Genomic DNA, 56,288 nt, shown 5'->3' on the forward strand with positions numbered 1-56,288 from the left:
CATCACAGGTACCTCGCCAGGCTGGCCTTCCTCTTCCACCAGCAGGACCCAGGCCACAGCCACTCAGCCATGACCCTGCGGATGACAGTCGGCTAAGGGATGGCCCGGGTCCTCGAATCACTGCATGGAGAAAGGCTGTCCCCCAACCTGAAACACCCCCCCTGGACTATGATGTGAGCGCGAAACCTCTGTACTGTTGAGTCCAGCCCGTACATCATGGGGTCTGTGAGTAAATACATGGAAACCACACTGAACAGAAGCACTCAGGAAATGTTGAAAGTCTTAATGATGATGTTAAGGGTCCCCCCAGGGAGGAGCCCCAGGGGATGGGAGGGGATAAACACCCAGGCCCATGCCTCACACACTCAAGAGTCTACACACATGCACGCACGCACACACACACACCAAACACGCTGGACCAACACACACAGAATTTGGCTTTTATTCTGGCCTTCACACATCTACTGCTAAGACGACACAGATCGGCGTTACCCCCATCCCCCATGACCATTGTGACCCTCCCCCAGTTTCCTCTGCCCCCTCCTCCCACCCCACCCCTTTGGCCAAGCTCCCTGGGTGGGGTCTCCCCCTACACCTCCCCCCGGGCATGCAGCATGAAGTGCCCATGCAGCTCCCCGAGGTTGTCGAAGGAATCCTCACACTCTGTACAGTGGTAGGTGCCCTCCTCCTCCTCCTCCTCCTCCTCCTCCTCCTCTTCCTCCTCCTCCTCCCTCCCAGCTGGTCGGCCCTCCCCAGCCCGAGGTGGCTCCTCCTCTTCCTCCCCGAGGGCCCTGCCTTCAGGGGCTGGAGCTTCCTGGGGGGCTGTAGCAGGACAGCAGAGCCGGCAGGGCGGGGTCCCTGGTGGGGCCTCCCCAAGGGGCGAGCGGCCACAGAGCTGGCAGGGCTGGGCTGGGGGGCCTGGGGGCTGGGCTGCACGGGGGGCCCGGCGGGATGGGCCCCCCCGGCCTCCCCCCAGGCGCTGCTTCACCTTGTAGCCAGGGTCATATTCAGGATCATCAGTGGCCTCCTCCTCCTCCTCCTCTTCATCTTCTTCCTCTTCGGAGTCTGGCTCTGAGAGAGTGTACTCAGAGTCAGAGGAATGCTCGGGGCCTGTAGGGGGATGGACGGGGAGAGAGAGGCATCTGAGGCCGAGAGCTCTGCCCCCTCCCTGAGCCTCATTCAGACTCTCGCCACAGCATGGAGGGGGCAGCCCGGACACAGCCCCTGCTCCTCCCCCCAGAGGAATCCCAGTCGCATCGAACATGGCCTGGCACGCAGTAGGTGCTCAGTGTCTGAGCAAATGGATGTCTTGCGAGAACTGCACCTTAGGGGTTTAATAAGGACAAAGCAGCAGTAATAAAAACGGTAACAATAACAGTGTTCCTTGCTATTTTAAGAACCCTGTTCTTGGGGCGCCTGGGTGACGCAGGCGGTTAAGTGTCGGGCTCTTGATCTTGGCTCAGGTCTTGATCTCAGGGTCACGGGATCGAGCCCCGCACTGGAGTCTGCACTCAGTGGGAAGTCTGCTTGGGATTCTTTCTATCCTTCTCCTTCTGGCACCCCTGCCCCCCAGTGTGCGCGCACGCGTGCTCTCTCTCACATAAATAAATCTAAAAGAAAAAAAAAAGAAGAAGAACCCTGCTCTTATATATTAACCTACCTAAGGCTTATAACAACCTTTGGAGGCAAGTACCATTATTAACCCTAAGTGACAAATGGGAAACTGAGGAACAGAGCAGTTAGGTGACTCACTCACCTCCAGTCACACAGCTCTAACAGGGAAAGCTAAATATGGGTGATGACCTACAATGGATCATTTTAGGGAGACAAATAGGTCTTCAAGCAAATTAAAACACATGTATGTGGTGTGTATATACCTATACAGTTAAGTGAATTAACTCTGTCTTTTAGAGAGAGAGAGCACACGATCTCATGACCCTGAGATCACAACCTGAGCTGAAACCAAGAGATGGGTGCTCGACTGACTGTACCACCCAGGCACCCCTAAAAATTTTTTAATTTTATTTGAGAGAAAAACAGAAAGAGAAAGAGAGAGAGAGAGAGTGTGTGTGTGAGAGAGTGTGTGTGTGTGAGAGAGAGAGAGAGAGAGAGAGAGAGTGTGTGTGTGTGTGTGTGTGTGTGTGTGTGTGTGTGTGTGTGTAGGAGCAGGGGGGAGGGGCAGAGGGAGAAGCAGACTCCCCGCTGAGCAGGGAGCCTGATGCAACTTGATCCCAGGACCCCAGGATCATGACCTGAGCCGAAGGCAGACCCTTAACCGACTGAGCTGCCCAGGTGCCCCTGCTAAAATATTTGTAAGTACAGATATATTACTGTGATTTCATGGACATGCAGGACATGTCTAGGACAAGTGTGGGTTACAAAAAAGGAAAACAATTTGCAGTCGATGACAGGAAAGGGTGCCATCAGCAGTCATTACGGGGGTGCACACAGAGCACTGGTTGGGGGGGAGGCCCCCCTACAGCAGCAGTGGTGTGGGAAATACTGCAGGCACCTATCAAAAGCATCCCCTAAGACTGCTACAGCCTTGCTCTGCGTCCATCCTGGGTCCTCTTCCTCATTTCCCTCCAGCAGCCTGGAGGGCTCTTATGACAACTGAGCCAACCACACTGGGCTCCTCATGGCTCCTCGACCCCTCAGGCATTCACCTGCCGCAGGGCGTTTGCTACCCCCTTTTTACAGATGGACTAAGGCTTGCTCCCTCCCCTCGCCAAGTCTCTGAGCAAGGGTCACCTTCTCAGAGACACCCTCACCACTCTGTCTGATCGGCAATCCTTCCCCAGCACTCCCTATGCCCCTGACTCTGCTGTTTTTTCTCAACTTCTCGTATCCAACATCAACCTGTGTGTTTACTGCCTGTCCCCCAGAGCAGGGACTTTGTCTGCTTCATTGCTGCATCTCTAGCATCTAGAACGCCTTCTTTGTGCCTGGCATTCAATTTAGCAAACCTTTTCAGAGGTTTTCACACATGTTGTTCCCTCTGCTGGGAAGGTCTCACCCTGGTTTTCCCCATCATTCTTTAGGACGCAGTAGGAAGCCTCCCTCCTTGGTGAGGCTGTCCCAGATCTCCTCATCCTAGGCAGCCACTCACTGTCTTTTGCCCTCTGGCTGTCCTCACCCTGAGCCCTGAGGGCTGTGCCTGTACAAAGCCCTTTCCCACCAGACCAGGGGGCAGGCCTGCTCTGACTCACTGCTGGGTCCCCGGCATCCCCCAGCTCAGGAGAGTAGGTGCTAAATGTTGGCTGAACGTCCCTCCCTGCGGCTCTCTCTCTACTCATTCCTGCCTCGGTCTTGCCGTCTCTCTGCCATTTAACACCCGTTTCCTGAGGCCCTGGTGTGGGCTGCTCCCTCCTCCTGGAAGGCTGTCCCCCACTCTGTCTGCCTGGTGACCTCCTACTCATCCTTCAGGCCCCAGCACCCAGGCTCTGTTCTCTATGATGGCGGCTCCCTCCACCCTGGCTCCCGCTGGCCCGGCCCTCTCCCCTGGCTGCAGCCATGGGCCCCGGTATGTCTTCCCCGTCAGACTAGGACTCCTTTAGGGCAGGTCTGACTCATCTTGGGGTCCCCAACACTGCCCAGCTCACACATCACCTCCTCTGTGAAGTCCTCCCGGACTCCTCAGGCGGTTAGTGTCTCTCTCTTGTCTGGGAACCCTCTGCCCCTGTCCCCACCCCCCCACCCAAACTCCAACACATCCTGACTACCTGGGTAGTGACCTGGAGATGGGGGACTCCTGGAAGACAGCACCTGGGTCTGACCCATCTCCATGTCCCCAGCAATGCTGAGTCCCCAGGCAGCCTCAGCAGACATTTGCTGAATGGCTGCAAAACACAGAGGAAACCCCTCTGGCCTTGGGCCGGGGCCCCACCCCTCTTTCTCCTCCCACCTGACTTCACACCACCTGCCCTCCAGGGCCTTCAAGGCCCACTATGACTTCATGCGGTTGGCTTGGGAAAGGCAATCAGGTTGTTGTCCATGGCAACCAGGTCTTTCATGTCCACTGTGATTTTAAGGACCACAAGCCCTTCTGCACCTACCATGCCTTCTCCACCTACGAGATCCTCCAAGCCTGGCATGTCTCCAGCATCCACTGAACCCTCGATGTCCACAGTGCCTCCCAAGCCTCCCGCCTCCTTGAGGCCCACCAAATCGGCAATGCCCAACAGCTCCTCGGTGCCCACCAAGCCATCAACGGCCCCCAACTCGGCCACAAGCCCAAGCAGTTCCAAGTCTACCAAGTGGGCAAGTACAAAGACAGCCCCTTCTAAACAGCCCGGCAGCAAGTCCCGAGTCCACAGCAGGGCAAGGACGCCCAGCAAGGCCAGCACTGACACCAGGGCCAGCAAAATCAGCAAGGCCAGTGGGGTAAGACCCCACCAGCGGAGGGGCACACACAGCCGGGGCCGACCTCCTGGCAGAAGGGGAAGCCACAGCTCCAAGAGGTCACCCAGCAGGGCCAGCACCATGACCAGGATAAGAACTCACGGTGCCACACCATGTGTGCCCAACAGGGCAAGAACTCCTACTTCCCAGAAAAAACAGAGTGGGGGCAAGAGTTCCAGTCAGCCTAGAAACAACAACTGGGAAAGAAGTAAGAGCCAGCCTGGAAATCTGAGCAGAGAGAAGAGTTACAGCCCACCAGGAGCCTCAGGCATGGGGAAGAGTTCCGAGCTGGCTACAGCCCCAAGTAGGGCCAAGAGTTACAGCCCCACTAGAACTCCCTTCAAGAAGAAAGGTTACAGCCAGTCTCCATCATCATCGAGGAGGGTGAAGAGATATAGTCAGATGACCACCCCTGGCAGGGAATGGAGTTACAGCCCAACTGAAGTATCTAGCAGGGGCAAGAGTTACAACCCGGATAGTGCACCCAGCAGGACCCAGAGTCATAGCCGGTCTAGCACCCCTAGCGGGGCCCAAAGTCACAGCTGGTCTAGCACCCCCAGCAGGACCCAAAGTCACAGCTGGTCTAGGAGAGCAAGAAGTCGCAGTCAGAAGACAGCCCACAGTGGGATGAGAAGTCACAGTTCGAAGAGAAATCACAGTAGGGCAAGAAGTCGTACCCGGAAAGGAACTCCCAGTCAGATGAGAAGATATAGCCAATCCAGAACCCACAGCAAGGGAAAAAATTATAACCAATCTAGAACCCCCAGAAGGGAAAAAAGTCACAGCCAGTCTAGAAGCCCCAGCAAGGAGAGAGATCACAGACGATCTAGAACACCCAGCAAAGAGAGAGATCACGGACGATCTAGAACACCCAGCAAGGAGAGAGATCACGGACGATCTAGAACACCCAGCAAGGAGAGAGATCACAGACAATCTAGAACACCCAGCAGAGAGAGAGATCACAGACGATCTAGAACACCCAGCAAGGAGAGAGATCACAGACAATCTAGAACACCCAGCACAGAGAGGTATCACAGACGATCTAGAACACCCAGCAAGGAGAGAGATCATAGACAATCTAGAAGCCCCGGCAAGGAGAGAGGTGGCAGACGATCTAGAACCCCCAGCGAGGAGACACAGCACAGCCGACCTGGAACCTCCAGCAAAGAAAGAGATCACAGCCAATCTAGAACCTCCAGCAAGGAAAGAGATCACAACCAAACCAGAACCCCCAGAAAAGAGAGAAATCACAGCCGATCCAGAACCCCTAGAAAAGAGAGAGGTCATAGTCGATTCAGAACCTTCAGAAAAGAGAGAGATCACAACCAATCCAGAACCTTCAGAAAAGAAATAAATCACAGCCTATCCGGAACCCCCCGAGAGGAGAGAGATCACAACCTATCTAGCACCTTCGGCAAGAGAGGTCACAGCCAATCTCAAACCCCCAGTGAGGAGAGAGAGCACAGCCGATCTCGAACCCCCAGTGAGGAGAGAGACCACAACCAATCTAGAACCCCTGTTAAGGAGAGCAATCCTAGCCAATCTACAACCCCCAGAAGTCTCAGCCGGAAGGATTCCACCAGCAGGGCACACAGTCCCAGTCAGAATGGAACACCTAGCGAGACAAGGGGCCACTCCCCCTCTAGATTTCTCAGTAGAGCCCCAATTCCAAGCCAGGATGATATTCAAGGCAATGCCACCATCTCTAAGGCTGCCTCACCTGGAGAGAGGTCCTCATCGTCTTCTTCCAAGCTGGCATAGCCCCCAGTCTCAGCTGGCTCACGGGTCTCTGTCATGGCCAGGGGAGGGGACAGGAGACAGGAGAAGAGCAGCAGCTGGGCAGCGTCCCTCCCCGGCCAGCTCTTCAGAGCCACACCTGGGTCACAAGTTCTCCAATGCAGGATGTCGGCAGGTAGAGCGGGATGCTGCGCAGGGGAAGGAAAGGCCTGTGGTGACTCAATAAATTTTTACATAGCATCTGCCTCCCTAGGCCCAGCTGTGTGCTCAGTGCTGGGGGAAAGGAAAAGAAAGATAGCCCCAGCTCTTCTATAGATCTTAATTTCCCCATCTGGGCAACAAAGCGGTCAGTGGTGTGGGGAAGCATCCCAAATATTTAGCAGCAGGTATCAGCCTGGGCACCAATCAGAACTGAGTGGACCATGGTCCTATGCCAAGAATTAACCCTTTAGTTGCTAAGTTTGTGAGAAAGTCCGGGGCTGGGGGAGGGTCCAAAGTGGCAGCTGGGGGTAGGGAATTCCTTGATGTAGTGGTGATCAGTCTAGAAGGACTTCGGTATTTAAATGAGTGGTATGACAGCACTAGTTTGTGTCAGCCCTAGTTCTATACCTTGGCAAAGTGGTGTCTTGGTCTGAACCCTAAATCTGCCACATTCTAGCTGTGTAGCTTCAAGCAAAGGGGCTCCCGGGGCTTAACCCATGTAGTCCTTGTAACTACGTTGAGAGATTATCACCTTCTTTGTACACGAGGAAACTGAGGCACGGAGAGGATTAACAAGTAGTTCAAGGTCACACCAACTAGCTGGTGGGTGAAATAGGATTTGATGTTACCCTATCTCTCATAAAATGATCCCTCGGCTGAAAAAACTTTTTGAATTCAGTGGGCTGATTCAATATAAACTGCCGGTATGTGGCAGGTACTCCATTAACAGTGGCTGTTAATACTCCCACCCACGACCCTTTCTATAAACCCCAGCCATTTCAGACTTCTCACCTCTCCCCGTGCACACCAGGGCTTTTCACATCTGTGGGTCTTAGCAAATCCTACTATTGCTGTCTAGAATGTCCTTGTCTGCCTGGAGAACTCCTACTCACTCTCCAAAACCCATCTCAAACACAAGAACCTCTGTACTTCTTCGAGCCCAAATACCATCTCTACCTCTGGCAAGAAGCCTTCTCTGACTCCTTTCCTTCCTATCCCTCTTCACCAACACCTCCCTTCACACACACACACACACACACACACACACACACACACACACACACACACACACACACACACACACACACACACACACACACACACACACACACACACACACACACCCGGCAATTCTTTTGTCTCCCATTGCACTCCCTGGCAGTGAAGAGCCAAGAAGAGCCAAGCTAGTGAAAGGATTGGCAGCCTCAGCTACACCTCTTTATGCCAAGACTTGTGCTGGGTACTGGGGATATAATGGTGGAAAATGCACAATCCCTTCAAAGCCTAGAAGTCAAGTTTAATGCTGGGGACTAAAGAAAAAAAAAAAAAGCGAAGCCTGGAGGAGGCTGGTGCATGGGGTGGGGGGGCGGCCTGGTAGCAATGGCAGGGGAGCTTTCTAAAGACACCTGGATCTGGGCTTTAAGGACAGGAAATTCATAATTGGCAGAGAATTGTCCTAATGCCCTACTGCTTGTAGGGTCCATTTAATTTGGGATTTCTACTTCATGCCAGGATAAGTTTGCCAGATTTAGTAAATAAAAACAAACCATGCCTGGTTAAATTTTAATTTCAGATAAAAAGAAAATTATTTAATATACACAGGTTCCATGCAATATTTGGGATAAACATTTCTAAAAGGTTATTTACCTGAAACTCAAATTGAACTGGACGTTCTATATGTTACCTGGCAAGCACACACTAGAGACAATCAGGACTTCCCATGAGATTACCAGGAGACATTGCTCACCAGTCCAGCCTACCTTCCCCCAAACCCACATCACACAAGGACCTTCCAGAGCATTCCAGATGTCAAGTGGAGACATTCTTTGGTGCACAAGTCCCATTCCTACAACGACTATGGTGGCCATACCGGCTTCCATAATTTTAAAGGGACACAAATGAGGCTCCCTCATTACCACAAGGAAAACACTGTGCCTAGGCCCCACCAAATACTGAACCTACAGGAACCAATTCCCAGGATGCCCTGCGTGAACATAATAGGCACACGTTCCCACAATGCTAGGGCAAGGAGGCCAGAGCAAAACCTTACACCGGACAATAAGGACCAGTCCCCACAATGCCCTGCGACAATCCTTCCCAGGACGCCTCGGGCCTATAATGACCACCTTCCAAGGTGTTCTGCGTCGAAACACTCCGAGCTTCCAGGATGCTCAGCGGAAGGTGTGTGACAAAAGGGACTGCTTCCCCACAAGGAGCTAGGATAATGCTTCCCAGAATGCACTAGGCCCATAACGACTAGCGGACCGACTCCCACAATGCCTCAGGGCCGAGCGTCCCGTTTCCCCAGGATGCCCCAGGGCGGCACGGAGCCGCGTTGGGGGAGAAAAGGGAGCCTGGGTCTCGCCCTCCGGCCATCACGGGCCAAGACGGCTGCCTGCTCGCCCCGGTGACGGGAGCCGTCACTCCCATCATGCAGCGGTGCCGTAGCGCCCGCTTCCCAGCATGCCCCGCGCACCCCTATCCCGGACACTCACCGGCGCTAGCTGCCCCCGCTCTGGCTCGGCGGCGGCGGCTGCACGCCTCGGCTCTGCGCCTGCGCTGCAAGTCGGGTAGGAGGCAGTGCAAAGCGGCGTGAAGAACCTAGGGCGCTTGCGCGGCGAGATGGACCATTCCCGTCGTACTGTGAGAAGAGGGGCTCTCCGAGTTGGGCCGTCGACGAGGCCCGCGCAGGGGGTTCCGGGCTTTGCCCCTCGCTGTCCGGGTTTACTTGGTACAGTCCGCAGCTAAACGAACAAGAAACTGCAAGGCTTGCGCGTGCGTGAGCGAGCAGGAACGCGCCTTATAGAAAATGTGATGAGCTAGGGAATGGGAGCGTCAGCTAAACCTGGATCCTGGGCCTGAGGCTTGCTTATTTGCATAATCTTAGTGAGGGACAATAGAAGCCCTACGGCGCTGAAGGGGTGATTTGCATATTCCCCGGAGAGGCCGTACTCCCGAACGCCGTGATTAGCGTATGGGGAGGGCGGCGGCTGGCGGCGCTCCTGAACAAAGCGCACGGGCTGAAGGATTGCGGACTAGCGCGGAGCGGGTGGCCTTGTTTTTAGTTGGCATCAGTTTGCATCCGGAGAGGGGGCGCAGGGGCCAAGACACTTACCAACCCCACAAGCCCTCCCCCCCAGCATAAATATTTACTGCTCTCTTTTGTGCCAGCCTGTGCTGGTGGGCACTGTTTTCCGCAGTAGACAAGACACACCTGGCTCCTATCCTCATGGCACCTCAAAGGAAGGAGAGCCACAAAAGTCAGAACCACAACCCAGATTGGTCAGACTTGGGATGAGTGGAGTATAGGAAACTGTGGGAGCCACAGGAGGTGCCTGCCCCAGCCTGGAGAGGCATCCAAGAGGTGATGATATTTAAGCCAAGGATGAATAGAAGCCAACTAGAATAGGAGTTTTTCTGGCAGAGGGAACAGCAAGGGTAGAAGCCTATAGGCAAAAAGTAGTTATGGTTTGATTGAGAAAATGATAGCAGCTAAGTATCCCTGAAACACAGAATTAAGAGAGGGGAATGGCTCCTACAGGTGAAGTTAAGACCTCAGACTACGCTGACCTGACCGTATAGGAAGCTATTGCAGCATTCCAGGCTTCCTCCAATTGACTCAGATTCCCCGCTCAGAACTCTCCAATGAGCTCCCGTTACACTTAGAAAAAAATCCACACTCTGTCATGGCCCAGGGGCTTATACACATGGTCTACCCCTACTTGTCTCTGACTTGACTCACCTCTCTTTATCCACTCCACCGCCTAGCTCCACTTCCCCTCAAACACTGCAATCTCTTTACCACCTCAGGCCTTTGCCCTTGCTATTCCCTTTGCCTGAAAATGCTTTTCCCTCTGATCTTTGAATAGCTGATCTTATGCTCATCATTCATTTCTTGGCACAGGTGTCAATCAGGCAGGCTCTCCTTGATCTTTCAAATCTGAAAGCCAGATTTGCTTTAGAGAAGTGAGTGGTGTTATGGTTAAAGCAGGTTTGGTCATGAGTCCATGGTTGTGGAAGCTGGGGTGAAGGGTGCATGGGACTTCATTATCCTGTTCTGTCTACTTCTGTTTTGAAGTTTTCCATAATAAGTCAATAATACCCCACATCACCTTACTCTGCATTTTATCTTAAGGGTACTTAGGGCAATCTGAAATTTAAGTTTTTTTGCTTCCATACTGCAGTCTGTTCTCATGGAAGCTTTGTGAGGGTAAGAATGGAGTCACCCTTTTTCTTTGGGTCCTCAGTGCCTAGACTAGGATCAAGTTTCAGATTAGTACTAAGGTGTCTAGAACATCTAACATTTGCCTTTTTTTATTCACTATGGCATCTCCACATCTTTGAGTAGCACCTGGCACAAAGTAAGAGGTCAATGTATTTTTTAGTCTAAAATTAGAATCACTCATCTAAAATTTAGTTGAATGAGGAGGAGGAAGGAGTCAGGAATGCCAGGCTAAGGGGGTTTGACTTGACCTAGAGGTGATGGGGAGCTAGGGAAAGGTTTTGAGCAGAGCAGGGACAGGTGTTGCCAGGGAGAGAGGTCCTTTGGAGATTGATGTCAGGCGTAGGAGTAAGCCAGGGGAAGGATCCAGGCCATTGGCTGGGGATGGGGTAGCTCAGTGGCTACTGAAGAGACAAGACTCAGTGACTTTTGGCTTATGGAATGGCCAGGAGAAAAAACAAATTTCTTGGAAGAGGGGAGGTGCCTTTGAAGAGGTAAGGACCCTCTCCTGGCTTGTACTGTCCACCAGCAACCATCTTACTCCTCTCCCTCCTCCCTCCCTTAGTTCAGTTCCCCTCCCAATATAGTGCAGCTCTGGGCGGAGGGACAGACACACAGCCACCCCAGACACTTGTTCTCTCCTCAGTTTAATGGTGGTTAGTGGGATTGCCAAACCCCCTCCCCATCCCCTCCCCATACAAAATGTGTTTTTTTTTTTTTTTTTAACAAGAAAAAGGGGGCAAAAGCCAGGAATGAGGGGAGGGGGGTGCAATCTGATATTTTCATACAGATTTTTAATTTTTTTTAATATATTATATATAAAACCATAGAGACCAACGCACCCCCCAAACTCCTTTCCCTCTCCCTGGAGGGCCTGGAGGAGAGATGGGGAAGGCCCCCCCAGGAGTGGGTAGAAAGAGAGACAAATATGGATAGGACAGATATGGGGGGAGGAGGTGGAGGGAAGGGGAGCCCAGGAACCTGGGGATTGGAGAAAAGGGTTGGGGCTGTCTCCCTCACCACCCCCATCGAAGTTATGACACAAAGACACAGAATCCCTGTTTCCATGCCCTCCCCCCACCCTTACCCCCACCGTGCAAACATGGCTTTGCAAAGAGGTGCCCAGAGCTCTGTGGAACTCCTACAATGGCTGGCATGGGGTCTGGGACCCCCAAAGAAATCTGTGTTCCCCTTCCCTGCCCACCCCACCCTTCCCAGAATCTGACCCCCTCCCCACAAGACCTGGTTCTGCAGCCTAGGGGCCGTGGCCTTCCCCCAGTTATCTTCCCCCAACCCAATCCCTACCGCCCTCCCTGGACTTGGGGGGTCTGGACCTTTGGCCCCTGCCCCCTGGGGGGCCCAGACCTCTGGGCCCTTGCTTCTGGCCCTTGCAGAGACCCGGGATCCGACACCCCCATCCCTGCCCAAGCGTCTGAGGTGTTAGTGGTGGGGAGAGAGGCCCACCATCCCAGACTCTGGTAAATGTCTTTGCAGCTGGCAGTGGGGTGGACCCCAGCCCAGGACCAGGCCCAGGCCTGGATGGACGTGGGGTCAGATGAAGAATTCTTCTTTCCTCTTGTGTCCGTCGCTGCCATTGAGAAAGGCTTCTCTTGCTTCTCCCTGCTCATCCAGGCCACTGGCCTCATGGGTCAGATAGGAGCCTGAGGGGTGGCAGACCCCCAGGCACAGGCGACATATATGTGGACCCAGGAGTTGGGCAGAAATATACGGGAAGACGGAGACAGACAAGACATACCAGGCGAAGAAAGAGGGAGAAAGGGAACATACAGGGAGAGGGCATCAAGTCCAGGGGATAGCAAAACAGGGGCAGAAAAGAGGTAAAAGCAGAATTAGGAAGACTCCAAAAGTTCACAGAAAGACCACCCTTATCCGTTCTCTTGGCGGTGTCCCCTTGCTCTGCTCCCAACGAATCCAACAATTAGGAAGATAAATGTTTTATTCAAACCCATGGCCTTAATTGGCCCTCAGCGTTTCACCCCTTTTAAGAGTCGTGGCGGAAAGGCCCGCCCTTTTGGCATCTTGGCCTCAGGTCCCGCCAGATTTCGAATCCCGGATCTAGGCTCCGCCCCCTTACCATCTCGGCTGTACGCCCGCCCTCTTTCCAACCCGGGCTCTAGGCCCCGCCCTCTTCCGGATCCCACAACCAGCCACACCCCTCGCTGAAGTCAGACCCCGCCCCCACTCACCCTTCTGCCGTACTGAGCACCAGACCATGCCCACCAGCACACATATGATCAGAAACACCAGTAGCGCCAGGATGCCGCCCACAATGGCGTAGGGCACCGACGTCTGAGCCTCTACCACCGCACCCGGGTCTGCCAGAGAGACAGGGCGCAGGACCAGGTCATCGGAGGACGGTCCCAGCCCGGCCCCATAGCTGTGGATCGCTTAAACCAGTCCACACACTAACCCTGCTTTTACGTGCCACGCCCCTCAAGTTACTGACACTCCTGCTCCCTTGTCCTGGCTCCACTCTTTCCTGATGCTCCATTTCCACAAAGAATGCGCGCGTGTTGGTTTGCACGCTGCCCGACCCAGCCCCTGAGTCCCTTTGACAGTACTATCCCACTTCCTGCCCCCACCCCATTCCCCACAGAACAGAAACAGCACATCCCTTTTCTTTGGTCTCCTTGACCCACAGAACCTCAGGTCCAAGTCCCTTCCCCCCTTGTCTAAAACGCTCCAGGCATTTAAAATGCTGAGCTATAGGGCCCAACAACTTCCAAAATTCCTGCCCCACCGTTATAAGGGCTAACCACATAACACTTATTTTGTGCTAGGGGCCATTTCAACCCCTTTATATATTTAGCTCATATAATCTTCACAACCCTATGAGGTGGTTGCTATTGTTTATTTCCACTTAACCGATGAGGAAACTAAGGCGCAAAGTTACCCGCAATAGGATGCTGCAGAGCCCAGTGTGAACCCAGACGGTCAATCTGGCCGCAGAACTCCAGGAATTCTGTTGGCTGTTGACCCCAAGGAATCACCCTTTGCACAGGCCCCTCAAACACCCCTGGCAGGTCTTGAACCATCCAATCCAGCTCGCCCATTCCCAAGGCCCCGCCCCACCCAGGACTCCCGGAGACCTCCTCCGAGGCCCCGCCCCTGCCTTGAGCCCCGCCCCCAGGCCGGCCGCTGCCTGCCCTCACCGTAGACCACGAGTACATAGAGCGCCCTCGCGTGGCCGTGCTTGTTCGACGCCTCGCAAGTGTAGGTGCCATTATCCGCTGATACCAAGCCTGGCAGAGTAAGCGTCTCCCCGACCGCCTCGGCCCGCTCTGGCAAAGATTCATTCCCGCGGTTCCAGCGGATCTGGTTTGGCCTGGGCATGAGTAAAATATAGTGAGAGTTAGGGTCACAGGTGCCAACATCCAATTCTGAGTTCTCAGTAATCTAGATATGTAGCATCTCCAAATAAGAGGGTCTTTACTAGCCAGCCCTATCCTTCCAATATAACCTGCAGTCCCGGGCCCAGCTTCCACCCGACACCAGTCTCAAGAATCCTAGCCTCCCGACCCCTGCCCGTTCCACTGTCAGAATCCAAGAGTCCAGGGCCCCACAGCTTCCTTCCTCAAGATCCACAAGCCCAAACGCCCAGACTCCTCCCTCAGGGCGCAGAAGTCCGGGTCCCAGGCCCTTCTGTGCGTCCAGTTCCCCCTTTCCCGAGACACAGGTGTCCAGGTTCCCGGTCTTCTTCTTGTCGGGACGCAGGAGTCTCGGGTCCAGCAGCTCACCTGGGGTTCCCCGTTACAGCACACGTTAGCACCAGCGTGTCTCCCTCCCTCACCACAGCTTGGGAGGCATGGATCCGGGCCGTGGGAGAGTCTGTGGGCGGAAATGAGATGGGAGAGAGATGGTCAGAGTCATCACGCGGGGCTGGAAACCCTCCCGGGGGCAAGCGGCTGGCGTTGGGACCCTCCGGCCCCCAGGGTCCCGGCCCGCCGGGCACTTACACTGCACGTCCAGCACGTACTGCGTCTGCTTGCTGTGTCCGGAGGGCAGCGCCTGGTTCTGCGCCTCGCAGATGACGATACCGCCGTCGTCCTTGCGGTCCACCCGAAACCGCACTGTGCTCGCCACGCTCCAGACCTTGCCATTTTCCTGGCCGCTGCTCACTCCTGCCAGGCGGGGCCGGGAAGCTGTCAGGCCAGGGTTCCGGCTCCGCCCATCGAGGGCGTACCCACCCCGCCCCCCCGCCCAAAACAAATCATGTCGTTTGCCAAGCTCCGCCCCTTATCCACCAGCTACGGGTCCTCCAAGCCACGCCCCTCCACGAACCAAGCCCACCGCCCCAGGTGCCTCGTCCCAAAGCTCCTCCCTCTTTCGCTCCCACGCCCTCTCCTCTATCAATTCATTCCGTAGAGGGGTATTGAGAGGCCAGTGTCCGCCTGTGCGCTCTTCTCCAAGCCCCGCTTCCTCTCAGTCCCACCTCCCGCCGGCACCTCCCCTCCCACCCCGCCCCGTCCCGCCCGCCACCCCAGGTAGTACCTTTCAGCTCCTTGCGGTCGCGGTACCAGCGCAGGACCGCGGCAGGGCGGGACCGCGGAACTAGGCAACTGAGCTCCACCTCGCCTCCCTCCACCGCCTGCTCCCGAACCTCCACCACGGGATTCTCTGGGGCCACTGCCATAGGAAGTGGTAAGGGGAGGCGGTCAGCGGAGGCACCGAGGGAGACTCAAAGTAACTAGGTGGAACAAGGATCCCGGGTGGCAGAGGTCAAAAACAGCCAGGTTAAAAAAAATCAGGTCTCAGGATAAGGGGAAAGCAGAGGAGAAAGGAGGAGGGGATGAGTCTGAGGAGGGGGGTGGCGTTACCCAATACAGTGAGCGTGGCAATCTGGTGGTGGGTATCCTCCGTGTAGAGCTGGCAGAAGTAGCCCCCCTCGTCCTCCAGGCGGGCATCTGAGAGCCGGATCCGCACGCGGCGGGGGGAGAACTCCTCAAGCTGGAAACGCTCGTCCTTCAGGGCTAGACAGAATGAACAGGAAGGGATGAAACTGGGGAGTCCTGGCCTCAGGGGTCCCGCCCTTCCGCCAGGAGCTTAGAGACCGGCTCTCGGCGTCCCCTCTCCAGGCAGCCATACCTGTGCCTCTAAGGGGCCCACCTAGTTACTCCCTTGGGGACCCAGAACGATTCAGGCCCTCCCGCCCACGGGACCAGGAGTCCAGACCCCTAGCTCCATGCTCTGTCAGGACCCAAGAGTCCACACTCTCCGCTCTGTCCTCTTTCAGGACACAGGGGTCAGGCCCCAGCCCTCCTCTTTCAAGACGCAGCATTCCCTACCCCAGCACTCACCGCGGGTGCCGTTGAAGAAGAGGGTCTGCCGCGCTGGGTTCTGAATGACAACTATGGACCCATCATACTGGTGCAGACGGCAGGTTATCTCGGCCACCCCTCCCTCAGCCACGGTCACGTTCTCTGTCTGTACTTCCTGTCCAGCCCCTGGGCCAGTAGAGAAACTCGTTGAGGGCTGCAATTCCATCTTTTCTCTCTCCCTCTGTTCCTCTCCCACCCAAACCTCCAAACTCTTTCTTTTCCCTCTCATTCAGTTCATTGCACCCAACATTTCCTGAGGGCTGGACTCTGGGAGACGGAGAAAACCTGCTTGAGAGGGGCTGCCAGTCAAGATCCAGTGGTATGTGCTCTAATGGGGGCAGCACGGGGCACACTGGGAGCCCAGAGGAAGGGGAGAGACTAAGGCCACCTAGGGAGATGGGTGATTAGAGAAGGTTCTGGAAGGAAGCTCCATTGGATCCAGATCTTAGAGTGAGCAGGAGATCACCAGGTGTGGGAAGCTGCTATGTGCTCACCAAATCCCGTCTTTCACACCTGGGCACACGTTGTAGTTTGCCTGCAAAGATGGCCACAATATTCTTCCCATCCCTGTGCATGTACTTTGTAAGTTGACTTCTCTCCTCCTCTCATTAAGGAGGCACTCCGACCCTGTGAATCTGGGCGGGCCCTGTGACTTGCTTTGGCCAACAGAATTTCCTAAAGGTGATATTGTCTGAGTTCTAGAGCCCAGGCCTTGCAGTTTCCATTTGTGCCCTCTTGCTGTCCTGAGACCATCAGGTGAAGATATCCCTCCTAGCCTCCTTGAGGGCAAGGGACCACATGGAGAGAGAAGCCCAGCCAGAAGCCAGCACCAACTGCCAGTCATGTGAGTGGGGCCATCCTGGGCCCTCCAGCCCCACGTGACTGCAGGCACATGAGTGACTCCAGCTGAGACCAAGAGAAGAACTGCCCAGCCAATTCAGTCTGAATCACTGACTCCCAGAGTCATAAGCAAATAACACGACTGTTGTTTCAAGCTACCATGTTTTGGAGGGTCTGTTACACGGCTAAAGTTAACTGGTACAACACGCGATTGGGCTACATTTCCTGGGATGCCTTATACTTAGTTGGGGCCATGTGACCGATTTCTGGCCAATGGGATGTAGGTGGAACAGAGAGACACCCCTTCCAGCCTGGCTTCTGTCACTCAAAATCCTTCTTGCTGGCTGAATGGAGAGGACCCCGAGGAGCCTTAGGATGACAGGATCACAAGCTGGAAGGAGCCCGGGGCCCTGACTGACTGTCCCCTGCAACCTGCATGCACAGGACTGTGACACGAATGAGAAATTGACTTTTTTGTTAAGCCGTTGAGCTTTCAGGGCTCATGTTATTGCAGTCAACCTACCCTGATTAATCCATCAGAGGAGCAAGGTAGTGGATTAGTAAGGGGGTATTTTCAGCAGAGGCAGTAGCCTAGAGTAAAGCTCAGAGCTGGGATTAATCAGCATCAGCATCACCATCATCATTGTCACGGTCATCTTCAAAATAAAATAACCACATAGTGGTAGCTGGTGTTTATTAGGCACTTGCAGTGCCAGGCTCTGTGCTAAGGGTATCAGCTATACAATTTCCACCTCATCATCACAATACCCGGATAAGGTAGATACTATTACCAATCCCCAGGTTTTTTTAATTCCCATTTTAGAGATGAGAAAATTGGTCCAGAGAGAGAAAACGACTTGTTCGAGGTAGTAGTCAGAGGGGCAGTGGGGAGGGGGGCAGGATCTGCATCCAGAGCTCTCTCTAATTCTACAGTTTGATTTCACATCCCCTCCTGGCTGTCTGGGTAGAAGGAACTGTGCAAGAGGGGTTGTGGGATTTGCTAGTGAAGGGCCACAAACACCAAGCTCGGAGATGAGCTTTTATCCTGAAGGCCGGGGGAGGGAGGTTTTTAAACAGAAAAAGTGCCATGATCAAATGGGGTTATTTCCCTTTAAATGTGGGATAACTATAGCTTCATGTCTCTGACATTCTGGCCCATTCATTCGAGTGTTTCCTGAGTGGTAGGTAGGTGTTTAGGGGCCGGGTGCCCAGAGATGAGTCAGATGAGGTCCCTGCCCTGGAAGGCCTTCCAGATTTACAGGGAGGTAGACACAAATCACTGTAATAGCCCATCAGAAGCGTTATGTTCCCTGTAAGAGGGCTAGGTAACCTGATTTGGCTGCCGAGGGGTAGAGAAGATTAAGTCTGGAGGATGGAGGCAGAGACAGCTAGCTTTCTACCTGGCATCCACAATTCCCTTTTCTTCTTAGTAAAAGAACCCTGATTGTATTTATGGATGCCCTATGTCCCGCAGAAAGAGATATTTCCCAGACTCCCTTGCAGCTAAGTGAGGCCATGTGATCAAGTTTTGTCCAGTTTGATAGAAGGAAAAGTAATTTCTCTGGTAATTCATGTGGTAATTTTGGGAGGACTTCCTCAAGAAAGGGGATAAGTCCTTTTTCTTCCTTTATGCTGCCTGGAAGTAGGATGTGATGCCTGGTGTTCTGGCAGCCACTTTGACAAGAGGACAAGGGCAGTAGGGATGGTGGAACTAAGAGCCAGAAGGTGCCTCGAGTCTCTGGTGATGCTGTGGAGCTGCCTCAAAAGCCCTGGATGCCTACTTCTGGACTTCCCTTAGGTTTGAATATCATGCCTTGTGTATTTAAGCCACTATTAGCAGTTAATTTAGCAGCTCCTGGCACATCAAGCTTGACATGTCCCATCCTGGCCTCACATATTTTCCTCCTCAATCTCACTAAATATCACACCCATCCACCGAGTTGCTCAGGCCTAAAGACCTTTCCCTCACTCTCACATCCATTCCATCAGCAAGATCTATCCATCTACCGCTAAAAAGCTTATCCCAAATCAACTCATCTTTGTTGACCTCCTCTACCACCACCCTAGCCCGATGACACCATCTCTTACCTCGACCTTCAAGAGCCACTCATGGGGCTCCCTGCTTCCGTGCCTGCTTCCCCTCAGGCCATTCTCCACACAGCAGCCAGATGGATTTGTCAAGAAGGTAAATCAGATCAAGTCACCTCTCTGCTTAAAACGCTCTGAAGGCTGCCCATGACACTGAGAATAAAATCTGGTCTCCTTCCCTGGGCCTTCAAGGAACTATGTGGCCTGGCCCTTCCCTGACCACAGTTCCAACCACCCTCCCGCTACTTCTTCACTCCAGGCTCCCAGGCCCTTGATGTTCCTCAGACTCACTGAGCATGATGCCACCTCAGGGCCCTTGCACTTCTTTCTGCCTGGAATGTTCTTCGCCCTTGATCTTCCCACCACTGCCTCCCTCCTGCTCTCAGTTGGATCTCTGCTCACATCCACACCTCCTCACGGAGACCCTCACTCACACCCTGTCCCTCCACCTCCAGAACACTTTGTCATTGCCATTGGCTCTCTTTCTTCTACAGAAATGTCCCTGAAGTTATTTTGTTAATTTGCTTACTTGTTTATTGCGTTTGTCCCCCATCACTAGAATACACACCACACACACCCCATGAAGGCAGGGGTGTCATCCATTGGTTTTACTGCTGCACCCCTAGTGCCTAGAAGTGTGCCTGAGACTTGGTCCGTGTCTGGGAGATGGATGAACGAATAGCTTGTGTCAGGCAGGATTTCATTTCCACCTCACAACGACTCTGTGACATTGTCATTCTCCTCCTAAACACCTGGGTTGATCCCAGCTGGACCACTGGCCGTCTTTGTGACCTTGGGCAAGTGGCATGCCTTTTCTGATGCCTTCCATGTAAAAGGGGGTTGATGCCAGTGCCCGAAGCTCAGGGAGCCCTTCCTGCAAAGCTGCTGTTATTACAAGTCCAGAAACATGCCCGTGCACATGAAAACTGGCCTGTCCGCATATTTTGGCGCTTAAAAAACAAACAAACAACAACAACAAACAGAAACCATCCTGAAGCCTATCCATGGATTCTGGACCTCAGGGCTAACCTAGTGCTACCCCCCATTTTACAGATGTGGAGAATGAGGCTCAGGGTTCCCAGGCAAGTCAGTGGCAGAAACTCAACATCTCCTGGGAGCCATCAGGACCTCGGCATCTCCCCCCCCCCCAATTATTCCTCTGCTCTCTGCTTGAGGGTGCACATGGGGTGAGGGTGGGGGGCTTTTGTCTTGTTCCCTCCCCCTCCTGAGGAGTCAGTAACCAACAGTGTCTGTGCCTGGAATATTAATGTCCCAGGAGCTTTTGTTTCGGGGTTGGGGGGTTGGGGGGTGGTGAGGCGGGACTTTCTGGTCTGAGAGGGCTAAGCTTTTGGGACTGGGGCACTGGCCCTTTAAACTGTGTTGACAGCCTGGAGTCGTCATGGGGATGGTGCCTGGAAAAAGGGACTGGGGAGGGCTTGGGAAAGAGTGGCTGAGCAGGTGATATGTAGAGACCCAGAATCCAGCCCTCTCTTCCCTTAGACCCAGGAACCCAGCCCCCCAACTGCCTCTTCTCCCAGGATCCAGGAGTCCAGGCTCCTAGCCCCCTTCTCCAATCAGGATCCAGGAGTCTGGGTTCTTAGGCTCCTTCTCCTTCAACCCCAGAAGTCCTGAGCCCCAGCTTCTCCCCCTTCAAACCCAGGAGTCTGGGCTTCCAGCCCCCTCCTCCTTCAGGACCCAGGAGCCAGGGGTCCAGAGTACACAGCTGCTGGATGTTTCCATGGAGACTAAACGGGGTGGGGGGAGCACTTCCTGGGTCCTGAGTCAGCGAATACCCAAGGGAGTCTCAAGGTCATGGTTCCGCGAAGGTCACAGCCACCCCCTCTGTATCCGCTCCCCAGGGGGCTCATGGCTTCATGCCTCCTTCCCCCACTTCCTCCCCTAGGGAGGTGGTACATCCCTGCGTCCTGAATGAACCCCCCCTCAGCCCCCCATCAATGGCGGAGTCCGAACATCCTAGCACAAAGCTTCAATTCTTCCCCAGCTCAGCCTTGTGAAGGCGCCTGTATTCGCAGGACCTAGGCATCAGGGTCCCAGCCCCTCCTCCCTCCGAAACCTGGAGTGGGACCCCCCCCCAGCCCCTTCCTCTCCCCAGGACTCAGTAGTCTGTACCTCCATTCCTAGGAGTATGGACCCTCAGCCCTCTTCTCCCCTTAGACCCAGAAGTTCAAGCCCCCGGCCCCCTCCTCCCTCTCACACACATGTCCAGGACCCTTAGCCTCCTCCCTCAGACCCAGGAGTCCAGGCCCCCCGCCCCTCCTTCCTCAGACCCAGGAGTCCAGGCCCCCGGCCCCTCCTCCCTCAGACCCAGGGGTCCAGGCACCCAGCCCCCTCCTCCCTCAGACCCAGGAGACCAGGCCCCTGGCCCCTCCTCCCTCAGACCCAGGAGTCCAGGCCCCCGGCCTCCTCTCCCAGAAACTTGACTCCTGGGCCACAGTCCTCAACCCTCAGAACCACAGTCCTGCCTTCCCCCAGCCCCCTGTCCCCCTCCCATCTGGGGACCAAGCATCAGGTGGGGGCGTAGGGGTGAGTCAGCAGCCTCACACACAAAGTGCCCCCTGTAGCCCCCACGTTCCTGAGATATTTGGAACTCCCTAGATTCCAGGCCTCAGGCCCAGCCAGGGGGTGGGAGGTTCCCCCTGGGTGTGGGGTCATGGGGGAATTCTTGCTTCCTCCAGGAAGGGTGCAAGCCGGCACTGAGCCCTCACTGTCCTATCCTCCAGCCCAGTGCCCTCTATTCACCCCCTCCCAGGAGAGCCCAGGCTCTGTCACTGCCCTCTTGCCCCACTGAGTGCCTGTAGAGGAGCCTTGGGGCCCGGTTCCCAGAGGACCTATGGGCCTGGGATGGGCCTGGGGTCCGCACTGGCAGGAGCCAGTGGGTGCTTGGGTCTTGGTGCCACAGGCCATTGGGTGCTGGCAAGTCTGACTATCTCCAGCCCCCCCACCTCCCCCACCCAGAGAGAGAAAGCTGCCTTTGTGTTCCCCAAGACGGGGACAGGCCAGGCTCGCACGACATTAACCCACCCCAGGCCCCAGCCCTGCTGTGTCTAAGGTCTTGGAATCCACTGAAGAACCTGACCCCTGCTCTGGGGACTCAGGCGTCTGGCTCATGGGTGGGTGGGGGTCAGTGACAGAAACCTCCCAAGACCTGCACCCTGGGGTGACTCATAATTGGGGGGGAAGGTGCCCCTGCTCTCAGAGTGGCCTGTCAGAACTTTAGCAGGGAAAAGTGAATCACTTGGGAGGAAAACATTTGGGATCAACAAGCCCCCCCCTTCTACAAAGCCCCCTAACTCTTAACAGTCTCTCGGTCTTGTCTTTGTATCTGGATATCTGTTTCCTCAGTCCCTTTCAGTTCAATCCAATCCCTGGCCTGTGGATCTCTGGTTCTGCCTGCGTGCATCTGGGCAGGCAACGAACCTCTCTCTTTCTCACTTCCTCTCGCCTGCCCACCCTGGGCCCTTCTTTCCTTTGGCATAAATCTCATCATCCTTCTCCGGTGTTCTTGGCAGATGTGTAAGCCAGGAAAGAGAGAGAATTCGTTTTTGAAAGGGCACAAAGGGACCCCATCTTCCATCCCCATTCCCGCGGACTGGCCAAGGACAGAAAGGGGGTGATGAAGAGAAAGATGAGGTGGGGACCACAGGCAACCCCTAAGATCCCGTGGCCAAGGTCATTCAGAAATATCCAGTGAGAAGGAAAGCAGACAGGGCCCTCTGACACCATGTACTCCGGCTCCCTAGCTCATGCTGTACAGAAGTGGAAAGTGAGGCTCAGGGAGTGACAGGGGCTGACATAAAATTACACCAGGGAGGCCTGGTCCCTCGGCTCCCGGTCCAGAGGGCTCCCCATGACACCCAGCTCTCTCCTAACTTGTAAAGCCCTATGCCGTTTAATTTAGAGAAAGTTTACAGAAGGGATTAGGGTGCCAGGAAGCAGTGACTTTAAAATGAAACGAGAAACAAGCCTATCGAGCTACCTCCCAGGAATGCTGGAGAAAAGATTCTTGAGCCGGGTAGGCAGTCATCTTAGTCCACCTTCTGATTCTGAGAATCCATCCCCATGACAGTCTAAATTGTCAAGATTCCAAATGTCAGACGGGTCAACATTCAGGATCTCCCGGAGGTCAAGATCTCAGACTTTTAAAGATGTCAAGAGGCTAGAATCCTAATGCTATCAAGGTTCTAGAATATTAAAGGTGTCAACATTCTAAAGACTTTGGGATTCTAGGATCCTGAAGGTGTCAATGTTTTAAGATAGATACCCTTAGGTTCTTTGTTTCCTGGACTCGTTGGTTCTAGGATTCTATGAACCTGGTTTGGGGGGGCCTAAAAAGGAAAGAAAGAAAAATAAAACGGGATGGCAACGTAGTTAAGGTACCAAAGCGCTCATCTGGGAAAGTGTGGCACGTTTGTTACAAAGAAGGAAGAAATGAGGAAAGTTCCGAGCAATGGCAGAAGACTGTAGAATAAAACAAAATGCAGCGCGAGAGGTCAGCTTTGCCCCTCACCTTGTCCTGAGGAGAGGAAGGCTCTGTCTCAAACCCTGCAGGGGTTGGGGTGGGGGGGTGTTGTAACCTCATCCAACTTGCCAGAAACCCCTTGGGAGGTCTGAGCTGGAGTTCCCTTTCAGGTCCCTGAGTTCAAAATCCTCCCTTTACAGAAAGGGGAACCGAGGCCCGGAGAGAGAGGAGGGTGCTTGACATCCACCGCTGGGGCAAATGGCAGGGGGCAGGATGTGAATAAACGTAGGCCCCCCAGCCCTGTGCCATCTGGCTACACACCTCTCCCAAATCTCTGCACCGCTTCCTGCCCTGCCGCTTCCCAGTCCTCCGCTCCTCCTAAGAGCAGCCTTCCCCACCAGGGAGGAGGGGGTGACCTGTCGTAGGTTCGAGGCACCTGCACTGTGAGAGTGTGAGTGTGTGGGTGACGTTTCCTGACCTTGTCCCCAGCCTCAGGGTCACCCTCTCTTAGAGGTCTCCGGCTTTTCACAGAGTGTGATGAGGATATGCGGACGGACCCCTGGATGTCCTGGAGGGGGGGCTTCTCTGGAAGTTATGGCCTGGGTGTGTGAATGGTTGGGGAGGGGCAGCATTTGCGAGGCATTTGCTGAATCCACGTGTGTGCCCACATGCCAGGGTTCCTCACACACTTCCCCACACACATACATACACACACATTTCCCTCCAAGGCCCTTCAGGGTGCCCTGTCTGACTCAATTCCTCTCCAGGGGCACAGAATGATAAAGGGATGGAGGCATGAAGGATGGAGATGGGGGAGGTTGTAAGGGCAGAGAGACAGGGACACCCTGGGACAGAGGGGGGGACAGATGGTGGGGGGAATGAGGAAGAGGGGTGACAGAGGGGGCTAGAGAAACAGGCAGGAAGGATAGGGGATAGAGTCAAGGGGATGGGGCAGATGGGGGACAGAGAAACAAGGGCGACAGAGAGACAGGGACAGAGAGGGAGAATGGGGGCAGAGAGGGAGGGCAGAAATATAAGGGACAGAGAAGGGGGAGTAGAGAGGATGATGGGGGGCAGAGTGACCCAGTAAAAAGGGACAGAGACCAAGGGACAGAGGTGGGGGACAAAGACAGGATGGAGAGGTGGGGAACAGGGAGGCAAGGAGAAAGGGGGACAGACAGGGGGACAGGACTTCCAGACTGAGGGATAGAGGACAAGGGTAGGCGGACAAGGAGAGAGACTGAGGGACTCAGAGACAGGCGGACAGAGGGACGCAGAGACCGGAGAGAAGGACCGTGGGACCGGCCCGGAGAAGGCGGGCTCGTGTGTGTGTGGGGGGTGGTCTCGGTCCCTTTGTCCCCGCCGGGATCGGGGCCTGTGCGGGGTTGGGGGGGGGGCTGCGGCACAGCGGCCGGGGCCCGCGCCCCCCTCCCCCCGCTCCCGGCTCCCGGCCCGCGCTGCGCTTTGTCCCGGGGAGGGGGCCCGGCCCGGCCCCGCGCGCATTGTTCGGCCTCTGCGGCCCCGCGGCAGCCGGGCTGTCACCGCAGCGCGCCCCCCGCCCCGGCCCGGCCGGCCGACCCCGGCCCCCGACCCTACCTGGCCCCGCCGCGGCCGCCCACAGCAGCAGCAGCGGCCACTGGAAGCGCCGGGCCCGGCCCATGGTGCCGCCGCCGCCGCCGCCGCCGCCGCCGCCGCCGCCGCCGCCGCCGCCGCCGCCGCCGCCGCCGCCGCCGCCGCCGCCGCCGCCGCCGCTCGCTCCCGGCCCGGCACCTGCACCGCCCGCGCCGCCCGCCCCGCCCCGAGCCCCGCCCCCTGCCCGCCCGGGGGCGGGGCTCCGGGGCCGGGGCGGGGCCCAGGCCGGGACTAGAGAGGCGGGAGACCCAGGGAGGCCACGAGACGGTGGGGAGGGGGGATGGTGGGGGTGCGACCCCCAAGAGCTGGGGGTGCAGGGGGTGCCGGAGAATGGGAGGGTGCTAGGTGAGGGCAGAGGTTGTGGGGGTTCTGTGAAGAGGTGAGTGTGAGGGTGTTGGTGGAAGGGTGTGTGAAGGTGCAGGTTGTGTGAGGGTAAGGGGAAAGGGGAAGGTAACTGTGAGGGGTGTGTGTGAAGGTTTGGGTGTGTGTGGAGGGGAGTGTTGTGTAAGATTGTGAGCATTGAGGGAGGAGGAGTGTTTTGTGGGAAAGGTGAGTGTGAGAGGCGTTCTGTGGACAGGTGAGTGAAGGTGAAGGTGTCACATGACAGGTTGTGAACTGAGCCACCTCGAGATCGAGATCCGAGAAGGCAGCAGAGGGGTGTCTGGGCAGGTCCAAGAACTCCCAGGGCAGGGCTGGGCGGGGCTGGAGTGAGGCCCCACCCTTCCAGAGCCGGGAAGCCAGTGTTTCCACATCATGCATCGTTCTCCCAAAAGAGGCCCCTGGAAGTGAACCAACTGAAAGGAAGCCTGAGTCCTGAGCCCCAGAGAGGGAGCGGCTCCTGTGGATGCCTCCCAGGCCCTAGCGACCAGCTTCCCCACCCAGCTTCCCTGCTCTTCCTGCCGCAATCTCTTCGAGTCCCCCACCCTCCATGTGCCCTTCCCACGTCTCTCGCATCACTGTTGCTGCCTCACCCCTCCAGACTTGGGTCCCTTCTCCCTCCGGGAATGGGTCTCCCTGAGCCCACTTCTGTGGGACCTTGTAGACCTAGTCCAAGTTTATCACCCTTAGGACCCGAGAAGAGTGAGAAACCACGGAAAGCAGGAGATCTCAAACTCTCCCATGCCCTTTTGACAACCAGGTAAACTGAGATGCGCTGACTGTGAATATTCTTGCTCTTTATCTCCGTCACTACCAAAATAGTCTACATCCAGGCCCTCCAGGGAACTTCGGCTTCCAGATACCCTTTCTGTCCTCAGTATCCAGCTCCCAGCATCCTGTCTGTTTTTGGGACCCAAACTCCCATCAACCCCCAAGTCCTCGGGACCTCTAGGATCCTCACTGTTCTCGGGACCAAATCTCCCATCAACATCTGCGTCCTCAGGACCCCAGCTCCAAGCAATTCCTTTCCTTTTCCATTCTCAGGTTACCCTTCGGTAAATAGGGAAAGAGGCCTCACATTTTCTGTCTTAGGATAGGTGGAAGAGAGGTGTCTGACCTAGATGTGGGATACTGGGTCAGGGGGAAGGTAGCTAATAGTTGTCTTTCCCCCAAGAACCTATAGGTCCCCTTGCCCTCGTGGCTCTAACCAATGTCTCCTGCTCCAGCTGAAGAGAATCCAACACCCAGGAGATGTTGGTTTGATTCTCATCTGTCTTCTTGGGGACCCACCATTTCTCCCTTCTGAGGACACCAGGAGAGTGGTGGTCCTGTCCCCATCCTGTCGAACACCAGGGTGCTTTATCCGTTAGAGCTTTCATGCAAGTGACAGCAAATCCAACCCAAGTTGCTTAAGAGAAAGAGAATTGGGTCACATATAAAAAAGTGTCAGCATGGCCTGCCTGTCTCTCTGTCCTAAGGGTAAATGGCTGCCCTCATGTTGCAAGTTGCCTGGGGCCACACCTTTCCTTCTTATGTGGAGAGGGGCAGAGAGAGAAAATGGCAAGACAGATGGAGAGAGCCAGACTGAAGGAGACTGAGGGGGGATGAGAGAAAGGGGGAGCAGAAGCTTTAAGAAGCTCCTTCAGCAGAGTGGGGAGATAACTTCCCCCAGAAGCTTCTAGAAAACTTTTCATTGGGTTTCATTGGCCCAGATGATGCCACCTGCCTATCACTGAACCAATATCAATGGCCAGGGGATGAGATTATGCTGATTAAATTGAACATGAACCACAGGCTCCCTCCACCCTCAGGTCAGAGGTGAAATCAGCTTTTTTAAACAGAAATTATATTGGGAAGCCCCCTGCTGGGATTCCTATGGGGGGATGGGATGGGTACACCATGAGTTGACCATTCTTGAATTTTTTGAAGTGTTGGGATAGTGCAGACTTTGTTAGTTGTTTACTCAATATCATTCTGGGAGATACTAGAAGTATGTATTTGGTCTCTGCCTCTGGTTCCTGGCACAGAGGTCCGGAAATCCTTATAATTTCCTGGGTGATAGGAGTGTCTTTTATTTTCTTTTTAAAGATTTTATTTATTTATTTGACAGAGAGACACAGCGAGAGAGGGAACACAAGCAGGGGGAGTGGGAGAGGGAGAAGCAGGCCTCCCTCGGAGCAGGGAGCCCAATGCAGGGCTCGATCCCAGGCCCTGGGAAAGGGGCAGACGCTCAACGACTGGGCCACCCAGCCGCCCCAGAGTGTCTTTTATTTTAATGAGGAGACTCTGGGTGGGCTTCTGGACGGCTCCTGGAAGAGAGCTGGTCACCCAAGAGAGCAAACTGTGATTAGAAGCTTGGAATTTTCAGCCCTGCCCCCCATTCTCTTGAGAAGGGAGAAGGGTAGAAAATGGAGTTAGAGAATGATCATGCCTATGGAATGAAGCCTCCATAAAATTGCAAAAGTTACAAGGTTTGGGGGGCTTCCAGGTTGGTGAGCCTGTGAAGATGCTGGGAAAGTGCTCACCGTGGAGAGTTCCACGCCCCTTCCCGCATACCTTGCCCTATGCCTCACTTCTGCCTGGATGCTCATCCGTATCCTTTGTCATATCCTTCTATAATGAACTGGTAAATGTAAGCAGACCGTTTCCCTGCGTTCTGTGAGCCATGCTAGCAAATCCAACCCGGAGAGGGGGTCAAGGGAACCTCTGATTTTTAACCAGTGGGTCAGAAGCACAGGTGACAGCCTGCACTTGTGATCGGCATCTGAATTAGGGAAAGGAGTGTGCTTGTGGGCCTGAGCCCTTCGCCTGTGGGATCTGACGCCTTCTCCAGGTAGATCATGTCAGAGTTGAGTTCAACTGTAGGACACCCAGCCCATGTCACAGAGAATTGCTGGGTGTGGGAAAACTCCCTCAGATTTGGTGACCAGAAGTGTTGTGAGTGTGACAGTGAAGGTAAAGGAGGCACACAGGAGAAAGACGTGGTGGGAAGAACTGGGTTTTTCCATCTATGGGAGAAAAACTGGGTGTTTTTTTTCCCCCTAATACACATTCTCTCCCTCTTTTTCCTTTTTTTTTTAAAGATTAATTTGTTTATTTTTTAAAAAAAGATTTATTTATTTATTTGAGAGAGAGAGAGATATGTATAGAGAGAGCACCACTGGAGGGAGAGGGAAAAGCAGTCTCCCCGCTGAGCAGGGAGCCTGACTCGGGGCTCGATTCCAGGACCCCAAGATCATGACCTGAGCTGAAGGCAGATGCTTAACCGACTGTGCCACCGAGGTGTCCCTATTTGTTTATTTTAGAGAGGGAGAGAACATGAGCAGGAGGGGCAGAGGGAGAGGGAGAGAGAATCTGAAGCGGACTCAGTGCTGAGCGCTAGCCCAAGGCAGGGCTTGATCTCAGGACCCTGAGATCAAGACCTGAGCCAAAACCAAGAGTCGGAGGTTTAACTGACTGCACCACCCAGGCGCCCCCTGGCCCCCCCACCTTTTTCCTTTTTAAGAGAATCCTGATTTTGTTCAGGCATCTCCCTTTTTTTTTTTTTTAAAAGGATGTTGCAGTCTTTTTTTTTTTTTAATGATTTTATTTATTTATTCATGAGCGACAGAGGTGGGGAGAGAGAGAGAGAGAGAGAAGCAGAGGGAGAAGCAGGCTCCCAAGGAGCAGGGAGCCCGATGCGGGACTCGATCCCAGGACCCTGGGATCATGACCTGAGCCGAAGGCAGACGCTTAACCATCTGAGCCACCCAGGCGCCCTCTCCCTTTCTTTAGTAGCCAGATGATGCGAGGGAAACCTCAGGAGTGGGGTCTGCATATATTTTGCTCAGTATGATGGTTCCATGCCCCCTTCCAGTGATGGTTGTAGGCATATGTGTATGAAACAAGTCAGGCAAATAAAATGTGAGGGCAAGTTGGCTTGCAAGTGTTGGGTTAAATTCTCTTTGTTTTTTTTTTTTTTAATTTTTTTTTTAAAGATTTTATTTATTTGAGAGAGAGAGAATGAGAGATAGAGAGCACGAGAGGGAAGAGGGTCAGAGGGAGAAGCAGACTCCCTGCTGAGCAGGGAGCCCGATGCGGGACTCGAACCCGGGACTCCAGGATCATGACCTGAGCCGAAGGCAGTCGCCTAACCAACTGAGCCACCCAGGCGCCCAATTCTCTTTGTTTTAAAAAAAAAAAGAGACCCAAGAAGAGATGGCCTTTTGTTATTGCCTCTGAATGTGGCTATGATGTCTGGAATTGCAGCAGCCATCTTGGGGCCATGAGGTGGACAAGCCTGAATGGATCCTTTAGGATATGATCTCTTGTCATTTAAATAATCAATTTCTTCTTTGTGTTTCAACCATTTTGAGTTGGGTGTCCGGTTGCATACATCCCTAGCCTCTGTGTTGCCTCTGATTCATATAAAATATTCATATAAAATATATAAAAATATATTTTATATTCATATAAAATATATTCATGTAAAATATAAAAAAGCAGGAGGCAACCCTGCTTGCTGATTAAAACACTCTGAGTGACAGTTCACTTTTTCAGTTGGTCTCCCATCCTCGTGGTAGGATTCCTCTCAGAGAGATTGCTTTTCCAGCTCTGGCTGAGTGGGCTGCATACCACGAGAGCTGCAGGAGCAGTGGATGTCTGTTCACGACCTGAACAACTGTCCCAGCTTCCTGACTTAGGTGTGAACTTCCCTGGCTGTAGCAGAGAAGGTCGGAGTCAGAGGACTGACCCCAACTAGACCCCATCAGGGTCTGTCTGCTAGCTCAAGTTTTAGAACTGGGACACAAGGAGTTCTTGGTACTTGACATTTCAAGGGCATATTTGGCTACTGTGTGTGAGGTGGAAGAAGGGGGGTCTATGCGGAGACAGAAAAATAAAGTGGAAGCCCAGGAGGGAAACCACACATTCAGAGAGAGAAAGAGAGAGACAGAGACAGAGACAGAGAGAAATTCTGCAAAAGGAAGACAACCTTGATTTCACACAGCTTTTCAATTCTATTTCTTGTCCCTAGTGAGGCCCAGAGACCTAGCTCTTGCTTGGATTCTAAACTTCCAATAATGTCGTTTTGCTTAAGTCAGCTTAAACGGATTTTATTTCTTGCAACCGAAATCCCTGAACAAAAACTTGGGAGCCATTAACGATGAGGTCCTGATCGCAAGCTCTGGTGTAGAACATTACGAGAAATGTATCCTGAGCCTCAAGATCTGCTGTAAGACATCATGGGACACGTATTTCAAACCTCTGATCCTCACTGGAGGGCATGCTGGGAGATGTAATCCTAGCCCCCAGTCTCTGCCACAGGGCCTCATGGGAGATGCAGTCCTAGCCTCCATTCCTGCTGCAAGGCATCATGGGAAATGTATTCCTAGCCTCCAGGCTCTGCTGGAGGGCATCCCGGTGGATGTAATCCTACCCTCCAACTCCTGTGCTAGGCAATCATGGGAAAGGGGAAACTACCCTCAATTTTAATTGTAGAGCAGCTCAGAAAATGTTATCTTGGCCTCATCTCTGCTGTAGGGCGTCATGAGAGATAGAACCCTTGCCAGTTTTTGTTGTACGAGACTGAAGATGTGATCTTTCCTTCCTCCTGTCCTTCCTTCCCTCTTTTCTTTCTTAATTACCTGCCATGTTCCAGGCATTATTCATCTTGGTACTGCGAATACAGTCGTAGTGAGCAAATAAAGGTCTTGCCCTTTATGGAGATTATAGTGGGGAGGGTTAGCAAACTACCAAACAAGTGACTATTCCCATTAACCATTGCAGCATAACAAAATGCCCCAAAACTCAGTGATGTGAAACCATAACCTTTTTATTTTACGATTCTGTGGGTCAGGAATTTGAGCAAAGCACAGCAGGATCAGTGCATATCTGCTCCACAATGAACCGGGGCCCAAATGGGCTGGCTGGAACAGCTGGAGGTGGGTGCGATGGTTCATATGGGGCCACTTAATCTGAAACCTTGGCTCTGGCTGCTGGCTGGGGTTGTGGATTGAACTGTCCCCCCACCCCTCCGCCCCATACATTGAAGTTCTAACCCCTAGAACCTATGAATGTGACCTTATTTGGAAATAGGGTCTTTGCAGATAGGATTAAGATGAGGTCACACTGGACCAGGATGGGTCCCTAAATCCAATGAGTGGTGTCCTGGTAAGGAGAGGGAGAGATTTGGAGCCGCACAGACACATTCACTGAGAAGGCCACGTGAGGACAGAGGCAGAGATTGGAGTAGCGTGGCTGCAAGCCCAGAAACACCAAGGATTGTCAGCAACCCCCAGGAGCCAGGATGAGCCAGGAAGGATCCTTCCCCAGCGACTTTAGAAAGAGCGTGGCACTGCCAACACCTTGATTTCAGACTCCTAGCATCCAGAACTCTGAGAGCATACATTCCTGTTGCTGGAAGCCACCCAGTTTGAAAGTTGGTTACTACGGCAGTCCTGGGAAACAAAAACAGCTGGGCTTCCCGACTCTCCTGCATGCTACATCTGCTGGGGTTGCGACGTCTAGGGCCGCTCCTTCGCCCACTTGTCTGGTGTCTGGGCTGAGATGGCTGAGACATCTGGGGCTCTCTCCCCACATGGCGTCCATGCATGACATAGTGTGGGCGTCCGCAGAGCACGGAAGCCTCAGCGCAGGAGGATTTTGACATGGCAGCTGGCTTCCCCAGAGCCAGTTTCTTGAAGCCCAGAACGTGGCATGGTCAAAGCAGTCCCAGAGCCACGCACGTTCAAAGAGGTGGAGATACTGAGGCCACCTCTTTAAGCCACCACAGTGACGCTCAGTGCTATGTGATTTGAGGAGGTCCTAAAAAGAAACCCGTCCCTTCCCTGCCCTCAAATACCATGGAAGATGCCTTATCCTTTTCTTCATTACCCATAGGGTCCTGGGGAACGTAATTTTGTCCCTTTGGGCTTGCCTCAGCAAATCATAGGAAACGTGAATTCTTCAATATTGTGTCCCAAGGGTGCCAACTGAAACGAGAGTTCTTTTTCTCAGTCTGAAGGCATCCTAGGAATAAGAGCCCAGCTTTTATCTCTTGCCACCAGGGCATCTGGGGAAATGTAGTCCTGATTCCTCACTTCAGGGCCCCCAGGGAGTTCTGGCCATCAGATTATCCCTCCCATTCATCTCAGGTCTCAGAGCCCCCTAAGAAATGCAGATGCCTCTCCTTAGAATAACAAAATAGTCTTGACCTTTGGAGCTTAGGAGAAGAGACTGGAAGGTTAGTGCTTGAGTGAGTGAGTCGGAGCCGAGAAATGGATGTGGAGGTGGCTTAGGATGGAAGCCCGTGGAGAACAGCTCCCAAGGCTGAGGCCCCAGATGCCTGGGTCCTACAATGTGACCCCTAATTCCAGGAGGTGGGCAAAAGGTGCCCCCCCACCCATTCATCCTCCCAAAGAGAGATGCTATGGGGAAGGGAAGATCAGGCCTTGTTCTCTGGTACAAAAATCTTTATTTAAGTATAAAATATTAAATAAAACAAATATTAATAATAACAACAATGGTACAACAATGCTAACATAAGACCTCTCCTGCTGGCCTGCAGGCTTCTCCAGCTTTTCTCCCCTGGTTCTGCAACTCCATGAGACAGCTGGGAAAACTGAGACCCAGAGAGGGCAGCACACTGGCCTGAGGTCACACAGCAAGTCAGCAGGGCTGGGAGCTGAGGGGAGGGCAAAGGGCTCCTCTGGATCCGGCCAGGGAAGGGGGAGTGTGGGGCGTCAGGTCCAGAGGAGAGTGCCTCCCCACAGTCTGGCAGTTATAAGCAGGGTGGCCATGAGGCTGAGGTGGGCAGGACCGGGCCGGGGGGCACCGCCCATGCGGGGCTGGTGACCCAGGACTGGGTGGTTACAGCCGTTTCCAGTACAGCATGAGACACTGAGAAGGGTCAGACTGAAGGCTTCAGCCACGTGGAGACTCTGGCACCATGAGGAAGTTGCACAACCTCGTACTGTGTAGCTCCGGTTGCCCAGCCCTGAGGAGAGAGGACTGCGTGAGACTCCCAGCTCCTGGGGCTGGGCCTGCAGTGCTCACCGGGTGACCTGCCACCTTGTGGTGGATCTCACCTGAAGAAAGCAGCAGTTTCAAGTGTGGTCCCTCAGACCCTTCCGGGGGAACTGAGAAGTCAAAACTATTCTCATAATAATGCTAAGGCATCATTCGACTTTTCCACCCTTGTGAGTGTACAGTGGGGGTTTTCCAGAAACCCTGGGACATGTGATCTTGCAGCCGACTGAACGCAGAAGCCAATATGAGGAGGATGAGGATCTAGCCATCTTCTATTAAGCCAGATATGAAAGAGATTTGCGAAATGGTAGAACAACGCCGGTCTTCTTGTTAAATGTTTTCATTGTGGAAAATGTCATTTTTTTTAAAGTAAAAAATGTTATGTTCACATGGAATGAGGTTTTATTTTATATTTTTCTTTTAAAGTAATTTATTTTAAAATAAATTAGTGGGGCACCAGGGTGGCTCAGTCGGTTAAGCGTCCAACTCTTGGTTATGACCTCAGGGTCATGAGATCAAGCCCCGATTTGGGGGCTCCATGCTGGGCATGAAGCCTGCTTAAGATTCTCTCTCTCCCTCTCCCTCTGCCCTCTCTCCATCCCCCACTTGCGGGCTCTTTCTAAAAAAATAAGTAATAAATAAATTAATAATTTACATCTCTTAAAATATCTGTTTTAACTCCTAATGCAGTAAATATCTATAGCTATATCTGCCGTAAGTAATAATTTTTAAGAGCAGGGAGGAATTTTGAGATGAAAAGGTTTGAGAACCCCTGGAACAGAGAGCCGCTCAGGATGGCACAGGATGGAAGCCCGCCACATCCACAGGAAGTCCCACCCCCTCGTGGGAAGTTCCACCCCCAGAGAGGTCCACATTTCTGTGGCGGGAATGCTCATTTCTTTTTTTTTCTTTTAAAGATTTTTTTAATTTATTTATTCATGAGAGAGAGAGAGAGAGAGAGAGAGAGAGAGAGGCAGAGGGAGAAGCAGGCTCCTAAGGAGCAGGGAGCCCGATGTGGGACTCGATCCCAGGACTCCGGGATCGTGACCTGAGCCGAAGGCAGACGCTTAACCATCTGAGCCACCCAGGCGCCCGGGAACGCTCATTTCTTAATGAAGTCCTCATTCCTGATGACACTTTGCACCCTCCTGAAGGAAGTCCTACCTTTTCCACCGGAAGACCCAGCTCCGTGAAGTCGACCTGTGGCCGACAAGCCCCCACCCACAAGTATCCTCTCCCAGCCTCCTGGAAGGGCTCACCATTAGTGCCCGTGGCTTCCAGGCATTGATTCATGGGGCCTTGGCAGGCGGTCAGGGAAATCTCCTCGGAGGAACATCCATGGGTGCTGTTCCCCTCACAGCTGTAACATTGGAGGCCATTCAGAGGCAGGTTTTGAAGCTCCAGGACTTGGGAGAAGACAAGTGACACAGAAACCAAGGAAATTAGTATGGGGGTGCGGGCAGGTGGGGTGGAGGGATGTCCTTCCTTGCATTACCTCCCCTAGGACTGTCAACTCGCAGCCTGAAATGTCATGGAGCCACCTAGTGGTCAGGCATTGGAACAGCACTGTCTCCGGAGGGGAGGGCTTTTTTTTTTTTTTAAGATTTTATTTATTTATGTGAGAGAGAGAGCGGGAGAGAGAGCGCGAGCATGAGCGGGGGGAGGGGCAGAGGGAGAGGAAACAGACTCCCCGCTGAGCTGGGGGCCAGATATGAGACTAAATCCCAGGATCTTGAGATCATGACCTGAGCCAAAGGCAGACGCTTAACTGACTGAGCCACCCAGGCGCCCCTTCTCAGGGGGTTCTTTATAGAACCTGCGAGAGAGATCCCACCTCGCCGCTCCTCCTGAGCCCCTATCTGACCAGGCACTGGGCGAGCAGCTGTGGAAGACGAAACAGTCCCTGCCCTGGAGCACTTACCACTTAGACCTACACTGTCCAATATGGTAGCCACTAGCGACCTGTGGTTGTTTACATTTACACTGAAATGAATTCCTATTAACTAAAATTCAAAGTTCAGTTTCACATTTCAAGCGCTCAACAGCCATACGAGTTAGTGGCTACCATATCGGACAGTACAGATATGGAACATTTCTATCACCCTGGAAAGTTCTATTAGACAGTACTGGTTTGTGGAGACAGAATGACACCAAGGAGCGAGATTATAGTGGAGGGGAGGGACAGGGAATGTTTCCCTGAGGACAATACTTTAAAGCTGAGACCTAACCAATGAGAAGTAGCCAGCCAGGTAAACTCTTGGGGGAGATGTGTTCCTGGTGGAGGGTACTGAATGCGCGAAGGCCATGCGGCAGGACAGAGTTTGGCAGTTGCAGGAACTCAGTGTAGACCATGAGGCAGACAGGTGCCAGATTACACAGGGCATAGGATGGTCTTTAGATTTTACTCTGTGAGCAAAGAAGAGTTGCTGCAGTGCCTGAGGAAGGAGAGTGACATGCTCTAGTTTACATTTTTAAGAAATCACCCTTGCTGCTGTGTCGAGCATTGGTTGTAGGAGGCAGAAGCGGAAGCAGGGGGACCAGTGAGAAGGTTATCGCAGCAATCTAGGCAAGAGCTCCCCGGTGGCATGGACCAGGGCGGTGAGCTGCGGAAGCATTCAAGGAAGTATAAAGCAGGGGTCTCTGGTAAAGCTTTGATGGGCACGTTGAATTTCCACACAAGCCTTCTTTGAGGAGGGGCTTTCAGGGGAGATGGCCACCTAGAGAGGAGCGGTGGCCTGCGAGTGAGGGGCAGCAGCCTGGGTACACCTCCTGCCCCGAACCCCGGCCTCATGCTGCGTGGGTCCCCTGCCCCTCACCTGGGCCTCCATTGCATTTGGTGGTGTTGCAGCACCGCAGGAAGTGGAAGGTGTGGTTGTTGTGGAAACCGGTGGGGCCTGGGCAGCCCGGAAGGTTGCCACAGCCACGGGTGTGGTGCTCATCCCTTAGACTGCCTGTCGGGAGCAGAAGAGAGAGGTCAGATCGTTCGGGGGCTGAGACTGGCTTTGCCCACCACTGCAGCAGTCATCTGTCCATTTCCTGCCTCACTGTTCATTATAGGACGCTCATTTTATTTGGGGCAGCCATATATCTAGGCAAAACCACATTTTCCAGCTTCCATAGGTATAATCATGTGGCTAAGTTCTGGTCAATGTGATATAAATAGGAGGGTTTTATGGGACTTCCAGAAGGGAGAACCCCCACAAAAGGAGGGGTGCCTATTTTTTGTTCCTTTTCTTCTTTCTCTTTCCTGGAACTCGGACATGAGGTTTGGAGCTCTGGCAGCTATGTTGGACTATGAGGCAATTGTGAGAATGGAAACAATATTCAAGAAATGAGAAAGCATCTGGGTTCCTGGTGATGGTAGAATTGTCCTAGTGGCTCAGGACTTCCTATCACTAGACTTTTTGTGTGTGAGAGAACTAAATTTCTACTTTGCTTAAATCCTTGTTATCCTGGGGTCCTTGTTAAGGGCAGCCTTGGGGAGGAGCAATGCAGGGGGGAGATGCTGCTGGCAGGTTGGAGCTCACCTTCCAGGCTCCGGTGGGTCACCACTTCCACGCACTGTTCTGTAGGGCTGCGGCATTGCAGGCTCTGGTCCCAGCCCCTCTCACAGCTCAGATCTGATGAGGCGCAGGAAACACATTCAAGGTAACGGCTTCGGATTCGGGGAAAGGTGGAAGTCCGACCTGTTCGGGGAGGGGCAGGAGGGTGAGACTCCATGGGGAGAGTTCCAGAAATCTAGCTCCTTTGAAGACTCACCTAAGCATCAATTTCTCCTTTAGCCAATCACCAAAGCCCTGCCTATCCCACCTCCTGAATCTTTCTAGCATCCATCCCCTCCTTTCCAGCCCCATGACCAAGTCAGAACTTCTTCAAACACCTGGCCTCCTGATTTCCATCCTTGCCCCCCAACCCCACCCAGGGCAGCCCCACATGGCCCTAGGAGGATGTTTCTAATACTCAAATCTGACCCTACCTGCTCCGCTCAAAACCTCTCCATGGCTCCCCAGTGCCCTCAGAATAATATCCAAGCTACTCCATGCGGACCTCTGGGTCCCAGCCACCTCTCCTGTCTCATCTCCCTCCACTAGCCCCTCAGACTCTACTCCCCGTGACTTCCCACGGTCCCTGAATGTATATGCTGACTGGCATCCAGCCCTTGCCTAGAACACGCTCCCTTGGCTCCTTACTTTCCCTGTCTTCTCCTACTCATTCTTCAGGCATCATCTTCTCAAATCTCACCTCCTCTAGGAAGTCCTCCCTGACCTCTGAGGCTGCATCAGTGTGTCCCACCAGGCTCCCCAATCCCAGCCACAGCCACCTTGGGTCATCCCCGTCTGACTGGCCTCTGAGCCCCAGGAAGTAGGGCCAGGGCTGTCCTGATCATTACTGTGTCCCAACACCACCCAGCACAGGGCCAGAGCCAGAGAAGACATCCAGTAAGTATTTGTTAAATGAATGAATGAAGAACTGCTTAAAACCCTGCTATTGTTCTTTGTGGTAGCCAACCTCTGAGACGGCCCCCAGTGACCCCTGCTTCCTGGTACGCGCACACAAAGAACAGGGCTGACCTGTGTAACTAATGGGATATTGCGGAAATGATGGTGTATGACTCCTGTGCTAGATCATAAAAGGCATCGCAACTTCTTCCTGGCTCTCTCTTGGATTACTTGGTCTGGAGGAAGTCCAGCTGTCATGCGGTTAGAACACTCAAACACCCCATGGCGAGGTCTACGTGGCGAGGAACTGAGGCCTTTGTCCAAGCCATGGGAGGGGACCAGCCACGTGAGTAAATCTCCCTTGGGAGCCTTGGGATGGTGGCAGCTCCGCTGTCGTCTTGACCACAACCTCATGAAAGAGCCAGAACCATCCTACTTAAGCCACTTCCAGATTCTTCAGAATCTGACCTTCAGAAACTTTGTGAAATAATACCCGCTCATTTTTGTTTTAAGTTTTGGGACAATCTGTACTGAGGCGATAGATAGTTAATGTACTACCCAATTGGGTCAGGGATCCAAGCCTCACTTGATGATTGATCTGTGATAAGCCTCTCACACCTGCTGGTCCAGGCCAAGGAGGTGAATTATTTTTCCCTGGAAACACTAGAGTCATTCCTCTGGAGTCATTCCTCTAGATTCCTCTAGAGTCATTCCTCCCACCATTCCGAAGCCTGGCATGCCCTCCCCTTCCTGACCCCAAATATCCAAGTTGAGTTGGGGCCAAGTCCTACATAAGGGAGAGGGCTGTCTCAGCCACTCTCTCAACTGGTAGGCCAGCTGCTGGAATTAGGTGAATCACTTACATCCAAGGCCAAATCTTCCCCAACCCTAAAGAAAAAATAATTAAAATGCCAACAACCCATGTCTTCTCACATGAACTTCCATGAAAATGAAAACATGGAGGGCGCCTGGGTGGCTCAGTTGGTTAAGCGACTGCCTTCGGCTCAGGTCATGATCCTGGAGTCCCGGGATCGAGTCCCGCATCGGGCTCCCTGCTCAGCAGGGAGTCTGCTTCTCCCTCTGACCCTCTTCCCTCTCATGCTCTCTCTCTCTCATTCTCTCTCTCTCTCAAATAAATAAATAAAATCTTTAAAAAAAAAAAAAAGAAAATGAAAACACGGATTGCCATCACCGCCATCATACCACCCTCAGGTCCCCTCATAAACTCTTGTTCTTGTGTCGCTCTTCTAAATGTGGGTCATCCTCAGGGTTCTGTCTTAGGCCCTTTTCATTTCTCACGGTGCACATTCTCTCCCATGGGGGTGTTATCCATTGACCTGGCTTCATTTCCACACATCTGCTGGGAACGTCTCTCTGAGCTCCACACCTGTATACCCAACTGCCTCCTGGGGAATCCCTCTGGCCGTCCCTCAAACACCTGAATCTCTTTAGGCACAAAAGGAAGCTCTCCATCTTCTCTAAACGGGCCTTTCTCTCCTGAATTCCATATCTCTGTGGTGGTCCCGTTCAGTCCCCCAGGGCAGACACCTGGCAGGTTCCTTGATCCTTCACATCTAGGCACCAATCTGGAGCCGTCTCCTGCCCTGTCTTCTAGTTCTTTAATCCTTTTGCCCCACTGCTTCTGGGCTCTATGAAGCACATCTGTTGAGTTCTTAATTTCAGTCACTATTCTGTGTTTCCTGTTTGACTCTTTTAAAAAAAAATGGACTCCACATTTCTGTTAAAGTTTATCCTCCCTATTTTTTTGGACTATATGTATATTTTTAAAGATTGTATTTATTTATTTGACAGAGAGAGACACAGAGAGAGAAGAAACACAAGCAGGGGGAGTGGGAGAGGGAGAAGCAGGCTTCCCGCGGAACAGAGAGTCGGATGCGGGGCTCGATCCCAGGACCCTGGGATCATGACCTGAGCCGAAGGCAGACACTTAATGACTGAGCCACCCATGTGCCCCTGTTTTGGACCATATTGATCATGGCTATTTTAAATGTCCCTAATAACTCCACTATCTGAATCGTTATGACTCTGTTTCTACTGTTGGATTTGTCTCTAGGTTTCTTGTTAATTGGTCCTTTCAATTTTCTTTGGGGTACCTTGTAAGTTTTGATTAGATGCCAGACATCACAATGAAAATTTGGAAGGGCTCTAAATAATGTTATTTTCTTCCCAAGAAGGTCAGTTTTCTTCTCGCTGAAGATCAGATGTAGGAATCTTTAGGGCTGGTCTCTTTCAGTTTTGCCCTTACACCTAGGGTATGGTCTCAGCAGAAAGCTTGGGGTGGTTACCAAGGCCTCTCTCTCCAACTTTGCAACTTTGGTTTCCCTAGCATCATATGCCTGCTGGAATCCTTTTTCAGTTCTGTAGCTTCCCAGATACTATTTTCTGCTGAGTTCCTTGGAGTCTCACCCTGTGCATGTACAGCTTGCCAACAACTTAAAGGAAATATGCAGATTTGGGGACTCCCTTTTCTTTGGTTTCATATGTTCCTGGACTCTACCTCTCATTCTTCAGATGCTCTGGCAGCCAGAGACACTCTAACCCCTGGCTTCTCAGTCTAGCAATGATCTCTCTTATTTGGGTTTTATTTCCCCTTCACAGCAGTGAATTGGAAAGTGCACTCAAGGATAAAGCCAGCTTTCTGCATAAATCAATTTCCGTGCTTCCCTTATTTCAAAGATTGTAGCACCTCAAGGTCCTCTCTTCATTAGCTGCTCTCCAGTGACCTCAAGTAATTGTTTATGATTTGTCCAGCTTTTCTGGCTTTCATTGGCAGATTAGTCTGATACATGTGACTCCATCATGACCAGAACTGCAAACCCACCCCCATGTCTAATCCATCACTAAGTACTGCTCATCTACCTGCTAAAGAGTTCTTAAAATCCACCCACTTATCTCCATGTGCATGGTTGACCTTCTAATGTAGTTACTCTCTTCTTCACCTGGACAACCTCACCCACCTCCAAGTTGGACTGCCCTCATCTTCTTTCCCTCCATCATTGCTCTCCTCTGAGGTCAGAATAATTTGTTCAAAAGTACAAATCTGATCATGACACTCTCTGCTTAAAACCCTTTTATGACCGGGGCACCTGGATGACTCAGTCGGTTGGGTGTCAGACTCTTGGTTTCCGCTCCGGTCATGATCTCATGGTTGTGGGATCGAGCCTCCTCCCCCGCCCAATCCGTTGGCTCCACATTCAGTGGGGAGTCTGCTTGAGATTCTCTCTTTCCCTCTGCCCCTCCCCCTGCTCACACACTCTCTCTCTCAAATAAATAAAAAAAAAAAAATCTTTAAAAAACCCACAAAAACCCTTGGGACACCTGGGTGGCTCAGTCGGTTAAGCGTCTGACTCATAATTTTGGCTCAGGTTATGATCTCATGGCTCATGATATCAAGCCCTGCATCAGGCTTCTTGCTCAGTGGGGAGTCTGCCTGAGATTCTCTCCCTCTGCCCCTCCCCCCACTTGTTGTGTGCTCTCTCTCTCAAATAAATAAATAAATCTAAAAAACAAACAAACCAACCAAAAAACCTCAACCCTTTTATGACCTCCCCCTGTTCCCCGTATGGTCTGTACCCCTCACCACAACCTAGAAGGCCCTGTGTAATATGACCCTGCCAGTTTCCAGCTCCTCTTGCCGTTTTCTCCTTCCTCCAGTCATACTACTTTCATCCACCTTTGGGCCTTGGTGTCTGTTGCTCTTCCGAGAAAACCCTTTCCACTGTCTTTTTGACAGTCTGACTCCTGCTCATCCCTCAAGATCCAGCTTAGTTTTTGCTTCCTGGAGGAAAACTTCTTTGACCTGAGTCCAGTATCTCCCCTAGGGTCCCACAGCCCCTATTCTTCATTCATCCCAGCCCTGATCACTCTGGCCGCTGTTTCCCTTATCTCAGCCCTGAAAATTCTGGACCGTGCTTCCCAACTACAGCTCTGGCCCCTCTCAGACCAGAGGTCTCATGGTCCTGGACCCCTCTGTTTGTGCTTCCCCATCCTGGCTCTGACTAATCTGAGCAGTCACTGCTTGGTGATGGGTCTGTCACCCCCACTCCCACCCCACTGACTGTAAGCCCATGGTAAGGCCCAAGGCTGTCTTGGTCACATCTGTATCCCCAGTATCATATAAATACAGGATTTGGTTTAACAAACTATTCCAGTCACCACAAGCAGCGTAAAATGGCCTGAGAAATGGGGGCTAATAATCGCTTTACCACTTATTAAGTTACTGAATTGACAGCTGCGCTCCAAGCTTGCTGGTGGACCCTTGATCACTCCCAAGTCTCTCTTTAGAATCCCATGTCTCCAAGATCCATCAGCTAAAGAGGGGGGTCCAGGATTGATCAATGTCTTCTGCATTGACTGATATTGTTAAATCTTCTGAATATTATCTATGATCCAAACAATTACTTAGACCCAATTATCAGTGCTTTCCTTAAGCACATCTAACAGAAAGCTGAAGCCAGTGTCCCCTCTCTTGTCACTTCCTGGAAAATAAACATCTGATTCAGTCTCTGTCAACAGACAAAAGTTTGAGGTCAGCATGGCTGAACGAGAAACAGGGCAAACGTAGGTGCTCTGCTTACTGACGTCACTGGGACGGGCCTGGCCTTAACCAATTTCCTGTCTTGCCAGGCCCAGAAAGAGGAATCTGCACGCATGACCATGCAACACGGATCCATTGCTTTCTACCCCCTCCTGCAGGAACTGGAGAACTTGAGCCTCTCTAAGTCTTTTTGTTAAACTGGCATTTGAGAGTTGGGGCTGATGGTGACAGGATCAGGAGAATGATGGGCGCGGGGTTGGGGATCATGAGGGCTGCCCAGCTCACCAGGGGTGGGTCGGTTGCACAAGTCAGTCCCACACAGGGCCTCCGTAAGAGTGATGATCTGCATGCCTGTCCGATAGCTCATGGTCCTGTTGCTCTTCTCTGGGTGGGCACAGCCTCTCTCCACCACCTCCAGCTCTTCACCTCCTGTGAAGAATGTATCTTTGTCACCCCAAAGGCTGCCCTGGGCCCAACCAGTCTCTGATGCTCCTGGTCCTAAGGTCACCCACTTCCGGGGCTGATCCTTGCCAGGCCTCTTCTCTGGGGTCCAGCTGTCTCCTCTCCTCGCCCTCCCACCACAGGAAGCCTACTCCCTCTTAGTGACCACACTATCACTGAGGCTGTCTGGATCCATCTACCCCTGCCTCCCAGCTTAGTGATTTTAGCAGGGAGATGCCTCTAATAGGAATCTTTAAAGGGAAAATGTTACAAGCCTGCCAAAAAGCATAAGAGAACGATACGATAAATAACTATGCATTCATCACCAAATTTTATAAAATATTGGAAAATTTTGCTATATATGTTTCAGATATTTTTTAAAAGAACTTAAATTTGAAAGATAGAGTTAAAGCCTCCTGCTCACTCCCCCAAATCCCATTCCCCTTATGCCCTGTCCAGAAGCAACCACTGGTGTAGGTGATTTTCACCCTAGGTACACATAATAATGTATACTATCATTTATTTATACGTTATTTATTGCATATCGTTATATACTATTTATATTAAAAGGTATCATACCCTGAAACATGTTTTTTTTCCCCCTCTCAACCTGATGTTTTTGAGATGTATCCACTTTAATACCTACAGCTCAAGTTCCTTCATTTAAAGTGCTGTGGAGCGGGGCGCCTGGGTGGCTCAGACGTTAAGCGTCTGCCTTCGGCTCAGGTCATGATCCCGGGGTCCTAGGATCGAGCCCCGCATCCGGCTCCCCGCTCCGTGGGAAGCCTGCTTCTCCCTCTCGCACTCCCCCTGCTTGTGTTCCCTCTCTCGCTGTCTCTGTCAAATAAATAAAACCTTTAAAAAAAAAACAAAACTGCTGTGGAGCATTCCATTGTGTGATTATACCATAATGTTTCTCCTCGACTGATGACTAACCTGTATCACAAACATAACTGCTAAGAACATTCTTACACGGAACTCTTAAGAACATTCTTACATGTGTGCCCAAGGTTCTGTGGGGTTTCTATATTCCTAGAAGTTGGATTGCTGGCAGGAGGGTATGCTAATCGTCATCTGTACTAGGTATTGCCAAATTGCTCTGTGCGGTGCATGCACGAATTTATCCTCATTAGCCGGGTCTGCAGCTTCACATCCTCATCCATCTCTGCATTGTCAAATTGTTTAAAAGCTTGTCTATCTGGTGGGTATGAGATAGGGTCTCCTTGTCTGTTTCGTTTGCATTTCCCTGATTACTGGTGAAATAAGGTTCCCCGTCGCTGTAGTGGGGAATCTCACCTTCCCATATGCGCATGATGGTGGTCCTGCAGAGGTCCTGGCCACGGGCACACTCTTCCACCTGGCACTTCCCGATCCTCCCACACAGCATGCACTGCAGGCTCCAGGAGGCTGCGGGGTCAGTGGGAAGAGAGGAGAGATTGAGCGGTGCTCCCCCTCCCTGCTCCTTCATGCCCCAATACCAGGACCAAGTCTCCAGGCCTTGTGCACTCAGGTTCGTGCTCCACATTTTGTCCGCCCTTTGGTTCCAACACTGGGTTCGGGTCAGCAGTACTTCCGGTCTATCTGTAACCCCACGTTTTATCTACACCCCCTACCCTAATGTTCTATCCCTTCCAACAGTCTTTCCCTAAAGTCACGCCCTGGCTGATTTGCCCTTGAATTCTGTATCAGCGCGGGGCCTATCCTGAGTCCAATCCCCACCCTCTCTGTCCATCAGAATATTCCAGCCCAGCTCCAGTTTAGGTCCTTTCCCCCATTCCACCGGCCCTCGGTCTATTTGGCTTTGCAACCTCTCCTAAGGGCGTTCTACCCTCAACCAACTGCAGCTGATCTTTACGTTCTACCCCAGTTCCCGGTGACCCCCACTGACTATCCCTGCCCTTAATGCCCCCAGACTCTACTCCTTTCCATAGCCTCTCCCCAACATTCTCTCCCCGCCCATCAGTCCAGGCCGAAGTTTTAACTTCGCCCATCAGCCCTCGGGAAGTTCTAACCCCAACTGCAGTAGCCTCCCCGAAGTTCTCTCCCAGCCCCTCAGCTCCTCGCGCGAGGCTCTCGCCCCGCCCCCAGCTCCTCCCCCGAGTTTCTCGCCCTTCCCACTAGCGCGTCCCGTGGTTACAAGTTGGCCCACTAGCCCCGCCCCAACTCCTTACCCTCCCACCCCGCCTCTCCTGCTGGGGGTCCATTCCCCACCACAAATTCGCAGTCTTCTAGAGTCATTACTCATTCCTGGCCGCGAAAGATCCGGAGAACTTTCCGGGTTATTCATGGCTGAACCGCCCCGCCCTGACCAGTTCCTTCTCAATTTCCTCTCGCTTTTCGACCCTCTCCTGTACATTTCCCGGGAAAGGAGTTGAGAGGGTAGCTAGGGGATAGTGAAAGGGAAGGGTCCTCCAGGGACAAGCCCTGGCTTCCCCCAGCCCCTGTCTCTGCGACGTTCGGCCTCTCTGTTTAGATCTTTTGTAACAGGAGGCTCCGTGCTCCCGGTCTTTCCAGGGCCTGGGTCGGTGCGGGGGCGGAGAGCTGTGGGCCAGAATCCCCCTTACTCCAGGACCGCTCTGAGCCTGTTTCCTTCTCTGTGAAACAGGGCTAGAATAGTTCTGACCGTCCAGTTTGAAACTGCAGGGAAGGAGCTTGGAGGAGCGCACTCACTCCGTGGCTGTTAACAGCCTTCGCTCGACGAGTATTTCGCGAGCACGGACTGCTGGCCAGGTCCTGTGCTGCGTGGGGCTGCAGCTGGCTGCAGCGTGACGGGGAGGGCTGGGGGCTGAGCCGCCCTCCTCCAACTCCTCCAGCTCGGAGCCCCCCGCCCCTCCCCCCTCTTCACTGCGTTCGGACCCCGGTGTCCCGCGCAGGTGTTTTGGGCACCGGGTCCCTACCTGGAACGCAGGTCTGAAGCGAAAGCAGCAGCAGCGGCAGCAGCCCCGGGCGGCCCATGTCTGGCCGCAGCTCCAGTCCGTGTGGCTCCCTGCCCCTCTCAGTCTGGCCCGGGCAACCAGACAGTTTTGTGCCCCCGGGGCTCCTCCCAGAGATTTTGCGAAAGAGCGAGTCAGCCCCAGATGCGTAGGTGCTTCCCCCTCCTCCCCCTCTGACCCCTCCTCCTCAAAAACTTCCTTTGCCAGGGCGCGGCCAGCCAGGAGTGGGGGGGGGGGGGTAGGCTCGGCTCTGACTCATGTGGCAGTGGTCACACAGCTGTCTCCACGCTGCGGGGGCGCACACTCAGTGGGCTTTCACAGCTCACTTCCCAGAGCGCGAGTTCCAGCAAGAGGCAGGGCCAGCTGAGGGACACCCTGCAGCACCGAGTGAAGTCCCTGCAGCAGCTCCAAGCCCTGATTGCAGTTTATCGGACACATCTTCTTGGTGCTGCACAGGGTCACACGGACGAAGATGTGCCGCCTTACTCCAGATCATACAGATGCGGCAGGGGCTCGTGGGCTAACAGCAGTCCCGACCAGCCGGTGTGGGCTTTAGCTGCTGGTGCTGAGCATTCCCCATGGTCTTCCTGGGCCTTCTTGTGCCAGTATAATTGAAATAAAAAATATATATATATATTTAAAGATTTTATTTATTTGACAGAGAGAGACACAGCGAGAGAAGGAATACAAGCAGGGGGAGTGGGAGAGGGAGAAGCAGGCTTCTCGGGGAGCAGGGAGCCCGATGCGGGGCTAAATCCCAGGACCCTGGGATGATGACCTGAGCCGAAGGCAGACGCTTAACTGACTGAGCCACCCAGGCGCCCCTGAAATAAAATATATTTTGTTTCACCAAAAAAAACAAAAAACAAAAAAAACCCAAAACTTCCAATTCTCCTTCCTCCTGCTCTGGGACCTTGGGCAAAGGACCTCAGCACTCCGATTAAAACTTGTCCTGAGGGAATCAGAGAGGGAGACTAGCCATAAGAGACCCTGAACTCTAGGAAACAAACTGAGGGTTGCTGGAGGGGAGGGGGTGGGGGGATGGGTTAACCAGGTGACGGGCATTAAGGAGGGTCCCTGATGTGATGAGCACTGGGTGTTATATGCAACTGATGAATCACTGAACTCTTCCCCTGAAACTAATAATACACCATCTGTTAATTAATTGCATTTAAATAAAATTAAAAAAAAAGAAACTTGTCCTGATGGGACATTTGTGGCTGATCATTAGTTATCGTTAGAGTTTTTGTTAGTTTTGTTAGGAAGGATAATGATGTTGTGGTTATGTGGGGAAATGTCTGTATCATCAGAGATGCACACTGGAATATTTGAGGGGTGAAAGAATATAATGTCTCTAATTTACCTTCAAACACTTCAGCCAAGAAGTAGATATTGCTGTTATGAAAATGGTTTTGTGGTTATGTGGGAAATTGTTCTTAGTTTTTATAGACGCTGAAATACCTAGAGGTGAATGTCATGGCTGTCTGCATTTACTTTAAATGCTTTAGGAAAAAAGAAAGGCAAAATACTCGTATCAGTTTTTTATCAGGGTAACTTACATGCCATTCTGTTTCCTTTTTCTGCGTGTTTGTAAAGGTCCTCACTAAGTTTTTTAAAAAGTAAAATAAAATGTAGGGGCATCTGGGTGGCTCAGTTGGTTAGGCATCTGTCTTGACTTCTGCTCCGATCATGGTCTCTGGGTAGTGAGATGGAGCCCCCCATCGGGGTCCATGCTGAGCATGGAGCCTGCTTAAGATTCTCTCTCTCCTTCTCCCTCTGCCCACCCACTCCCTCCTCCCATTGCTCTCCCTCTCATTCTCTTAAAAAAAAAAAAGGTAAAATAAAATGTAAAAGATAAAATCATCTAGTCTCTCCACCTCCATGTGTTTCCGACCCATCAGAGCAATTTAACGCTGGTGAAAATGCCTGAAATAGTTGCTGACCCACAAGGAGGGCTCAACAAATTCCTTCAGCATTTACCAAGAACCTACTCTGTACCAGGCACTGATCCAGGAGGAGCTGGGGACAGAGCAGGAAACAAAGCGTAGTCCCTGCCCTTGACAATGAAGAGTAAATATGTGTTATTTAATCTATGACTGTCAGGCAGCAATAAGTAAAACAGAGAACAAACCAGGAGGCAGAAAGTACAAGGATATGAGTGAGGCATGGTTAGTTTTAGCTGGGGTGGTGCTGCCCCACCTTCCCTGAACAGGTGGCATTTGAGCAAAGGGTGAATGTGGTGAGGGCAGAAGTTGGGTAGATGATCCAGGAAGAGTTCCAGGGAAAGGCAGCAGCCAGTGCAAAGTCCTGAGGCGGGGGTGTCCTGTTGAGCTCTAGAAACAGCAAGTGGCCAGTGTGGGGGCTGAACAGAATAGGGGAGGTCAAGGATAGCAGACAATGAGTTAAGCAGTAGTGACCTCTACCACTATAATAATGAGGATAGCATTATTATTTTTACTGATTCATTGAAGCCTTAAGGTAATAATTTTAAGGTAAAGCAAGAGAAGTCCCAAAGAAATCCTCTCTTCTAAGAGGCAGTAGAGCCTAGTGTTTAAGGTATGGGAGCTGGCACCAGACTGGGAGGGTCCAAATTCCAGCTACTCACTGCTGTGTGGGCTTGGGCAGGTTACTTAACCTCTCTGTGCCTCCAGCTACTTCACCAGTGCCTCTCTCCCAGGGCTGGTGTGCTAGGGGCATAAAACAATGCACCCAGGGTGCTTGCCACCGTGCCTGGTGTGCGGAAAAAGACAGTAACCACCATTGATTATTGCTGGGCCCGCTCTCCAGAGCTTTCTCTCCATGGGGGTGGGGAGAGGGTTTGAGGTCAGGGGAGGTCATGGCTGCAGGACTGGACTACTCCTTGGCTACCCTGGGCCAACAGATGTCTTCCCGTGAGAGCCTCGGCTTCCCTCAAGTGGAAAGTAGGGCCTCTCTTGCTGTTGGTGTGAAGACCAACTGAGGTGGGGAAATAGAAAGTTGGGCTTGCGATCCAGCTTCCTAGGAGGATGACCTCACTGCCCTGAGGTCATCCCTTTTTATTTGTTTTTTTATTTAAAGAATGAGGGGAATATCTTGGAGCCCGCCCACCCCCACCTCAGACCGCTCTAGTCTCTCAAAATCTGTTGTTCCCCTCCTGTGTCTCTCCGTCCGTCTTTTCCTGTTTTGGTCTTTTTCTTTGTCTCTGTCTCTGTTTGTCTCTCTCAATCCCTGTGTCTCTTTCTTTCTGACTCTGTCATGATATCTCTCCCTGTCTGTGTCTCTGTATCTTTTTTCCTGTCTCTTCCTGTCTCTCTCTCTGCTTCTCTTTTCTGTCTCTCTGTCTCTGTTTTTAATGTCTCTCTAGGCCTGTCTCTCTGTCTCTGTCTCTCTGTGACTCGTTCCCTCTGTCTCTCCCTCAGGTGACACACACCTGTGAGGTCCAGTGACGTGTCACGGGAGGGGGCAGGCAGGAGGCTGGGTGTGTGCACAATCCCAGAAAAGTGGCAGGAATGTCCGCTCTTTCCTCCTCATGACTCACCTGGGCCTCGCCTGGTTCCTACCTGCCTGCTGGGTCCTGAGGGAGGCCCACAGGTTTCGGGGGTTTCCCCGGGCTGAGGAGGGGAGAGTCCTGTGCAGAGTCAGAGAAGGAGAGAGATCCAGAGAGACAGAGGGGGAGAGGCAGTAAGAGAGATAGAGGGACAGAGACCACTGACGGACTGACTCCAGGGTAGTCAGAGAGGGAGAGAGATCTCTCCACCTGAGAGAAGCACAGAGACAGTGAGAAATGGAGGGACGGAGACAGAGGCAGAGGCAGTTGGGGAATGACCCCCGATGGCCCTCAGAGAGAGCAAGTAGAGATGCAAAGAAATTGCTCGTGTGAGTGCATGTCCGTCTGGGACCGTCCTCAGCCTCCTGCCACCTGCCTAAGCTGGGGACCGCCTCTGGCCTGGCTGTCGCTGGGGGTGCGGCTGCGGCCATTTCCTCCCCAGCTCCAGGGGACACTGATGTGTGGCTTTTCCATCCTGGCCTGGCCACCTCCCAGATGTGGGGATGTCTCCTCTCAGGGCCTCCCTCTTCAAAAAAACAAAAAAAAGGGGGGGGAGAGGAATCGCCTCAGGGAATGAAAGCTGGAAACCCCTGAACTCCACACCCCTCTTTCCCCATTTTCCAGGTAGAGAAACTGAGGCCCAAAGTGGAAACATTTATTTTATTTTTTTTAAGATTTTATTTATTTATTTGAGAGAGAGAATGAGATAGAGAGAGAGAGCATGAGAGGGGGGAGGGTCCGAGGGAGAAGCAGACTCCCCGCCGAGCAGGGAGCCAGCCCGATGCGGGACTCGATCCCGGGACTCCAGGATCATGACCTGAGCCGAAGGCAGACGCTCAACCAACTGAGCCACCCAGGCGCCCAGAAACGTTTATTTTTATTTTATTTTATTTTATTATTTATTTATTTACTTACTTACTTTTTAAGATTTTATTTATTTATTTGACACAGAGACACAGAGAGAGAGGGAGCACAAGCAGGGGGAAGGCAGAGGGAGAAGCAGGCTTCCCGCCGAGCGGGGAGCCCGATGCGGGGCTCGACGCCAGGACCCTGGGATCATGACCTGAGCCGAAGGCAGACGCTTAACGTCTGAGCCACCCAGGCGCCCCTTTATTTTATTTTTTATTAAAAAAAATTTTTTTTTTCAAAGGGGAAACTTTAAATGAGGCTCCCCGCCTCCCTTTTATTGAGTCCTCGTGCTAAGCCCGGCGTTGTTCTGAGCGCTTCTCTGGATGCAACAGTGCATCCTCACAGTATCCTATTTTACAGTGGAGGGAACTGAGGCTTAGAGAGGCATGGTCGGCTGAAAACTGACCCCCAAAGAGCTCCAGGTCCCAAGCCCTGGAAACTCTGAGTGGTACCATATGCAGAAAAAGGGTCTTTGCAGGTGTGATTAAGTCAAGGATCTCAAGACGGGGGCAGTATCCTGACGATCCGCGTGGGCCCTCCATGTGATCATTAAGTGTCCTTAGGGAGGAAGGCGGGGGGGGGCGTTTGACTACGGACAGGGGGAGGAAAGCAGGGCCAGCTTTGCTGCTGGTTTTGAAGGTGGAGGAGGTTGCCAAGAACAGAGGGATGCCGGGAGTGCCGCTCTAACTACTGGAAAAGCCAAGGCGACCCTGCTCCCTAGAGTCTCCGGAGGAAGCACTGGCCTGCTCACACCTTAATTTTGGCCCCTTAGGACTCACTTTCAATTTCGGACCTCCAGTGCTATAGGAGAATACATTCCTATTGTTTTAAGCTACTAAGCTGACGCTAATTTGTTACAGTGACCACAAGAAAAGAATACAGGAGACTACGTCACTTGCCTATGATGGCCTGTAGGCCTAGAGTCAGGATTTGGACCCAAACAATCTGGCTCTAGGGCCAACGCGTGCATAATGATCACCCTGAGTGTTGCCGCTCTGGGGAGACAAGAACCAGGAGCTAGGAGCCCCCAGCCTCTTTCCATCCTGTTCTCCACTGGTCCTCATGGCCATGCCTCCCTCTGGCTTCAGGGGGTCGAGCTGACCTGGGGAGAAGAGGGGGTCCAGAGGAGAAAGAATCTGTACAAAGAAGAAAGTTCTCCCCGTCTCTAGCCCCTTGCAGCTCAAATTCCACCACTGAGTTGCCATGTAAGAAATCATCATTGCAATTCAAGAGCTAGTGTTGCTAATGTATAAAGAGCTCTGGTTAAGGGTTGAAGGTGTCTTCCTCCACCTCTCCAAACCCCACCCCTCCATAAAAAAAAAAAAAAGGATATGTTGAAATCCTATTTTCTAGTACTCAGAATGTGACCTTGTTTGGAAAGAGGGCTGTTGCTGATATCAGTGGTTAAGAGGATATCACCGTGGGGTAGGGTGGGCCCCTAATCCAATATGTCTGGCGTCTTCATAGGAAGATGATCATGTAGGAGGTGCCTGGGTGGCTCAGTCGGTTAAGTGTCTGATGTCAGTCAAATGTCTGATGTCAGTTAAGTGTCTGCCTTCGGCTCAGGTCGTGATCCCGGGGTCCTGGGATCAAGCCCCGCGTTGGGCTCCCTGCTCAGCGGGGAGTCTGCTTCTCCCTCTCCCTCTGCTGTTCCCCCACCCCCTGCTCATGCTCTCTCTCTTGCTCTCTCCCTCTCTCCCTCTCAAATAAATAAATAAATAAAATCTTAAAAAAAATAAATTATTAAAAAAAAAGAAGATGGCCATGTGAAGACAGAGACACGGGGAGAAGGCCTTAGGATAGTGGGAGCACAGACGGGTTAGGGAGCTATAAGCCAAAGACGGCCAGCAAAACCACTAGAAGTGGTCAAGAGGCAGGAAAGACTCCCCCACGGGTTTCAGAGACAGCAGTTCTGCCAACACCTTGGTTTTGGATTTCTAGCCTCCAGACAGCACATTCCTGTGGTTCTAAGCCACCGGCGTCTGTGGCGCTTTGTAGCCACGGGAAACTAACACAGTTCCTGTGAATCAACAGAAACATCAGCACAAGACAAAAGAGGAAACATGAATGACTCTTATAAAAGTAACACATATCACGCCTCAAGGTTCTGGGGGTTGGCGGGGCCTACTTGGTCTCGGATGTCCGCCCTAGTAGGTCCTTGCCCAGCCTGGCCGGGAGACCCGAAGCCTCCCTCCATGTGGTCCTCCCCGCTGCAGGAGGCAAGCTCATCCCCACAGTGGTGGCAGAGGGGTCCCAGCAGCAAGGCGGGGACAGCGGAAGCTGCAAATCCTCCCGCTCCGAGACTCCCAACTCATGCAACATTGCTTCTGCCACCTTCTCTGATCAAAGCGAGCTCCAAGCCTGGCTCAGAGTGGAGGAGAGGGGAACAGACCCCATCTCTTGATGGCGCGAGCTATGCAGAGTTCATGGCCCTTGGCGTCCTGCCACGCCCCTTTCCCCTCCAGGCTGGCAAACAGACAACAGCTGGGTGACACCCAGAGTCGGTGAATCTGTATGGAAGCAGACATTCCTTTACGCAGCCGGTGGGAGTGCGAGCTGGTACCGTCCCAGGAAGGGTGATTCTGCAGTTGCTCTCAAAAATGACAAACGTAGAAAAGCCTTTTGACATAGTAAAACCACTTGGGGGAAATTGGCACACGTCTCAAGCGATACTGGCACAAAGTTCTTCATTGTGACACTGTTTGTAACATCCAGCGATGGGAAAATACAGAACCGCACAAAGGTGCATTTATCCACTGCGGCAGAAAAAAAAAAAGAGGAAACTGTAACTCAGGTTGCGTTATTTTCAAGTGGAGATTTTAGGGGAAGAACAGCGTTTTACTGTTTGGGCCTTTGAGGGAAGTGCGTAGGCCCATGGGCCTGTATGTGCGTGACATAACCCCTCCCATGGCCCCTCACCTCCAGGTTTCAAATTAAGGGCAAGGACACGTCCTTTGCCTGCCTGCCGACCCTTCCTCCCACACTTCACCTCGTGTTTGTGTGGCTCCCAGCCTGTTTGCCCAGCCTGAGTTATCAGCTGACCTTTGAGGAAATAGGTTTCTAGTCAACAAAGCACCAAGAGCCGCTCCCTCCTCCCTGACTCCAGACTCCACACTGGGGGATTGACTTACTCCCTCTTCTTCCCACTTCTCCTGGACCAAAGGGCTCTGGATCCACCTGGGAAGGCGGTGGGCCTCCTCCCTAAACTTCTCCCTGCCAGAGCACCCCACAGGAAAAGCCACCCCCTTAGGCACAAGCTCCTTGATTGTACCTGCGGATCGAGGGCCCCCCCCTGGAGTCTGGAAAGCCCAGACAGGCCTGTGACCGACCTTGGACGGGTCCTTTCTCTTGTTTGGGATCTCTCCTCTGAGCCAAGGGGAGAGGCCAGCCCCAGCCTTGCCCGGCACCCTGCTGAAGGATGGTGACATATATCAACTCATTTAATCCTCGCGGTGGACCTTTGACACAGGTCCTCCTACTTTCCTTGTTGGACAAATGAGGACACTGGGGCTATGGTAGGTGACATGACTTGCCCAAGGCCAACGAGCTTGAAGTGGGCAGAACTGGAACTTGAACCCAGGCCATCTGGCTCCAAAGTGCTCATCCTCTTCTGGATGGGCATGTGGTTTCCTTAAAGCCTGAGCATCACTAGCACGAATCCTCCCAAAACTCACTACACCGCCACCATGTATCCAGCAACGTCCATGCCAGTTCAGTGGATGGACGCACTGAGGACCAAAATAAGGGAAGGGATATCCCCAGAGTTATACCTCAAAGGAGAGGTAGGTGGGGAGTCAAAGCAGTGGGGAGGTGACTCGGACAGAGATCAAGCTCTGGGGTCCCTCGTGGGGTGCTTGAGATCCACCTTATTCCCATTGAACGGATGTGCAAATCAAGGCTGCCCAGTCCGAGGCAGGGGCGGGAGGGAAATGCAGACCTCCTCTGGCTGGGGCAGGCCATTTTCCAGGTAAGGGAAGGGGGCTATCTTCCCTCTTCCTTCTAGGTGAAGCCCCACAGTCAGGTCTGAGAGGCCTGGGTTCAAATCCTGATTATGCCAATGTCCTCACTTGGTGGCTTTGGAGTCGGGCCTTCGTGACTCCGAGACTTGGTTTCTTTTCCTATACGATGGGGAGAAATTCAGGGCTCATTTCAACTGTACCAGCTGTTAAAATACTGAAATACTTCCAGATCTGGTTGGTAAAAATCTGCTATCCCAAGACCTTGAGTGCCCCCTCCCCCTCCCCGTGGCCTATCTGGGTCCCCCTGGGGCACCTCCATGTTCCAGCAACTCAAAGTTAAACACCGGTTCACCGGAGACCACCAGGCTACTGCTCCAGCCGTTGTGCAGAGCTGTTACTGCCACATAGCCTGGCCTGTCTCGATGGACAGCAAGTATTTGGAATACTGTCTCCGTCCCGGGATGAAGGGTAATGGCTTGTAGGACTATTATAAGGATTCAGTGGGTTAACATCTCTCTGGAATGACCGGGTGCTTGTTAATAATAGCAATAACAATACCAGCATGCCCATCTGTCTTTCTTTGGCCTCAAGAGTAGCTCAGGCTTCTCCCACATGCCTCTCGGGCCTCAGTTTCCCCATCCCCATGCTCCCTAAGCTCCTGTCCCCGGCCAAGTGTCCCAGGGGCCGGGATGGCAGGTGGGGCCCCTATCTCCCTAGGCTGTTTGCTCTCTCTCTTTTCCGGGGCTGCTACCCTAGCCAAAGCCCTTGAATAAAAGGCCAGGTCACCTGTGTCCTGCTTCCTCCCCTCTAGCCTGGATCATGCTCCAGCTCCTCACTGCTCTGGCGCTCTTGGGAGCGCTGGCCACCCCAGCAGGTAGGTGCATTGTGTGTGGTCCCCGAGAGCAAGAATGAGAGCAAGAATGAGAGCAAGAGCCAGTACGAGCAAGAGAGGCAGTCCAGGTTCACATACGTGAATCCAGCTTCAGGGTCTGAGGCCTGAAGGGGTCCCAGTCCCTTCTCCCTCGGCTGGCTTTTTGTCTAGCAGAGGCAGCCGGACTGTGCTTGAGGCCATAGTTCTGGAGCCAGGCTGCCAGGGTTCAAATCTTGGCTCTGCCCCTTCTTTGTTGTGTGACCTCTAGCAAGTCACGGAATGTCGCTGTGCTTCCGTTTTCCCATCTGTGAAATGAGGGTGATGATGATCCTGCCTCAAAGAGCTGTTGGGGAGGGAAAAAAAAGAGCTGTTGGGGGCATCCATGGAGTTAACATGTTTGAAGAGCTTTTTAAGAGCTTAGAACAGTATCAGGCCATACGTAGCCCTGTCCTAAGGGGCTCTTATGGAGAGCTGAGAGCAGTTACTGTTCCTTACTTTGCCTACCTGTCTCCCCGTTGGTTCTAGTTCTGCCCCTAAGTTCTAGGACTTAGCCAGGATTTCACTGCGTGATCTTGAGGGAGACTCTGAGCCCACCTGCTTTCAGTTTCCTCGTGTAGTCATCTATAAGCGGCAGGTGTATGAATGAGGCTCGCTGGTTTCCAACCGTGCTTCTTCGAGCCTCACGGTTTCTTGGAAGAGCCCCAGGTGCCCGGACAGACACAGATGCCCCCAGCCTACCTAGCCCAGGAAGGGACATTCCACTTTTTTTTTTTAAGATTTTATTTATTTATTTGACAGAGAGAGACACAGCGAGAGAGGGAACACAAGGCGGGGGTGGGGGATGGGAGGGAGAGAAGCAGGCTTCCTGCTGAGCGAGGAGCCCGATGGAGGGCTTGATCCCAGGACCCTGGGACCATGACCTGAGCCGAAGGCAAGACACTTAAGGACTGAGCCACCCAGGTGCCCTGGGACATTCCACTTTTATATGTTCAACTCCGGGCTTGCGAGGGAGATGTTTGAAGAAAATGTTCCCCGGGAGAACTGGTAGGTGAGCTGGAGATCACCCGAGGCTCCAGCTCAGAGATGCTGATCCCTGCCTCCCAACTTTGTGCGCATCGGAAACACCGGTCACACACCTCTTGGAAAAGGTCCCTTGATCTCCCAACAGTCCTCCCCCATCCCAGCCCTTAGTCCTTGAATAAAAGGCCAGTCCGAGGCAGGGGCAGGAGGGAAATGCAGACCTCCTCTGGCTGGGGCAGGCCATTTTCCCGGTAAGGGAAGGGGGCTGTCTTCCCTGAATCCTGGGTGTGTACACACGCCTGTGTTT

The 56,288-nt window shown here is 52.8% G+C and overlaps 5 protein-coding genes across 7 annotated transcripts in view; 2 read left to right on the top strand and 3 right to left on the bottom strand.

The window, feature by feature from the left end:
• Positions 1-565: 565 nt before the first annotated feature.
• On the bottom strand, positions 566-9,198 carry ZNF428 (zinc finger protein 428). 3 transcript variants are annotated; one of them, XM_028088040.2, is made up of 3 exons: positions 8,835-9,198; positions 6,122-6,326; positions 566-1,110 (listed from the first exon to the last, which is right to left on the bottom strand). In XM_028088040.2, exons 2-3 carry the CDS (start codon positions 6,195-6,197, stop codon positions 590-592), a joined length of 597 nt encoding a protein of 198 aa, XP_027943841.2. In that variant the 5' UTR covers positions 6,198-6,326; positions 8,835-9,198; the 3' UTR covers positions 566-589. The 3 variants fall into 3 exon arrangements, with proteins under 3 accessions (XP_027943841.2, XP_087883300.1, XP_087883301.1); XM_088027174.1 differs by having other exon boundaries at positions 6,122-6,347; XM_088027175.1 differs by lacking the exon at positions 8,835-9,198 and adding an exon at positions 8,466-8,551.
• Positions 4,012-6,286, top strand: SRRM5 (serine/arginine repetitive matrix 5). The gene is made up of 3 exons (XM_088027173.1): positions 4,012-4,910; positions 4,974-5,429; positions 5,466-6,286. Exons 1-3 carry the CDS (start codon positions 4,012-4,014, stop codon positions 6,160-6,162), a joined length of 2,052 nt encoding a protein of 683 aa, XP_087883299.1. The 3' UTR covers positions 6,163-6,286.
• A 2,657-nt stretch (positions 9,199-11,855) lies between the features above and the next one.
• Positions 11,856-24,986, bottom strand: CADM4 (cell adhesion molecule 4). The gene is made up of 9 exons (XM_088027177.1): positions 24,905-24,986; positions 15,880-16,026; positions 15,400-15,552; positions 15,074-15,208; positions 14,539-14,703; positions 14,320-14,410; positions 13,735-13,907; positions 12,769-12,897; positions 11,856-12,222 (listed from the first exon to the last, which is right to left on the bottom strand). Exons 1-9 carry the CDS (start codon positions 24,966-24,968, stop codon positions 12,113-12,115), a joined length of 1,167 nt encoding a protein of 388 aa, XP_087883303.1. The 5' UTR covers positions 24,969-24,986; the 3' UTR covers positions 11,856-12,112.
• Positions 24,987-32,748: 7,762 nt separating this feature from the next.
• On the bottom strand, positions 32,749-45,785 carry PLAUR (plasminogen activator, urokinase receptor). The gene is made up of 7 exons (XM_028087934.2): positions 45,661-45,785; positions 44,060-44,170; positions 42,608-42,751; positions 36,853-37,011; positions 36,142-36,276; positions 34,585-34,731; positions 32,749-33,293 (listed from the first exon to the last, which is right to left on the bottom strand). Exons 1-7 carry the CDS (start codon positions 45,716-45,718, stop codon positions 33,040-33,042), a joined length of 1,008 nt encoding a protein of 335 aa, XP_027943735.1. The 5' UTR covers positions 45,719-45,785; the 3' UTR covers positions 32,749-33,039.
• Positions 45,786-54,909: 9,124 nt separating this feature from the next.
• Positions 54,910-56,288, top strand: part of LOC148163241 (uncharacterized) — an 11,273-nt gene continuing 9,894 nt past the window's right edge. The window contains exon 1 of the mRNA XM_088027178.1: positions 54,910-54,964. Coding sequence (XP_087883304.1) covers positions 54,910-54,964 — 55 coding nt within the window. The remainder of the gene's footprint in view (positions 54,965-56,288) is intronic.

This window comes from Eumetopias jubatus, unplaced genomic scaffold (assembly GCF_037043125.1).
Source record: "Eumetopias jubatus isolate StellerSeaLion01/CBP00866 unplaced genomic scaffold, mEumJub1_p1.0 scaffold_10, whole genome shotgun sequence".
NCBI classification, from domain to species: Eukaryota; Metazoa; Chordata; class Mammalia; order Carnivora; family Otariidae; genus Eumetopias; species Eumetopias jubatus.

Coding starts and splice junctions, on each gene's coding strand:
- ZNF428 (XM_028088040.2), bottom strand. CDS start 6,197: ATGACAGAGACCCGTGAGCCAGCTGAGACTGGGGGCTATGCCAGCTTG. Junction 1,111..6,121: donor CGATGAGGACCTCTCTCCAG/GTGAGGCAGCCT, acceptor ATCCCCCTACAG/GCCCCGAGCATTCCTCTGAC.
- PLAUR (XM_028087934.2), bottom strand. CDS start 45,718: ATGGGCCGCCCGGGGCTGCTGCCGCTGCTGCTGCTTTCGCTTCAGACC. Junction 37,012..42,607: donor GTGCAACCGACCCACCCCTG/GTGAGCTGGGCA, acceptor CTCCCCGAACAG/GTCGGACTTCCACCTTTCCC. Junction 34,732..36,141: donor CAAATGCAATGGAGGCCCAG/GTGAGGGGCAGG, acceptor TCTTCTCCCAAG/TCCTGGAGCTTCAAAACCTG.
- CADM4 (XM_088027177.1), bottom strand. CDS start 24,968: ATGGGCCGGGCCCGGCGCTTCCAGTGGCCGCTGCTGCTGCTGTGGGCG. Junction 14,704..15,073: donor CGACCGCAAGGAGCTGAAAG/GTACTACCTGGG, acceptor CCCGCCTGGCAG/GAGTGAGCAGCGGCCAGGAA. Junction 12,898..13,734: donor CTATGTACTCGTGGTCTACG/GTGAGGGCAGGC, acceptor TCTCTCTGGCAG/ACCCGGGTGCGGTGGTAGAG.
- SRRM5 (XM_088027173.1), top strand. CDS start 4,012: ATGTCCACTGTGATTTTAAGGACCACAAGCCCTTCTGCACCTACCATG. Junction 4,911..4,973: donor AGGACCCAGAGTCATAGCCG/GTCTAGCACCCC, acceptor CAGGACCCAAAG/TCACAGCTGGTCTAGGAGAG. Junction 5,430..5,465: donor AGAACACCCAGCACAGAGAG/GTATCACAGACG, acceptor CAGCAAGGAGAG/AGATCATAGACAATCTAGAA.